The 72,089-nt window shown below is 43.3% G+C and overlaps 1 protein-coding gene and 13 non-coding genes across 15 annotated transcripts in view; all 14 read left to right on the forward strand.

Annotated features, from left to right (window-relative positions):
- Window positions 1-6,924: 6,924 nt before the first annotated feature.
- trnap-ugg (transfer RNA proline (anticodon UGG)) lies at window positions 6,925-6,996 on the forward strand. Its single transcript has one exon. It is a non-coding gene; the product is annotated as a tRNA-Pro (tRNA).
- A 7,488-nt stretch (window positions 6,997-14,484) lies between these two features.
- trnap-agg (transfer RNA proline (anticodon AGG)) lies at window positions 14,485-14,556 on the forward strand. The gene has a single exon. It is a non-coding gene; the product is annotated as a tRNA-Pro (tRNA).
- A 3,801-nt stretch (window positions 14,557-18,357) lies between these two features.
- On the forward strand, window positions 18,358-18,429 carry trnap-ugg (transfer RNA proline (anticodon UGG)). The gene has a single exon. It is a non-coding gene; the product is annotated as a tRNA-Pro (tRNA).
- Window positions 18,430-19,966: 1,537 nt separating this feature from the next.
- Window positions 19,967-20,038, forward strand: trnap-agg (transfer RNA proline (anticodon AGG)). Its single transcript has one exon. It is a non-coding gene; the product is annotated as a tRNA-Pro (tRNA).
- Window positions 20,039-22,041: 2,003 nt separating this feature from the next.
- On the forward strand, window positions 22,042-22,113 carry trnap-ugg (transfer RNA proline (anticodon UGG)). Its single transcript has one exon. It is a non-coding gene; the product is annotated as a tRNA-Pro (tRNA).
- Window positions 22,114-26,858: 4,745 nt separating this feature from the next.
- Window positions 26,859-26,930, forward strand: trnap-ugg (transfer RNA proline (anticodon UGG)). Its single transcript has one exon. It is a non-coding gene; the product is annotated as a tRNA-Pro (tRNA).
- Window positions 26,931-29,951: 3,021 nt separating this feature from the next.
- trnap-agg (transfer RNA proline (anticodon AGG)) lies at window positions 29,952-30,023 on the forward strand. Its single transcript has one exon. It is a non-coding gene; the product is annotated as a tRNA-Pro (tRNA).
- A 5,669-nt stretch (window positions 30,024-35,692) lies between these two features.
- trnap-ugg (transfer RNA proline (anticodon UGG)) lies at window positions 35,693-35,764 on the forward strand. The gene has a single exon. It is a non-coding gene; the product is annotated as a tRNA-Pro (tRNA).
- Window positions 35,765-37,311: 1,547 nt separating this feature from the next.
- On the forward strand, window positions 37,312-37,383 carry trnap-agg (transfer RNA proline (anticodon AGG)). The gene has a single exon. It is a non-coding gene; the product is annotated as a tRNA-Pro (tRNA).
- Window positions 37,384-41,269: 3,886 nt separating this feature from the next.
- Window positions 41,270-41,341, forward strand: trnap-ugg (transfer RNA proline (anticodon UGG)). The gene has a single exon. It is a non-coding gene; the product is annotated as a tRNA-Pro (tRNA).
- A 1,193-nt stretch (window positions 41,342-42,534) lies between these two features.
- trnap-agg (transfer RNA proline (anticodon AGG)) lies at window positions 42,535-42,606 on the forward strand. The gene has a single exon. It is a non-coding gene; the product is annotated as a tRNA-Pro (tRNA).
- A 3,598-nt stretch (window positions 42,607-46,204) lies between these two features.
- Window positions 46,205-46,276, forward strand: trnap-ugg (transfer RNA proline (anticodon UGG)). The gene has a single exon. It is a non-coding gene; the product is annotated as a tRNA-Pro (tRNA).
- Window positions 46,277-49,389: 3,113 nt separating this feature from the next.
- trnap-agg (transfer RNA proline (anticodon AGG)) lies at window positions 49,390-49,461 on the forward strand. Its single transcript has one exon. It is a non-coding gene; the product is annotated as a tRNA-Pro (tRNA).
- Window positions 49,462-51,042: 1,581 nt separating this feature from the next.
- ric8a (RIC8 guanine nucleotide exchange factor A) overlaps window positions 51,043-72,089 on the forward strand; it is a 23,352-nt gene continuing 2,305 nt past the window's right edge. Inside the window, exons 1-11 of one of the 2 annotated variants that reach the window (XM_031802076.1) lie at window positions 51,057-51,297; window positions 54,275-54,322; window positions 54,891-54,908; window positions 66,803-67,090; window positions 67,470-67,859; window positions 68,052-68,146; window positions 68,431-68,581; window positions 69,260-69,355; window positions 69,462-69,606; window positions 69,860-70,004; window positions 70,358-70,477. In XM_031802076.1, coding sequence (XP_031657936.1) covers window positions 51,214-51,297; window positions 54,275-54,322; window positions 54,891-54,908; window positions 66,803-67,090; window positions 67,470-67,859; window positions 68,052-68,146; window positions 68,431-68,581; window positions 69,260-69,355; window positions 69,462-69,606; window positions 69,860-70,004; window positions 70,358-70,477 — 1,580 coding nt within the window. In that variant the 5' untranslated portion in view covers window positions 51,057-51,213. Of the gene's footprint in view, window positions 51,298-54,274; window positions 54,323-54,890; window positions 54,909-66,802; window positions 67,091-67,469; window positions 67,860-68,051; window positions 68,147-68,430; window positions 68,582-69,259; window positions 69,356-69,461; window positions 69,607-69,859; window positions 70,005-70,357; window positions 70,478-72,089 lie in introns of both variants that reach the window. The other variant, XM_020455715.2, reaches the window with a different exon arrangement.

The following is a 72,089-nucleotide window of genomic DNA, read 5'->3' on the forward strand; positions in this document are numbered from 1 at the left end:
CCTGACCAGTCTGATAAGAATCATACTAATCAGTCCTCATGATATGATTGAGGTAATCACATAAAATAACAGCATTCATTACTATGCTTCTCTACAACATTCCCATGCGACTGTCCATTCTTTAGTGCATTCTTTTGTCACAATGCAGCTAAACGTTGTCAGGTGCTACACTCTCCCACCATTGTCATGACATCAATTTGACACATCTTGCTTCTAATATTGGGTGCGCATGTTGAGGAGAACACACAATTCTCAAACTAAAGAGTGAAATCTTTCAAGATGAACATTCAGAAGAAAGGCCTGTGTTGTGTGTTGCACTGTCAGTGACACTGATGGTTACTGTCCAAGCCGGGGTGGGATACGACCCAAAGACCTCTTGTGACCCGTATCGTCACAGGCAGCTTAGAGCTAGCTGAACTTGCATAGGCTCTATCCTGACTGACAGCCTATAGTGGCCCGCTTCAGACACTCTCTGGTGGACAGTAAGTGGGTTGTGGTACAATGGCTATTGTGTCAATACCATGTTAAGAGAGTTGTACACTGTGCCATTGCAACCAACAGAATACGGTTACATTGAAGCAATAACTTAACTATTTGAACCTGAGGAGCATCTCTCGTTGTATGTGATATTGTCGTCAGGTTCTGGACGTGGCAAAACCAGCTGCTAGCTAGTGTAACACACCTCACCTTCCGTGAGTGTGGGCCTGAGACCAGCTCAGCTGAACCAATGAGAAGCTGAGTTGGCTTTGTGGAGGATAGAACACGGTGATTTTGTTGCCATGACGCCGTGACACGACAGCAGTTACCCTTGCAGGGCAGGAGCAGCCAGTCAGCCAGTCAGTCAGTCAGTCAGTCAGTCTGTCAGTCAGCCAGCCGTCTTAATATGGGTAACGAGAAGGGAACTTTCCCCAGCACTGTTTAACCACCACCACCCCATGTTAATGATGCCCCCAGGTTACAGTGCTAGCGTGTGAACCATGTCTCCATGTCCCCTCACACAGATTACCTTTCTGTATCTCTGGGCTCCATGATCGCCTCACCATTCAACCCTTTGTCCCCCCTGACGCGGAGACTGACTGCTGTTTTCACCCTGGTTTGTATGAAGCATAATAAGATGCATGTAGCAGGTCAAGTCCCTGCCACAGGCTAACAGCATCACCAGAGAGAAGAGAAGCATTTTCCCACCATAAATGATACTGCATGGATAGTAGAAAATATATATGTAGCCTAATGTACTATATTGGATGACATGGTATTTGAATTTTCTAAATCTCAAAAGGATAAATGTAAAATTAGACTTAATTCCTGAAAATGACTGATATATCAGTCTCATGCAGTAGAGCATCATAATAACTGCACTGGAAGCTAAATTAAGTGGTTTTGTGCCAAGGTCCAAATGTAGTCACCATCCCCTTGGGAACCGACAAAGGCATTTTGTCCTCCACCCTATCAACACTTACAGCAGGACAAGCCCATCATGTGATAAGAGAAAATATGTTGGATCACCTCCAAAGCCAAAAGGTTAAAGGAGAGATGGGAGGGAGGGAGGGCGGGAAAGAGAGAGAGAGGGCATGGAGAGAGGGAAGGGAGAGAGGGAGAGAGAGAGGGCAGGGAGAGAGGGAGAGAGAGAGGGCAGGGAGAGAGGGAAGGGAGAGAGGGAGAGAGAGAGGGCAGGGAGAGAGGGAAAGAGAGAGGGTAGCTAACTATGTTCCACTCAGCCAAGACTGGGTACATTGTCCTGCCACTGTGGGAAACTCTGAAAACTTCATTCTAGTGATTACCAGGAAACTATAGATGTCGTATCAGTCACTCTGCTGCCTTCTCACTTCAGCTGCATGAGCAGAAATATGTCCAATTTGGCGATGCATTACTGCCACACGAGATGACTCTGAAAGTCTCTCTATCTTTCTCTCTTCCTCCTGCTCTCCATAACCTTATTTGTGAATGAATGAATGTCTGGCCTTCATTGTAAAGTGGTGATGTCTTATGGGAGGCAGTATTTAATTATTCTAGATTATTATATTCTTAGTATCAGGAGATTCTTAGAGTCAGAACATTCTTAGATTTTTAGAGTCAGAACATTCTTAGATTTTTAGAGTTAGCTCCAACACTTGATCACATTCAGCCATGCAATTAGATGGATTTCCAAACTTCAAAGGCTATCATATTTAGAACAAAAAATGTCTCACTTGTCTGTTTGCACCTGTCACAATACTCTCACACAACTGATGTGCATACACTGTCTCTGTTAAGACTGCCTCTGTTAAGACTGCCTCAGTTAAAAAGTGTTCAAGTAAATGTTCAAGTAAAGACAGAGATCGGATGCGTTTCTGTAGAGCAGAGGACATGTTACTGCCATCTAATGGACAGAGCTCTAACATCACAGCATTACGTTACCTCTAATCCTGTCCTTTCAACTAACAACAAGAACAGTTTGTAGCAGTTCCTAGGAGTATCCAACATCAGGGCCGTATTACCGAACGGACATGCAAGGCACGTGCTCGTGGTCCCCAGGGCCCTCTGCGAGCTCTTTCAGAAAGCATATGATAACAAAAAGTGTAGAATTGCAAGAAATTTGCTTAAAAACTGTGCCAACACCATGGCAAAATGTGTTGAAGGAGGGCTGGAGGTCAGTGCCCCGGGGCCCCTGTTCAACATCACACTACTAACCTATAATGCCTTTGTTAATCGCATAATACAACATCTGACGTCTTGAACCACCGTCCCTCCACCTTAGCCCCACAAATCTTACAGACCCTGATGCAGCCACAAGTCATGGTTACTCTCCCCCAGATGCAAATCTACCTGTGGTTTATCCAGAGGAAATGCAGAGATAGCAAACTAATGTTATCAAGGCCAACCTTTCTTCAGACACCCACACAGTGCACTTTACGCACAGGTTAATGGTCTACTGGTTAGGTGAACTAGGTTTTATGGGCGTATGTTTCTGTCATGAGATCAATTTGAACTGGACAGCCCTAGATCAGAGCGGCACTTTGAACTGTGACGGGGGCAAGCACACACACACACGCACGCGCGCGCGCGCACGCACGCACGCACGCACGCGCACACACACACACACACACACACACACACACACACACACACACACACACACACACACACACACACACACACACACACACACACACACACACACACACACACACACACACACACACACACGCGCACACACACACACACACACACACGCACACGCACACGCACACACGCACAGCCTTAGAACAACAGTGCTCAGGAAACTAAGATCCTTATCAGGGTTCCTGCATTGTGATTGATGTACTGTATATACACTATGTGTTTTGTTGAAGAGATCCATCAATTTCCACTCATTCATACTAATCACACTAATAAATCACACTAATAAGTTGCACAACCAAGTAAAAAGTCACTGGATCACCATTTCTGCAGCAGACCCTGATAACCTCCACCTCGCTCAGTCAGGCTGATCAACCGCTCAGACACACACACACACACACACACTCACACAGGGTGGGCAGGAGCATCAGGAGGGGGAAGAGGGGCAGGAGGGGGAAGAGGGGCAGGAGGGGGAAGGAGGGGGAAGAGGGACAGGAAGGTCAGGAGGGGGAAGAGGGGCAGGAGGGTCAGGAGGGGGAAGAGGGACAGGAGGGTCAGGAGGGGAAGAGGGGCAGGAGCGTCAGGAGGGGGAAGAGGGGCAGGAGCGGCAGGAGGGGGGAGAAGGGCATGAGCGTTAGGAGGGGGGAGAGGGGCAGGAGTGTCAGGAGAGGGAGTGGGGAAAGGCGCAAGAGGGGCGGAGGAGGAGGGTTTAGGAGGGGGATGAGGGGCAGAAAGGTCAAGTGCAGGAGGGTCAGGAGTGTCAAAAGAGGAAGAAGGGTCAGGAGGGGTCAGGAGAAGGAGGAGGGTCAGAGGGGTCGTGGTCAGTGAGGACAGGAGGGGAAGGAGGGTCAGGAGGGGGATGGAAGGGCAAGAGGGAGAGGAAGGTGACGAGGGTCAGCAGGGTCAGGTGGCAGGAAGGGGAGGAGGGGCAGGATGGGGAGGATGGTCAGGAGGTGGAGGATGGTTGGCGGTGGGGAGGGTCGGGGTCAGGAGGAGGAGGGTCAGGGGCAGGAGGGGGAGGAGGGTCAGGAGGCTCGGGGTCAGGCGGGTCAGGCGGGAGAGGAGTGTCAGGAGGGAGATGGAGGGTCAAAAGAGGGAGCAAGGTGAGGAGGCACCCTCTTTCTCTTTATATTCATACTTTTATCTTTCTGATCCCTCACTCTTTCTGTTGATGTCCCTCCTTCACCCTCTCTCTTCTGTTCTAATTTGAACGGACCATGTGTGGTTGGCTGTAATACCTCTCTCATTCTATTAACAACCTCTGAACAATACAGGGTTTCCTCCCACACAAAGAAGGGGTATTATCAGGGCTCTATGAGGAGTTTGATTTCCACACCATCTCCCTAATTGTCTCAACATCACAGTCTGGTATTCTCAGGTTAGAGAGAACGGACTCAGCCAGGGCCTGTTATTACCGTAGATGTGTATAATTAGATATTACAAGGAGGAAGAAAAAATAAAAAGCAGGTAAGTTGTGACCATACAGTGTAATGACAGAATATAAAGTCAGGACCATTTGGTGATGTGATTGGACAGACATCATTAGTGACATGACAACATTTATAGGAGGGTAGGGGGCAGGAAGGTCAGGAAGGTCAGAAAGGGAAGGAGGGGCAGGATGGAAAGGGGTGGCAGGAGATGGAGGAGGGGCAGGAGATGGAGGAGGGTCAGGAGATGGAGGAGGTTCAGGAGGGAAAGGAGGGTCAGGAGGGGGAGGAGGTTCAGGAGGGGGAGGAGGGTCAGGAGGGAAAGGAGGGTCAGGAGATGGAGGAGGGTCAGGAGGGGGAGGAGGGGCAGGAGATGGAGGAGGGTCAGGAGGGGGAGGAGGGGCAGGGGGGCAGGAGGAGAAGGAGGGGGAGGAGATGGAGGAGAGTCGGGGGGCAGGAGGGGCAGGAGGGGCAGGATGGTCTGGTTAGCAGAAGGGTCAGGAGAAGGAGGAGGGTCAGGAGGGGGAGGAGGGCTGGGAAGTCAGGGGCAGGAGGGTCAGGGGGGTTCATAGTGTAGGAGGGAGTAGACTCATTATAGTGCTTACAAGATGCATTCATGTCTCTCTTCAAATGTGCAGAATGTAAGGCAGGAAAAATACAATGACAACAATAGCGAAATATGAAGTATCAGTTAGTGCCACAATAAAGATTCCTAAAGTGCTGTGATGTGACCTAGCGACAGCTACTGTCACGCCCTGACCTTAGAGAGCCTTTTTACTTCTCTATTTGGTTAGGTCGGGGTGTGATTTGGGTGGGCATTATAGTTTTTCTATTTCTTTGTTGGCCGGGTATGGTTCCCAATCAGAGGCAGCTGTCTATCGTTGTCTCTGATTGGGGATCATACTTAGGCAGCCTTTTTTTCCACCTTTAGTTTGTGGGATCTTGTTTGTGTGTAGTTGCTTTCTGCACTGCATGTAGCTTTACGTTCGTTTTTGTATTTTGTTGTTTTTTCGGTGTCATTTAAATCAAAGTCAAATGTACGCCCACCACACTGCACATTGGTCCATTTTTTGTTGTTTACCTTTATTTAACTAGATTTGTACCTTGTCAGCTCGGGGATTTAAACTTGCGGCTATGGAACCCTGACCAGTGATGATTATTTGACCACGCTGGCCATCTATGAACTTTTGAACATCTTGAACTGTTCTGAGGACAGAAGCATGTGCAACTCAATATTAGGAATGTGTTCCTAATGTTTTGTACACCTTTGTTTATTCATTTAGATTTTGTCATAACTTTGTAAGGACCAACGCCTGAGATGAGAAGCAGGTACGGGGAGTCAACATTTAAACAGGAACAAACAGGTAACAAGAGAGGCACAACGTTGGTACAGCGGGTAAAAAAAAAAAATGTTGAAGCAGGGAACAGAGCGAGGAACCAGACATATATAGGGAAGGTAATGACACAGGTGATAGAGTCCAGCTGAGTCCAATAGTCACTGATGAGTGTGACGGGGGGAAGGCAGGTGTGAGTAATGATGGTGGCAGGAGTGCGCAATGCTGGGGAGCCTGGCGGCCTCGAACGCCAGGGGGGAAGAGCGGGAGCAGGCATGACTAACTTAAGTTGAGTGAAACTCTCTGCAAAGTCATCAAAGTTGTTTGACCAGTAACCAAGATGTTCATAAGAACCACATTGTAGAGTTTTGTTTACAATCATTGTCATGATTCTGGGGTCAGCGGTAGTGCTGTACGAAATAGATAATACATGTAGGCAGGAAATAGGTTGTTTATAGGAAATAGGTAGTTTATTGTTGATGCTCGATTAAAAGCTGTGATTTCTGAGATATATTTTCTTCATACCTCAGGTTACTAGCAGGTGCTATGATAGTGCCTTTGAACGACCAGACCCCAAGCACAGCAAATACATAATAATCCACCTGCAAACAAAGACAGCACTTCTTTACAGTCGTACAAGTTTAACAGCTCTGGTATGACTTCTGTTATGTACTGGTTTTGACAGTGTTATGTAGCCCTTATGACCTATGACAAAGGGGTCAAGTAAAGTGTTCCGGAATATGTTAAGGTATGGTTATAGTTCTACTGGATATTTCAGCTAATTTGAGTTGAATATGCCTTGGACAATATATTATTGAGTTATACATCAGAGGAAATATATACAATATATAATGCGATATATGGCCTCGTATAACTGACAAATGTAATGTTTTCTTCAGGTCAGAACTTTACCATAGTGATGATGCATTATACATCATCACCAGTAGAGGTGAGTAAAGTAACAAAGTTTCACTAAGGACACGCCTCAGATTTCACACACGCTTGACATCAGTGACAGGGCAGATGGGAGCAAACTTATAGTCTGTTTACCTTTCTCTAAATAAGTCTCGTTGGTCTAGGGGTATGATTCTCGCTTTGGGTGCGAGAGGTCCCGGGTTCAAATCCCGGACGAGCCCTTCTTTTCTGAACACTACAGGGTCGTTGAACTGTCCAAGATTATCTTTTTATTTTTTTATTTCACCTTTATTTAACCAGGTAGGCAAGTTGAGAACAAGTTCTCATTTACAAGTGTGACCTGGTCGAGATAAAGAAAAGCAGTTCGACATATACAACGACACAGTGTTACACATGGAGTAAAACAAACATACAGTCAATAATACAGTATAAACAAGTCTATATACGATGTGAGCAAATGAGGTGAAGACAAAAAAAAGGCCATGGTGGCAAAGTAAATACAATATAGCAAGTAAAACACTGGAATGGTAGATTTGCAGTGGAAGAATGTGCAAAATAGAAATAAAAATAATGGGGTGCAAAGGAGCAAAATAAATAAATAAAATAAAATAAATTCAGTAGGGAAAGAGGTAGTTGTTTGGGCTAAATTATAGGTGGGCTATGTACAGGTGCAGTAATCTGTGAGCTGCTCTGACAGCTGGTGCTTAAAGCTGGTGAGGGAGATAAGTGTTTCCAGTTTCAGAGATTTTTGTAGTTCGTTCCAGTCATTGACAACAGAGAACTAGAAGGAGAGGCGGCCAAAGAAAGAATTGGTTTTGGGAGTGACCAGAGAGATATACCTGCTGGAGCGCGTGCTACAGGTGGGTGCTGCTATGGTGACCAGTGTTATATAAGTATTCATACACATGACTCATATATTATACAGCGCTAAGCTAAACCGCCTGACTCAAGTCATCTTACGTACCCTTGCTGAAACAGGAACTAGCTCACACAGCCAGCAATAAAACTACCCCCCTAACACTATCCCCTCAGCTTGGTTGTCTCCCGACCCCAGGAAACAAAGACATTCCATCGCAAGAACACATACACCCAGCCATAAAAGTGACCCCCTCTACTGATCAGGGAGCTCAGAGAACAAGACTCTGCTATGCACCAATGGGGCCCGCTCTGGCTAGAGCAAGGCCCGCCTCCAACCCTTTGTGACCAGTAAGAAGACCAAAACGACAAGACTCCACCTACTTTATTCTATGTATAAAAATGAATGTAACCTTTGTATAAGGCCTCTTTTTCACCTGACTCCTTGCCGAGTTATATGAACTAGATCCGTGCACGTAAAACTGCGGGACAAGATATCTTTGACTCATTAAAACTGTCTTTTGTTACAACTGAAATCCACTCTGTCCAGCGTTCATGATTTGGTCTCAACTCTCCAATATATAAGACACCAATCTTATAATCAATCAAACACCAGCGAGCTGAGATAAGGGGGGACTTTACCTAGCAGGGTCTTGTAGATGACATGGAGCCAGTGGGTAAGATAATGATAGTGTTCTTGGGGAAGTGGAGCTGACTGTGCATATTCAGCAGAAACAGTGACATTCAGTCATGTATAGGTTTCTATAACAACTAGCAGGCTCACAGGATACCAATGTCGACAATTTTTGTATTATGAGAACTAGCTGAATGACTGGTCGTATAACTGACAAGCCTAATTAGATAAATACTCTTATCTGTCAGCCACGGAGAAACTTCCATATGGTTTTATTTGTAGCTGTAACACTAAAGTCCTGGATAGGCCTCAGTCCTCATAACGCAAATGATAACCTACAGCACTTAAGAAAGATGTCAACCACAGACAATGGTTTCATTTGCAAATCTGACAATGTACTCTATACTGAGTGTACTAAACAATAGGAAAACCTTCCTAATATTGAGTTGCATTCCCTTTTGCCATCAGGAAAGCCTCAATTCGTCAGGGGCATGGACTTTACAGGGTGTCGAAAGTGTTCCACAGGGATGCTGTACCATGTTGACTCCAATGCAGTTGTGTGTTTTTTCTGAGAGCTGGTCTCTCTAGGAACCTTCTGATGTCGAGTTGAGTGCTGTACCCATCCATCATGTTACCATGGTTGGTCACAGTTGTGTCAAGTTGGTTGGATGTCCTTTGGGTGGTGGACCATTCTTGACACACACGGGAAACTGTTGAGAGTGAACAAAACAGCAGCATTGCAGTTCTTGACACACTCAGACCGGTGCGCCTGACACCTACTATCATACCCCGCTCAAAGGCACTTCAATATCTTGTCTTGTCCATTCACCTTCTGAATGGCACCTTTACAGAATACGTCTCAAGGCTTAAAAATCCTCCTTTAACCTGTCTCCTCCCCTTCATCTACACTGATTGAACTGAATTTAACAGGTGACATCAATACGGGATGATAGACTTCAGCTGGATTCACCTGATCAGTCTATGTCATGGAAAGAGCAGGTGTTCCTAATGTTTTGTGCACTCAGTGTATGTAAAACTCACCCAAAAGTGTCAGTTACCACTAGAGGGCAGTCTAATAGCCAAAACCTGCCACATCACAGATTCTGGAAGTTAACTCACAGGCTGATGAGGAGAAGGGGATGGGAAAAGTGTAACAATCGGGTGGGTTTCCCTAAGCAGGCTTGTTGGTTTAAGGGTATGCTTCTCGCTTAGGGTGTGAGTAGTCCTGGGTTTAAATCCCAGATGAGCCCACCTTTTGAGAAAATATGTGATAGATGTATTTAGGGTTGTCCTAAGTGAGTTAGTATATTGAAAGATCACAAGCAAAGTGGGTAGAAAAATCTTACCAAAAGGAAAATGGTAGACTGTAAGTGGCAAATATAGATATCTGTAGGCCCTTTGGTAAAACAGAGATATAAAACAATATCCAGTCAGTATGGAATATAATGTACAGTGTCGTAATGTCAACGAGTGACTTTAAATTGTGTGACAGATGGTACTATAGATACATCAACTAGAATCTTCTCTAAATTGCCCATGCTTTAAAATGAGTCCTACGTTATCCTTACATACAGTATATAATACTGAACTGCACCTACCAGTGAAAGACCTGTGAGAGATCCATCAAACACGTTACTCCCATAGGACATATATCCTGTCCTGTCAAATGCTACCACATTCAGCACCATCTCCAGCAGGTAGTAAAGGATGAAGCAACAGTTGATTGTCTGAAAAAACAGATCAGTGGAGGCTGCTGAGGGGAGGACGGTTCATAATAATTGCTGGAACGGAGCAAATGGAATGGCATCAAACCATCTGCTTGATGTATTTGATACCATTCCACCGATTCCCCTCCAGTCATTACCACGGGCCAGTCCTCCCCAATTAAGGTGCCACCAACCTCCTGTGACAGAGATACATATAAAGTCTGTGAATTGCACAGAGCTATTGACATAAACTGTGCAAGACCCATACCTGCTATACATGAGTCAGTCATGTCGGCAGTGCACTGCAGGCACAGTAACTAATGTCTACTTGTAACTACTACTTCAAATCAAATCAAATCAAATTTATTTGTCACATACACATGGTTAGCAGATGTTAATGCGAGTGTAGCGAAATGCTTGTGCTTCTAGTTCCGACAATGCAGTAATAACGAACAAGTAATCTAACTAACAATTCCCCCAAAAAACTACTGTCATATACACAGTGTAAGGGGATAAAGAATATGTACATAAGGATATATGAATGAGTGATGGTACAGAGCAGCATAGGCAAGATACAGTAGATGATATCGAGTACAGTATATACATATGAGATGAGTATGTAAACAAAGTGGCATAGTTAAAGTGGCTAGTGATACATGTATTACATAAGGATGCAGTCGATGATATAGAGTACAGTATCTACGTATGCATATGAGATGAATAATGTAGGGTAAGTAACATTATATAAGGTAGCATTGTTTAAAGTGGCTAGTGATATATTTACATCATTTCCCATCAATTCCCATGATTAAAGTGGCTGGAGTAGAGTCAGTGTCATTGACAGTGTGTTGGCAGTAGCCACTCAATGTTAGTGGTGGCTGTTTAACAGTCTGATGGCCTTGAGATAGAAGCTGTTTTTCAGTCTCTCGGTCCCAGCTTTGATGCACCTGTACTGACCTCGCCTTCTGGATGACAGCGGGGTGAACAGGCAGTGGCTCGGGTGGTTGATGTCCTTGATGATCTTTATGGCCTTCCTGTAGCATCGGGTGGTGTAGGTGTCCTGGAGGGCAGGTAGTTTGCCCCCGGTGATGCGTTGTGCAGACCTCACTACCCTCTGGAGAGCCTTACGGTTGAGGGCGGTGCAGTTGCCATACCAGGCGGTGATACAGCCCGCCAGGATGCTCTCGATTGTGCATCTGTAGAAGTTTGTGAGTGCTTTTGGTGACAAGCCGAATTTCTTCAGCCTCCTGAGGTTGAAGAGGCGCTGCTGCGCCTTCCTCACGATGCTGTCTGTGTGAGTGGACCAATTCAGTTTGTCTGTGATGTGTATGCCGAGGAACTTAAAACTTGCTACCCTCTCCACTACTGTTCCATCGATGTGGATGGGGGGGTGTTCCCTCTGCTGTTTCCTGAAGTCCACAATCATCTCCTTAGTTTTGTTGACGTTGAGTGTGAGGTTATTTTCCTGACACCACACTCCGAGGGCCCTCACCTCCTCCCTGTAGGCCGTCTCGTCGTTGTTGGTAATCAAGCCTACCACTGTTGTGTCGTCCGCAAACTTGATGATTGAGTTGGAGGCGTGCGTGGCCACGCAGTCGTGGGTGAACAGGGAGTACAGGAGAGGGCTCAGAACGCACCCTTGTGGGGCCCCAGTGTTGAGGATCAGCGGGGAGGAGATGTTGTTGCCTACCCTCACCACCTGGGGGCGGCCCGTCAGGAAGTCCAGTACCCAGTTGCACAGGGCAGGGTCGAGACCCAGGGTCTCGAGCTTGATGACGAGCTTGGAGGGTACTATGATGTTGAATGCCGAGCTGTAGTCGATGAACAGCATTCTCACATAGGTATTCCTCTTGTCCAGATGGGTTAGGGCAGTGTGCAGTGTGGTTGAGATTGCATCGTCTGTGGACCTATTTGGGCGGTAAGCAAATTGGAGTGGGTCAAGGGTGTCAGGTAGGGTGGAGGTGATATGGTCCTTGACTAGTCTCTCAAAGCACTTCATGATGACGGATGTGAGTGCTACGGGGCGGTAGTCGTTTAGCTCAGTTACCTTAGCTTTCTTGGGAACAGGAACAATGGTGGCCCTCTTGAAGCATGTGGGAACAGCAGACTGGTATAGGGATTGGTTGAATATGTCCGTAAACACACCGGCCAGCTGGTCTGCGCATGCACTGAGGGCGCGGCTGGGGATGCCGTCTGGGCCTGCAGCCTTGCGAGGGTTAACACGTTTAAATGTCTTAGGAGAGACCGCATGTATTCCTTGCAGGCCGTGTCAGTGGCACTGTATTGTCCTCAAAGCGGGCAAAAAAGTTATTTAGTCTGCCTGGGAGCAAGACATCCTGGTCCGTGACTGGGCTGGGTTTCTTCCTGTAGTCCGTGATTGACTGTAGACCCTGCCACATGCCTCTTGTGTCTGAGCCGTTGAATTGAGATTCTACTTTGTCTCTGTACTGGCGCTTAGCTTGTTTGATAGCCTTGCGGAGGGAATAGCTGCACTGTTTGTATTCAGTCATGTTACCAGACACCTTGCCCTGATTAAAAGCAGTGGTTCGCGCCTTCAGTTCCACACGAATGCTGCCATCAATCCACGGTTTCTGGTTAGGGAATGTTTTAATCGTTGCTATGGGAACGACATCTTCAACGCACGTTCTAATGAACTCGCTCACCGAATCAGCGTATTCGTCAATGTTGTTGTCTGACGCAATACGAAACATCTCCCAGTCCGCGTGATGGAAGCAGTCTTGGAGTGTGGAGTCAGCTTGGTTGGACCAGCGTTGGACAGACCTCAGCGTGGGAGCTTCTTGTTTTAGTTTCTGTCTGTAGGCAGGGATCAACAAAATGGAGTCGTGGTCAGCTTTTCCGAAAGGGGGGCGGGGCAGGGCCTTATATGCGTCGCGGAAGTTAGAGTAACAATGATCCAGGGTCTTTCCACCCCTGGTTGCGCAATCGATATGCTGATAAAATTTAGGGAGTCTTGTTTTCAGATTAGCCTTGTTAAAATCCCCAGCTACAATGAATGCAGGCTCCGGATAAATCGTTTCCAGTTTGCAGAGAGTTAAATAAAGTTCGTTCAGAGCCATCGATGTGTCTGCTTGGGGGGGGATATATACGGCTGTGATTCTAATCGAAGAGAATTCTCTTGGTAGATAATGCGGTCTACATTTGATTGTGAGGAATTCTAAATCAGGTGAACAGAAGGATTTGAGTTCCTGTATGTTTCTTTCATCACACCATGTCACGTTGGCCATAAGGCATACGCCCCCGCCCCTCTTCTTACCAGAAAGATGTTTGTTTCTGTCGGCGCGATGCGTGGAGAAACCCGCTGGCTGCACCGCTTCGGATTGCGTCTCTCCAGTTAGCCATGTTTCCGTGAAGCAGAGAACGTTACAGTCTCTGATGTCCCTCTGGAATGCTACCCTTGCTCGGATTTCATCAACCTTGTTGTCAAGAGACTGGACATTGGCAAGAAGAATGCTAGGGAGTGGTGCACGATGTGCCCGTCTCCGGAGTCTGACCAGAAGACCGCTTCGTTTCCCTCTTTTTCTGAGTCGTTTTTTTGGGTCGCTGCATGGGAACCATCCCGTGGCACTGGTTGTAAGGCAGAACACAGGATCCGCATCGCGAAAAACATATTCTTGGTCGTACTGATGGTGAGCTGACGCTGATCTTATATTCAGTAGTTCTTCTCGGCTGTATGTGATGAAACCTAAGATGACCTGGGGTACTAGTGTAAGAAATAACACGTAAAAAAAACAAAAAACTGCATAGTTTCCTAGGAACGCGAAGCGAGGCGGCCATCTCTGTAGGCGCCGGAAGTACAATGTAGTACATTTTACGTTCAAATGGCCTTAAATGTTGAGCCTCTAAATAGTAGTTGTCTGGGTCAGAGAGATTCTACTATCAGTCAATCACCAGGAGATTCTGGAGTAACATTGATGACGCTTAGATGCATATACAGACGACTTAATACATGCATATACAGTAGACATAATACATGCATATACCGTACATGACCTTTGACTTTACACATGTTCTAAAAATAAAATGGGATAAAATGCACCCTCATGCACACTCATTTTAGACCAGAGACATCAAATGCAGAGAAGGTGAACAAAATGCGTCAGGGCCTATATCTACTGCCTTTCTAATCGACTCTAATGATGATCAATAACAGAGATAAATAGAGGACTTATATTATCTCCATTTTAAAGTAGACAATTGTCTTCTTCTTCATTGACTGATTGCTCCCAACTCATAGGAATACCCACCCAGTTGACTACTTTAAAATGGTGGAAGCCCTCAATTGCAATGTCCTTTCCAAAATGCGTTATGTCCATGGTGAGTCCTCCATCTGTTTCCATTTGATCAACATGTCTGTGTTTGTGTAGAGTCTAGAATAGCCACTAGGTGGTAGTCTCTGAGCAGTTTTACTGAGCATGCAACATTAACTTGAGAGGAATTCCATATGCACGTGGCATGCAGTGGAATTTAAACTCTTGGTTGTTAACTGTTTGACAGGCTCGTTGGTCTAGGGGTATGATTCTCGCTTAGGGTGCGAGAGGTCCCGGGTACAAATCCCGGACGAGCCCTCCTTTTAAGTTGCCAAGCAACTTACAGGATGAACAGTCCTTCATAGAGTGTACAAAGCATAGTAGTGTACATTCACTAAAGCATCTCTATCAACAATATTACTGTGAATAAGTAGCCTGGAATCTTAACTCATAAGCTCTGTTTCAATATTGTTATGGTGAAACAAAGCATGTCAGTTAGGATTCCAGGCTAGTATCATAACTAAGAGCTGTTAGGATCAAGCAGAAAAACAAATATCTTAGTTAATTCATTAAATATTGTGACATTGTGAACTTGTGACATAGTGAATTCACACAGATGCAGATAACATTGGCCAGGGCCACATTCCCCACCACAGTGACATAATGCTGAATGAAGATAAACTGAACCTTGTGCAGGAACTTAGATGAGTACTCAGGCAATGGAGGATGCTACAGAGGGAAACAATGACTTCAATTTGCTGTTCAATATCCTTTCACAATAACTTTTCAGATTTGCTTCTGTCCAAATGTTTGCTTCCGTTGCAAATGCAAGCACAAAGGCAAATGATGAAAATCTGCTTGGAGTTAGAATGACAGTCTACAAACTGTATAGTTTTGAAGAAATGAACATTGTCGTAGAGATAAAATATAAATACCTGTTTGATCCTGTCCAGCTCATCAAACAGTCTCTGGAAGGCCTCCCTGGGGATGAAGCCACTGGATGACTGAGACTTTTTCTGAGGAAATTACACTTTTAGAATCTTTTGACGTACCAAAAGTGCTCACAATTCAGAGGTGGGGCAAAGTACCCACTCCGTTCGTCGATTCGCCAGCATCGGTGGCGGCTCTGGTGCAGGACGTTTCTTCGGCGCAGAGGAGGGCCCCGGCTATGGAGCTGGGTTGTACGCCGCTCCCGGACTGGGCACCGGCGCAGAAGAAGGCTCCTCCCATGGAGTGGAACCGGACACCGTGCCTGGACTGGACATCGGCGCAGAGGAAGAATCCTGCAATGGACCGGGAAAGGACGCCGTGCCTGGACTGGGAATCAGCGCAGAGAAGGGCTCTTGCCATGGAGCTGGACTGGACGTGGACCGTCTCAGGAGGTTCCGGACTGGGAACTGTCGAAGGAAGCTCCGGACCGGGAACTGTCGAAGGAAGCTCTGGACTGGGAACCGTTGCCGGAAGTTCTGGACTGGGAACCGTCGCTGGAAGCTCTGGACTGGGAACCATATCCGGAAGCTCTGGACTGGGAACTGTCGCCGGAAGCTCTGGACTGGGAACCGTCGCTGGAAGCTCTGGCTTGGGAACTGTCACTGGAAGCTCTAGACTTGGAAGGTGTACTGGAGGCCTGATGATGCGTGGGGCCGGCACAGGTGGCACCGGGCTGGTGATACGCACTTGACTGGGGAGGCACACTTGGGGGAGAGTGCGAGGAGCAGGCACAGGACGTACTGGACTGGAGACACGCACTTCAGGGAGAGTTCGAGGAGTAGGCACTGAACATACTGGGCTGTGGAGGCGCACTGGAGACCTGGTGCGTAGAACCGGCACAAATTGTACGGAAACAATGACACACTTCGCACGGCGAGTGCTGTGAACTGGCACAGGACGTACTGGGCTGTGTATGTGCACTGGAGACCTGGTGCGTAGAACCCGGCACAAGTTGTACTGGACCGGTGACACACACTTCAGGGCTAGTGCGTGGAGGAGACACAGGACGTACCGGACTGGGTAAGCGCACTGGAGGCCAGATGCATGAAACTGGTGCAGATGACACCGGACTGGTGTCACGCTCCTCAACACGCCCGCTCTGCAGCACTCTCATCGCCACCACCTTTCTCCGAAATCTTTCGTAGAGTTCCTCCTTCAACTCCCTGACGGTCTCTGGCTCATTCCTCGGCTCCACCGACCACCCTGTGTGCCTCCCCCAAAAAGTTATTTTCCTATGCCTGTGCCTGCCTGGCCTGGTGTGTTGATGACTGCAGCAGGACAGGTATAGAGGGGACTTTCAGGTATAAAAGCCTTAGCAGGACTTTGCTGTGGGGGAGAGGGTCAGACCAGGCCAGCCTCGGGGGACTATGGACAGCTCCTGTGGAACTGGTGTCAGAGTCAAGGCTAGTAACTAACTAACTGACTGACTGAGTGACTGGCTGGCTGCAGGACTGAGTTGAGAGTAGAACAGGTAAAGAGGGGACCTAAAGGTATGGAGAGGCCAGACCAGGCCAGAGGGAATCCAGACAATGCTCTGGAACTGGGGTCAGAGGCAGGGCAGAACAATGCAGGACAGGTGTCACTCAGAAGGGGTATAGTGCAGGACAGGTGACAGTCAACAGGGGAACAGGACAGCTAGAGAGAGGACCTCCATGTAAAATACCACCTGCTTGATCTTTGATCAATGCTGCTGAGTTTTTTACGCTTTTACAATTTCCCTTGTGTACTAAGAATGGTCCACCACCCAAAGGACATCCAGCCAACTTCCTGTGGCTATGAAATCCTGACCTTTTCACCAGACATGCTACCTTGTCATGCTGCTGCTCCAGTTTCAACTGTTCTGCCTGCGGCTATGGAACCCTGACCAGTGATGATTATTTGACCACGCTGGCCATCTATGAACTTTTGAACATGTTGAACTGTTCTGAGGACAGAAGCATGTGCAACTCAATATTAGGAATGTGTTCCTAATGTTTTGTACACCTTATGTTTATTCATTTAGATTTTGTCATAACTTTGTAAGGACCAACGCCTGAGATGAGAAGCAGGTACGGGGAGTCAACATTTAAACAGGAACAAACAGGTAACAAGAGAGGCACAACGTTGGTACAGCGGGTAAAAAAAATACACATGACAATCAAACCAGGGAACAGAGCAGGGAACCAGACATATATAGGGAAGGTAATGACACAGGTGATAGAGTCCAGCTGAGTCCAATAGTCACTGATGAGTGTGATGGGGGGGAAGGCAGGTGTGAGTAATGATGGTGGCAGGAGTGCGCAATGCTGGGGAGCCTGGCGCCCTCGAACGCCAGGGGGGAAGAGCGGAAGCAGGCATGACTAACTTAAGTTGAGTGAAACTCTCTGCAAAGTCATCAAAGTTGTTTGACCAGTAACCAAGATGTTCATAAGAACCACATTGTAGAGTTTTGTTTACAATCATTGTCATGATTCTGGGGTCAGCGGTAGTGCTGTACGAAATAGATAATACATGTAGGCAGGAAATAGGTTGTTTATAGGAAATAGGTAGTTTATTGTTGATGCTCGATTAAAAGCTGTGATTTCTGAGATATCATATTTTCTTCATACCTCAGGTTACTAGCAGGTGCTATGATAGTGCCTTTGAACGACCAGACCCCAAGCACAGCAAATACATAATAATCCACCTGCAAACAAAGACGGCACTTCTTTACAATCGTACCAGTTTAACAGCTCTGGTATGACTTCTGTTAGGTACTGGTTTTGACAGTGTTATGTAGCCCTTATGACCTATGACAAAGGGGTCAAGTAAAGTGTTCCGGAATATGTTAAGGTATGGTTATAGTTCTACTGGATATTTCAGCTCATTTGTGTTAAATATGCCTTGGACAAGATATCATTGGGTTATACATCAGAGGAAATATATACAATATATAATACGATAAATTGCCTCGTATAACAGACAAATGTAATGTTTTCTACAGGTCAGAACTTTAGTATAGTGATGATGCAGTGTACATCATCACCAGTAGAGGTGAGTAAAGTAACAAAGTTTCACTAAGGACACGCCTCAGATTTCACACACGCTTGACATCAGTGACAGGGCAGATGGGAGCAAACTTATAGTATGTGTTTACCCTTCTTTCAACAAGGCTCGTTGGTCTAGGGGTATGATTCTCGCTTTGGGTGCGAGAGGTCCCGGGTTCAAATCCCGGACGAGCCCTTCTTTTCTGAACACTACAGGCTCGTTGTACTGTCCAAGATAATGATTGTCTACTTGGGGAAGTGGAGATGACTGTGCATATTCATCAGAATCAGTCATGTGTAGGGTTCTATAACAAAGTGGGTAGAAAAATCTTACCAAAAGGAAAATGGTAGACTGTAAGTGGCAAATATAGATATCTGTAGGCCCTTTGGTAAAACAGAGATAGAAAACAATATCCAGTCAGTATGGAATATAATGTACAGTGTCGTAATGTCAACGAGTGACTTTAAATTGTGTGACAGATGGTACTATAGATACATCAACTAGAATCTTCTCTAAGTTGTCCATGCTTCAAAATGGATCCTGCATTATCCTTACATACAGTATATAATACTGAACTGCACCTACCAGTGAAAGACCTGTGAGAGATCCATCAAACACGTTACTCCCATAGGACATATATCCTGTCCTGCCAAATGCTACCACCTTCAGCGCCATCTCCAGCAGGTAGTAAAGGATGAAGCAACAGTTGATTGTCTGAAAAAACAGATCAGTGGAGGCTGCTGAGGGGAGCACGGTTCATAATAATGGCTGGAACGGAGCAAATGGAATGGCATCAAACCATCTGCTTGATGTATTTGATAGCATTCCACCGATTCCCCTTCAGTCATTACCACGGGCCAGTCCTCCCCAATTAAGGTGCCACCAACCTCCTGTGACAGAGATACATATAAAGTCTGTGAATTGCATGGAGCTATTGACATAAACTGTGCAAGACCCATACCTGCTTTACATGAGTCATTCATGTCGGCAGTTCACTGCAGGTACAGTAACTAATGTCTACTTGTAACTACTACTTGTAGTACATTTTACGTACAAATGGCCTTAAATGTTGAGCCTCTAAATAGTAGTTGTCTGGGTCAGAGAGATTCTTCTCACAGTCAATCACCAGGAGAATCTAGAGGAACATTGATGACGCTTAGATGCATATACAGTAGACTTAATACATGCATATACAGTAGACTTAATACATGCATATACCGTACATGACCTTTGACCTTACACATTTTCTAAAAATAAAATGGGATAAAATGCACCCTCATGCACACTCATTTTTAGACCAGAGACATCAAATGCAGAGAAGGTGAACAAAATGCGTCAGGGCCTATATCTACTGCCTTTCTAATCGACTCTAATGATGATCAATAACAGAGATAAATAGAGGACTTATATTATCTCCATTTTAAAGTAGTCAATTGTATTCTTGTTCATTGGCTGATTGCTCCCAACTCATAGGAATACCCACCCAGTTGACTACTTTAAAATGGTGGAAGCCCTCAATTGCAATGTCCATTCCAAAATGCGTTATGTCCATGATGAGTCCTCCATCTGTTTCCATTTGATCAACATGTCTGTGTTTGTGTAGAGTCTAGAATAGCCACTAGGTGGCCGTCTCTGAGCAGTTTTACTGAGCATGCAACATTAACTTGAGAGGAATTCCATATGCACGTGGCATGCAGTAGAATTTAAACTCTTGGTTGGTAACTGTTTGACAGGCTCGTTGGTCTAGGGGTATGATTCTCGCTTAGGGTGCGAGAGGTCCCGGGTTCAAATCCCGGACGAGCCCTCCTTTTAAGTTGTCAAGCAACTTACATGATGAACAGTCCTTCATAGAGTGTACAAAGCATAGTAGTGTACATTCACTAAAGCATCTCTATCAACAATATTACTGTGAATAAGTAGCCTGGAATCTTAACTCATAAGCTCTGTTTCAATATTGTTATGGTGAAACAATTCATGTCAGTTAGGATTCCAGGCTAGTATCATAACTAAGAGCTGTTAGGATCAAGCAGGAAAACAAATATCTTAGTTAATTTGTGAAATATTGTAACATTGTGAACTTGTGAAATAGTGAATTCACACAGATGCAGATAACATTGGCCAGGGCCACATTCCCCACCACAGTGACATAATGCTGAATGAAGATAAACTGAACCTTGTGCAGGAACTTAGATGAGTACTAAGGCAATGGAGGATGTTACAGAGGGAAACAATGACTTCAATTTGCTGTTCAATATCCTTTCACAATAACTTTTCAGATTTGCTTCTGTCCAAATGTTTGCTTCCGTTGCAAATGCAAGCACAAAGGCAAATGATGAAAGTCTGCTTGGAATTAGACTGACAGTCTACCAACTGTATAGTTTTGAAGAAATGAACATTGTCGTAGAGATAAAATATAAATACCTGTTTGATCCTGTCCAGCTCATCAAACAGTCTCTGGAAGGCCTCCCTGGGGATGAAGCCACTGGATGACTGAGACTTTTTCTGAGGAAATTACACTTTTAGAATCTTTTGACGTACCAAAAGTGCTCACAATTCAGAGGTGTGGCCATGTACATATATAACTTCATAAACCATAACGTTGTTTAACGCTATGTATTACAGTATGTTGTTTCAGATAAGGAGGGAACCATCTCACCTTCATGATGGCATCTCTGTAATAACCTGTTGTATATTCATTAAATAAACACCACAAAGGGGTCCTGTCTTACACAGTAACATCCTCAGAGAAGGTAGGTTCCTGGCTCTGACAGCTCAAAAGCTGCCCTGACGCCCAAATGTCTCCTCAGGATGGATGTCTGGATTGACATCTGCTAAAGAAAGGGTTATCGATCAATAACATTTATTTATAAAGCCCTTCTTACATCAGCAGATGTCACAAAGTGCTGTACAGAAACTCGGCCTAAAACCCCAAACAGCAAGCAATGCAGGTGTAGAAGCACGGTGGCTAGGATAAACTCAGTCCATTAACAGCATTCGGTCCCGCTCCATGGGAGGAGATATCTTCTGCGCCGGCCCAGACCAATAAAGGAAAGGAACGCTTACATTTTGCTCCATCCTTAAATCTTCTCAGCGAGTTCATTTTCATAATCTACACACATCTCACTTAAATGTAGGGTTCCTGTGCCTTTTGTTGTTCTGATAGTGCTTTACATGTGGTGTTGTGTCACTCTTGTTGTGATGTGTGTGTCATCCTATGTTTATATTGTATTTATTTTTTAAATCCCAGTCCCCCGTCCCCGCAGGAGGCCTTTGGGTAGGCCGTCACTGTAAATAAAAATGTATTCTTAACTGACTTGCCTAGTTAAATAAAGGTTAAATAAAATGCATTTTAAAAAATCCAATCAAATTCGGGCAATTATTTGTTACTCATTCACCGATTACTACAATAAGCAGCATATAAAATGGTCTGGACAGCCCTTATGACCTATGACAAAGGGGTCAAGTAAAGTGTTCTGGAATATGTTTTGGTATGGTTATAGTTCTGAGGGCTGGATATTTCAGCTCTTTTGTGTTGAATATGCCTTGGACAATATATTATTGAGTTATACATCAGAGGAAATATATACAATACATAATATGATATATGGCCTCATATAACTGACAAATGTAATGTTTTCTACAGGTCAGAACTTTACCATAGTGATGATGCAGTATACATCATCACCAGTAGAGGTGAGTAAAGTAACAAAGTTTCAGTAAGGACACGCCTCAGATTTCACACATGTTGAAATCAGTGACAGGGCAGATGGGAGCAAACGTATAGTCTGTTTACCTTTCTTTAAATAAGGCTCGTTGGTCTAGGGGTATGATTCTCGCTTTGGGTGCGAGAGGTCCCGGGTTCAAATCCCGGACGAGCCCTTCTTTTCTCAACACTACAGGGTCGTTGAACTGTCCAAGATAATGATAGTGTTCTTGGGGAAGTGGAGCTGACTGTGCATATTCAGCAGAAACAGTGACATTCAGTCATGTGTAGGTTTCTATAACAAATAGCAGGCTCACAGGATACCAATGTCGTCTATGTTTGTATTATGAGAACTAGCTGAATGACTGGTCGTATAACTGACAAGCCTAATTAGATAAATACTCTTATCTGTCAGCCACGGAGAAACTTCCATATGGTTTTATTTGCAGCTGTAACACTATAGTCCTGGATAGGCCTCAGTCCTCATAATGCAAATGATAACCTACAGCACTTAAGAAAGATGTCAACCACAGACAATGGTTTCATTTGCAAATCTGACAATGTACTGTACACTGAGTGTACTAAACAATAAGAACACCTTCCTAATATTGAGTTGCATTCCCTTTTGCAATCAGGAAAGCCTCAATTCGTCAGGGGCATGAACTCTAAAGGCTGTCGAAAGTTCCACAGGGATGCTGTCCCTATGTTGACTCCAATGCAGTTGTGTCTATTCTCTGAGAGCTGGTCTCTCTAGGAACAATCTGATGTCGAGTTGAGTGCTGTACCCATCCATCATGTTACCATGGTTGGTCACAGTTGTGTCAAGTTGGTTGGATGTCCTTTGGGTGGCGGACCATTCTTGACACACACGGGAAACTGTTGAGAGTGAACAAAACAGCAGCATTGCAGTTCTTGACACACTCAGACCGGTGCACCTGACACCTACTATCATACCCCATTCAAAGGCACTTCAATATTTTGTCTTGTCCATTCACCTTCTGAATGGCACACATACAGAATACGTCTCAAGGCTTAAAAATCCTCCTTTAACCTGTCTCCTCCCCTTCATCTACACTGATTGAACTGAATTTAACAGGTGACATCAATATGGGATGATAGACTTCAGCAGGATTCACCTGATCAGTCTATGTCATGGAAAGAGCAGGTGTTCCTAATGTTTTGTGCACTCAGTGTATGTAAAACTCACCCAAAAGTGTCAGTTACCACTAGAGGGCAGTCTAATAGCCAAAACCTGCCACATCACAGATTCAGGAAGTTAACTCACAGGCTGATGAGGAGAAGTGGATGGGAGAAGTGTAACGATCTGGTGGGTTTCCCTAAGCAGGCTTGTTGGTTTAAGGGTATGCTTCTCGCTTAGGGTGTGAGTAGTCCTGGGTTTAAATCCCAGATGAGCCCACCTTTTGAGAAAATATGTGATAGATGTATTTAGGGTTGTCCTAAGTGAGTTAGTATATTGAAAGATCACAAGCAAAGTGGGGAGAAAAATCTTGCCAATAGGAAAATGTTAGACTGTAAGTAGCAAATATAGATATCTGTAGGCCCTTTGGTAAAACAGAGATATAAAACAATATCCAGTCAGTATGGAATATAATGTACAGTGTTGTAATGTCAACGAGTGACATTGAATTGTGTGACAGACAGTAACATAGATACATCAACTAGAATCTTCTCTAAGTTGCCCATGCTTCAAAATGGATCCTGCATTATCCTTACATACAGTATATAATACTGAACTGTACCTACCAGTGAAAGACCTGTGAGAGATCCATCAAACACGTTACTCCCATAGGACATATATCCTGTCCTGCCAAATGCTACCACATTCAGCACCATCTCCAGCAGGTAGTAAAGGATGAAGAAACAGTTGATTGTCTGAAAAAAACAGATCAGTGGGGGCTGCTGAGGGGAGGACGGTTCATGATAATGGCTGGAACGGAGCAAATGGAATGGCATCAATGATTCTGGGAACCGTCGCCGGAAGCTCTGGACTGGGAACTATCTATATTTGATCCAGTCACATGGACATACTTAGGTGTTGAAGGTGTGGGTGGGCAGTTTTGTGACAACTTTCTCTTCAGTAGGCTCTGCTATCTGTTGTCTGAAAAACTAGGAGTCAAAACACGTAGGCAAACCTTATAGTGTAAAGTATGTGAATCAATCAATCAAATGTATTTATAAAGCCCTTTTAACATCAGCAGACAGCAGTTGTCACAAAGTGCTTTACAGTAACCCGGCCAAGTATACAGTATATAACCTGTATGAAATCGGGTCTATTCCTTTCATATCTGAAAAGATAAACTTGGCAACAGAACGGAGAGTTCCATATTACATAATGCCAGGAGCACGCTTCCTGTGTTTTGACAGATAATGTAATCAAGTGCAGTGGCTGCTGAGATAGCTCAGGTCTGCAATAAGGCCCAGCGCATACTGCGGCCAATCATCAACTCAATTCATTAACACTAATGGCAGGACCAAAACACAGAGCAAAGCCATAGCATAGCCCACCTACAATGTCATGAATGCCAAGTCAAAAGGAGAGCTAAAGCCTGTTGAGGGCAGACCCAAAAACACCGAGCCAAAATAAAAGCCAAAGATAAAACCTGTTCTAAAAACACTGGTGTTCCTGGTCCTACCTGAACATCAGCTGGATGGTGGTGTCATGACGTGGCCCTCTTTGGGTACAGCGAGCACCACCCCCCTCTCTCTCTTACCACCTCTCTCTCTTCCCCCTACAACCAGGCTCTGTTAGGCAGGTCATAAAATCCTAGAGGAGTTTCTCTCCTCATGGCCAGAGTATAGAGAGAGTGAGTTTCATAGGAGAACAAAGGAACCTCTTCCACATCACAGAACTTGAGAACTGAACAATTTCCATGTTTTGGAGAATGTGTACACTGTCGGGGATGACCCCTCCTGTCTCAGCCTCCAGTATTTATGCTGCAGTAGTTTATGTGTCGGGGGGCTAGGGTCAGTTTGTTATATCTGGAGTACTTCTCCTGTCTTATCCAGTGTCCTGTGTGAATTTAAGTATGCTCTCTCTAATTCTCTCTTTCGCTCTCTCGGAGGACCTGAGCCCTAGGACCATGCCTCCGGACTACCTGACATGATGACTCCTTGCTGTCCCCAGTCCACCTGGCCGTGCTGCTGCTCCAGTTTCAACTGTTCTGCCAGTGATTATTATTATTTGACCATGCTGGTCATTTATGAACATTTTAACATCTTGGCCATGTTCAGTTATAATCTCCACCCGGCACAGCCAGAAGAGGACTGTCCACCCCTCATAGCCTGGTTCCTCTCTAGGTTTATTCCTAGGTTTTGGCCTTTTCTAGGGAGTTTTTCCTAGCCCCCGTGCTTCTACAACTGCATTGCTTGCTGTTTGGGGTTTTAGGCTGGGTTTCTGTACAGCACATTGAGATATCAGCTGATTTACGAAGGGCCATATAAATAGATTTTATTTTATTTGATGTTATGTGATTATAAACTGTTTAATGAAGGAAACTCCAATTCCGTTTGGAGTTTTAAGTAATCGGCCCGCCCCATGAGCACAGACACTGACCTGGCGTCATGGGACAGCCCTCTTCTGCTGTTACGAATATAACCCCCACCTGAAGGATTTCCTATCAGACCAGCTTACCTCGATTACCACGAGAGGGCTAAGGTTTGAGTAGAGACCAGTACCTCATCACAGAGGGAGCAAAGGTTTGAATAGATTGCTGAATCTTTTAACCATACCACGTGGTTAAACTCTGAAACTATCGATCCGACAGAATAAGAGAAAATCTTTGATTCTAATTATTAGTCTGCAGCTAGGAATTCTCTACCATTGAATGTTAAGGCCGACACCCGCCAAAACATCTATTCTATAACAACATTTCTGAATAGGACTCTGAACTATCCATTCTAACCACGGAAGAGAGAGAGATTGAGGACAAACTCTCCAACAGAAACTAACTTTCCAACAGATATCACGAGGTACACTTCAACTGTGAGAGACAGAATCTAAAACAAAAATCCAGAAAATCACATTGTATGATTTTTAAGTAATTAATTAGTATTTTATTGCATGACATAAGTATTTGATCACCTACCTACCAGTAACAATTCTGGCTCTCACAGACCTGTTAGTTTTTCTTAAAGAAGCCCCCCTGTTCTCCCCTCATTACCTGTATTAACTGCACCTGTTTGAACTTGTTACCTCGTAGACACCTGCCCACACACTCAATCAAATAGACTCCAACTTCTCCACAATGGCCAAGACCAGAGAGCTGTGTAAGGACATCAAGGATAAAATTGTAGACCTGCACAAGGCTGGGATGGGCTACAATAGGCAAGCAGCTTGGTGAGAAGGCAACAACTGTTGGCGCAATTATTAGAAAATGGAAGTAGTTCAAGATGACGGTCAATCACCTTCGGTCTGGTGCTCCATGCAAGATCTCACCTCGTGGGGCATCATTGATCATGAGGAAGGTGAGGGATCAGCCCAGAACTACACGGCAGGACCTGGTCAATGACCTGAAGAGAGCTGGGACCACAGTCTCAAAGAAAACCATTAGTAACACACTACGCCGTCATGGATTAAAATCCTGCAGCGCACACTAGGTCCCCCTGCTCAAGCCAGCGTTGTGTTGAATATGCCTTGGACAATATATTATTGAGTTATACATCAGAGGAAATATATAAAATATATAATATGATATATGGCCTCATATAACTGACATAAGGAATGTTTTCTTCAGGTCAGAACTTTACTATAGTGATGATGCAGTATACATCATCACCAGTAGAGGTGAGTAAAGTAACAAAGTTTCACTAAGGACACGCCTCAGATTTCACACACGCCTGACATCAGTGACAGGGCAGATGGGAGCAAACTTATAGTATGTGTTTACCCTTCTTTCAACAAGGCTCGTTGGTCTAGGGGTATGATTCTCGCTTTGGGTGCGAGAGGTCCCGGGTTCAAATCCCGGACGAGCCCTACTTTTCTGAACACTACAGGCTCATTGTACTGTCCAAGATAATGATTGTCTACTTGGGGAAGTGGAGATGACTATGCATATTCATCAGAAACAGTGACATTCAGTCATGTGTAGGTTTCTATAACAAATAGCAGGCTCACAGGTTACCAATGTCGTCTATGTTTGTATTATGAGAACTAGCTGAATGACTGGTCGTATAACTGACAAGCCTAATTAGATAAATACTCTTATCTGTCAGCCACGGAGAAACTTCCATATGGTTTTATTTGTAGCTGTAACACTATAGTCCTGGATAGGCCTCAGTCCTCATAATGCAAATGATAACCTACAGCACTTAAGAAAGATGTCAACCACAGACAATGGTTTCATTTGCAAATCTGACAATGTACTGTACACTGAGTGTACTAAACACTAAGAACACCTTCCTAATATTGAGTTGCATTCCCTTTTGCCATCAGAAAAGCCTCAATTCGTCAGGGGCATGGACTTTACAGGGTGGCGAAAGTGTTCCACAGGGATGCTGTCCCATGTTGACTCCAATGCAGTTGTGTCTTTTCTCTGAGAGCTGATCTCTCTAGGAACCTTCTGATGTCAAGTTGAGTGCTGTACCCATCCATCATGTTGCCATGGTTGGTCACAGTTGTGTCAAGTTGGTTGGATGTCTTTTGGGTGGCGGACCATTCTTGACACACACGGGAAACTGTTGAGAGTGAACAAGACAGCAGCATTGCAGTTCTTGACACACTCAGACCGGTGCGCCTGACACCTACTATCATACCCCATTCAAAGGCACTTCAATATTTTGTCTTGTCCATTCACCTTCTGAATGGCACCTTTACAGAATACGTCTCAAGGCTTAAAAATCCTCCTTTAACCTGTCTCCTCCCCTTCATCTACACTGATTGAACTGAATTTAACAGGTGACATCAATACGGGATGATAGACTTCAGCTGGATTCACCTGATCAGTCTATGTCATGGAAAGAGCAGGTGTTCATAATGTTTTGTACACACAGACTATTTATTTACATGTTTTATGTAACCTTTATTTAACTAGGCAAGTCAGTTCAGGACAAATTATTATTTATAATGACGGCCTACCCTGGCCAAACTCGGACGACGCTGGGCCAATTGTGCACCGCCCAATGTGAATCCCAATCACGGCCGGATGTGATACAAATCCCAGACGAGACCTCCTTTTAAGAAGTCAAATGACTTACAGACTAGACACAGTCCACATGACATACTACATACAGTCTATGACAGACTTGGTAAGTCTATGTCATGGAACGAGCAAGTGTTCCTAATATTTTGTGCACTCGGTGTACGTAAAACTCACCCAAAAGTGTCAGTTACCACTAGAGGGCAGTCTAATAGCCAAAACCTGCCACATCACAGATTCTGGAAGTTAACTCACAGGCTGATGAGGAGAAGTGGATGGGAGAAGTGTAACAATCGGGTGGGTTTCCCTAAGCAGGCTTGTTGGTTTAAGGGTATGCTTCTCGCTTAGGGTGTGAGTAGTCCTGGGTTTAAATCCCAGATGAGCCCACCTTTTGAGAAAATATCTGATAGATGTATTTCGGGTTGTCCTAAGTGAGTTAGTATATTGAAAGATCACAAACAAAGTGGGGAGAAAAATCTTGCCAATAGGAAAATGGTAGACTGTAAGTGGCAAATATGTATATCTGTAGGCCCTTTGGTAAAACAGAGATATAAAACAATATCCAGTCAGTATGGAATATAATGTACAGTGTCGTAATGTCAACGAGTGACTTTAAATTGTGTGACAGATGGTACTATAGATACATCAACTAGAATCTTCTCTAAGTTGCCCATGCTTCAAAATGAGTCCTGCGTTATCCTTACATACAGTATATAATATTGAACTGCACCTACCAGTGAAAGACCTGTGAGAGATCCATCAAACACGTTACTCCCATAGGACATATATCCTGTCCTGCCAAATGCTACCACCTTCAGCGCCATCTCCAGCAGGTAGTAAAGGATGAAGCAACAGTTGATTGTCTGAAAAAACAGATCAGTGGAGGCTGCTGAGGGGAGGACGGTTCATAATAATGGCTGGAACGGAGCAAATGGAATGGCATCAAACCATCTGCTTGATGTATTTGATACCATTCCACCGATTCCCCTCCAGTCATTACCACGGGCCGGTCCTCCCCAATTAAGGTGCCACCAACCTCCTGTGACAGAGATACATATAAAGTCTGTGAATTGCTATTGGAGCTATTGGCATAAACTGTGCAAGACCCATACCTGCTATACATGAGTCAGTCATGTCGGCAGTTCACTGCAGGTAAAGTAACTAATGTCTACTTGTAACTACTACTTGTAGTACATTTTACGTTCAAATGGCCTTAAATGTTGAGCCTCTAAATAGTAGTTGTCTGGGTCAGAGTGATTCTTCTATCAGTCAATCACCAGGAGATTCTGGAGTAACATTGATGACGCTTAGATGCATATACAGTAGACATAATACATGCATATACCGTACATGACCTTTGACCTTACACATTTTCTAAAAATAAAATGGGATAAAATGCACCCTCATGCACACTCATTTTTAGACCAGAGACATCAAATGCAGAGCAGGTGAACAAAATGCGTCAGGGCCTATATCTACTGCCTTTCTAATCGACTCTAATGATGATCAATAACAGAGATAAATAGAGGACTTATATTATCTCCATTTTAAAGTAGACAATTGTCTTCTTCTTCATTGACTGATTGCTCCCAACTCATAGGAATACCCACCCAGTTGACTACTTTAAAATGGTGGAAGCCCTCAATTGCAATGTCCTTTCCAAAATGCGTTATGTCCATGGTGAGTCCTCCATCTGTTTCCATTTGATCAACATGTCTGTGTTTGTGTAGAGTCTAGAATAGCCACTAGGTGGTAGTCTCTGAGCAGTTTTACTGAGCATGCAACATTAACTTGAGAGGAATTCCATATGCACGTGGCATGCAGTGGAATTTAAACTCTTGGTTGTTAACTGTTTGACAGGCTCGTTGGTCTAGGGGTATGATTCTCGCTTAGGGTGCGAGAGGTCCCGGGTTCAAATCCCGGACGAGCCCTCCTTTTAAGTTGCCAAGCAACTTACAGGATGAACAGTCCTTCATAGAGTGTACAAAGCATAGTAGTGTACATTCACTAAAGCATCTCTATCAACAATATTACTGTGAATAAGTAGCCTGGAATCTTAACTTCATATTGTTATGGTGAAACAAAGCATGTCAATTAGGATTCCAGGCTAGTGTCGTAACTAAGAGCTGTTAGGATCAAGCAGAAAAACAAATATCTTAGTTAATTCATGAAATATTGTGACATTGTGAACTTGTGACATAGTGAATTCACACAGATGCAGATAACATTGGCCAGGGCCACATTCCCCACCACAGTGACATAATGCTGAATGAAGATTAACTGAACCTTGTGCAGGAACTTAGATGAGTACTCAGGCAATGGAGGATGCTACAGAGGGAAACAATGACTTCAATTTGCTGTTCAATATCCTTTCACAATAACTTTTCAGATTTGCTTCTGTCCAAATGTTTGCTTCCGTTGCAAATGCAAGCACAAAGGCAAATGATGAAAGTCTGCTTGGAATTAGACTGACAGTCTACCAACTGTATAGTTTTGAAGAAATGAACATTGTCGTAGAGATAAATAATAAATACCTGTTTGATCCTGTCCAGCTCATCAAACAGTCTCTGGAAGGCCTCCCTGGGGATGAAGCCACTGGATGACTTAGACGCTTTCTGAGGAAATTACACTTTTAGAATCTTTTGACGTACCAAAAGTGCTCACAATTCAGAGGTGTGGCCATGTACATATATAACTTCATAAACCATAACGTTGTTTAACGCTATGTATTACAGTATGCTGTTTCAGGTAAGGAGGGAACCATCTCACCTTCATGATGGCATCTCTGTAATAACCTGTTGTATAATAATAAAATAAACACCACAAAGGGGTCCTGTCTTACACAGTAACATCCTCAGAGAAGGTAGGTTCCTGGCTCTGACAGTGCAGCAGCTCAAAAGCTGCCCTGACGCCCAAATGTCTCCTCAGGATGGATGTCTGGATTGACATCTGCTAAATAAAGTGTTATCGTGATCAACACTACTCACATACCTATGGGGAGTTGACTACCCACTTACCTAAATATTTGTTAACTTTGTGAAGGACAGTCGACAACAAGCCAGTTACACACCACTAAGTATCCTCTAAACTGTTTGTATATGATGGCAGTCAGCAGGTTCATCAAAATGTACATTCCTACAATAGAGTGATACCATGTAAAGTAAGCATTTATTGAACATACAGATTGAATCAATTAAAACAGTTTATGAAATATATTTATATTTAAATTCTATTGTAATCAACACAATGGTACAGAAATCAGTACTTGCTATGTAGACGATGCCCTGTGATTAGAATGGTCTATGTGTTTTCACTGATCTGCCCTTCTTGGCAATGTCTCTCTTGAGAAAGAGGTCTTCAGACCTCAATATCACTTCCTGGTTAAATAAAGATGAAATAAAAAGTAAACAAATAGTCTCATCAAATAAATCTTCAGAAAATCCTCTGAAGGCAACTGGCCTTCACCTAAAAAAAAGCAGATAACTACAAAAAAGTCCCATAGGCCTAGAGCCTTAAAAACACAACCATTGTAGTAGTGTTCACACTATCCAATCAATAAACAGATACTGGGGATGTTACTGTACCTCTCCCTTTGCAAACAGCAGCATTACAAACATGGTGAAGACAAACAGGTGGAGAACCACTAGTAAGATCACACTGGAGAGAAGAAGAAAGCCCTATAGTCAGCCAAAATGAAGGACGTTGTGCATGTCTGTACTTAATCAGCATTTGACTCAATTCAATTCCATTACCTTGTTATTTCTAGTATTGTTCTTTTGATGAATTTCAACGTCTTCTTCATCAATTATGAGTTGTGAAGGAGGTAGAATGGCCGAATAAGTTTTCTGATACTCATAGTCTACGACACAAATGATGCAAAACATATCAGGACAGAAGAATCAGATGACATTTCTTCTTTATGAAACAAGCTTACTAAGTGTTGTACACTCAACATACTGTAGAATAGAATAGAATATGATTACGTGAAAAAGCATATCAAGGTCCCAGAGGAGAGATTATAAAGGGGTATACATGTGAGTTTGCTTACATCATCACAAGCCATTTTCAAGGTCAAGGTCCAGTCAATGACAGACACTGAGATGACCACCATGTAGCCCACCAGCCATTTACACTTCAAAATCTCCTCATGACGTATCAGGTACCTCCACAAAAAGAGTAAGGAGGAATCACTTCCAACAAATAGGCTACTGATCCTCACAGCAGTAAATGAATGATGTGCCTAGTAATCTACACTACAATCTACACACAGAAAAATTGGTTCCAAAAGGGATCTTAGGCTGGCCCTATAGTAGAACCCTTATTGGATCCATGTAGAACCCTTTTCGGTTCCAGGTAGAACCCTTTTTGGTTTCATGTAGAACCATTTGGGGTTTCATGTAGAACCATCTGTGGAAGTTGTTCTACCTGGAACCAAAAAGAGTTCTTCAGACGGTTCTCCTATAGGGACAGCCAAAGAACCATTTTAGTTTTTTTTTAAGAGTGTATGAAATTGATTGAGAAATGTACTCAAAAGCTGTATGACCATGGTATTACACATGATCAATAGATATCAGATGATATCGGAATAATATGTTATATTAATAGTATTTGTTGAGTAGTGTTAAGGTATTATGGAGTGTAGTAATAGTTTTATTTGGTGGTTCACTACATCAGAAGTAGATTTTGAGTGTTTATTACCTTAACGATGAGGTGGAACGTGAATATGAGAAGGCAGATAATCTCGATGCCCTCGGTGAGGCCACATGGGGGTTCGCAGAGGGTGTGTTAAGAACGCAGGCAACTACACAAAAACAAGATCCCACAAAAACCAGTGGGGAAATGGCTGCCTAAATATGATCCCCAATCAGAGACAACGATAAACAGCTGCCTCTGAATACCAGGCCAACATAGACGTAAATGCACTAGATCACCTACCCTAGTCACAACCCGACTTGACCAAAATAGGAAATAAAAAGCGTCGGTGGCAGCTCCGGTGTGGGGCAAAGTACCCACTCCGTTCGTCGATTCGCCAGCATCGGTGGCGGCTCTGGTGCAGGACGTTTCTTCGGCGCAGAGGAGGGCCCCGGCTATGGAGCTGGGTTGTACGCCGCTCCCGGACTGGGCACAGGCGCAGAAGAAGGCTCCTCCCATGGAGTGGAACCGGACGCCGTGCCTGGACTGGACATCGGCGCAGAGGAAGAATCCTGCAATGGACCGGGAAAGGACGCCGTGCCTGGACTGGGAATCAGCGCAGAGAAGGGCTCTTGCCATGGAGCTGGACTGGACGTGGACCGTCTCAGGAGGTTCCGGACTGGGAACTGTCGAAGGAAGCTCCGGACCGGGAACTGTCGAAGGAAGCTCTGGACTGGGAACCGTTGCCGGAAGTTCTGGACTGGGAACCGTCGCTGGAAGCTCTGGACTGGGAACCGTATCCGGAAGCTCTGGACTGGGAACTGTCGCCGGAATTTCTGGACTGGGAACCGTCGCTGGAAGCTCTGGCGTACCGGACTGGGTAAGCGCACTGGAGGCCAGATGCATGAAACTGGTGCAGATGACACCGGACTGGTGTCACGCTCCTCTGCAGCACTCTCATCGCCACCACCTTTCTCCGAAATCTTTCGTAGAGTTCCTCCTTCAACTCCCTGACGGTCTCTGGCTCATTCCTCGGCTCCACCGACCACCCTGTGTGCCTCCCCCAAAAAGTTATTTTCCTATGCCTGTGCCTGCCTGGACTGGTGTGTTGATGACTGCAGCAGGACAGGTATAGAGGGGACTTTCAGGTATAAAAGCCTTAGCAGGACTTTGCTGTGGGGGAGAGGGTCAGACCAGGCCAGCCTCGGGGGACTATGGACAGCTCCTGTGGAACTGGTGTCAGAGTCAAGGCTAGTAACTAACTGACTGACTGAGTGACTGGCTGCAGGACTGAGTTGAGAGTAGAACAGGTAAAGAGGGGACCTAAAGGTATGGAGAGGCCAGACCAGGCCAGAGGGAATCCAGACAATGCTCTGGAACTGGGGTCAGAGGCAGGGCAGAACAATGCAGGACAGGTGTCACTCAGAAGGGGTATAGTGCAGGACAGGTGACAGTCAACAGGGGAACAGGACAGCTAGAGAGAGGACCTCCATGTAAAATACCACCTGCTTGATCTTTGATCAATGCTGCTGAGTTTTTTACGCTTTTACAATTTCCCTTGTGTACTAAGAATGGTCCACCACCCAAAGGACATCCAGCCAACTTCCTGTGGCTATGAAATCCTGACCTTTTCACCAGACATGCTACCTTGTCATGCTGCTGCTCCAGTTCCAACTGTTCTGCCTGCGGCTATGGAACCCTGACCAGTGATGATTATTTGACCACGCTGGCCATCTATGAACTTTTGAACATGTTGAACTGTTCTGAGGACAGAAGCATGTGCAACTCAATATTAGGAATGTGTTACTAATGTTTTGTACACCTTATGTTTTTTCATTTAGATTTTGTCATAACTTTGTAAGGACCAACGCCTGAGATGAGAAGCAGGTACGGGGAGTCAACATTTAAACAGGAACAAACAGGTAACAAGAGAGGCACAACGTTGGTACAGCGGGTAAAAAAAATACATATGACAATCAAAGCAGGGAACAGAGCGAGGAACCAGACATATATAGGGAAGGTAATGACACAGGTGATAGAGTCCAGCTGAGTCCAATAGTCACTGATGAGTGTGACGGGGGGGAAGGCAGGTGTGAGTAATGATGGTGGCAGGAGTGCGCAATGCTGGGGAGCCTGGCGCCCTCGAACGCCAGGGGGGAAGAGCGGAAGCAGGCATGACTAACTTAAGTTGAGTGAAACTCTCTGCAAAGTCATCAAAGTTGTTTGACCAGTAACCAAGATGTTCATAAGAACCACATTGTAGAGTTTTGTTTACAATCATTGTCATGATTCTGGGGTCAGCGGTATTGCTGTACGAAATAGATAATACATGTAGGCAGGAAATAGGTTGTTTATAGGAAATAGGTAGTTTATTGTTGATGCTCGATTAAAAGCTGTGATTTCTGAGATATCATATTTTCTTCATACCTCAGGTTACTAGCAGGTGCTATGATAGTGCCTTTGAACGACCAGACCCCAAGCACAGCAAATACATAATAATCCACCTGCAAACAAAGACGGCACTTCTTTACAATCGTACCAGTTTAACAGCTCTGGTATGACTTCTGTTAGGTACTGGTTTTGACAGTGTTATGTAGCCCTTATGACCTATGACAAAGGGGTCAAGTAAAGTGTTCCGGAATATGTTAAGGTATGGTTATAGTTCTACTGGCTATTTCAGCTCATTTGAGTTGAATATGCCTTGGACAAGATATCATTGGGTTATACATCAGAGGAAATATATACAATATATAATACGATAAATTGCCTCGTATAACAGACAAATGTAATGTTTTCTACAGGTCAGAACTTTAGTATAGTGATGATGCAGTGTACATCATCACCAGTAGAGGTGAGTAAAGTAACAAAGTTTCACTAAGGACACGCCTCAGATTTCACACACGCTTGACATCAGTGACAGGGCAGATGGGAGCAAACTTATAGTATGTGTTTACCCTTCTTTCAACAAGGCTCGTTGGTCTAGGGGTATGATTCTCGCTTTGGGTGCGAGAGGTCCCGGGTTCAAATCCCGGACGAGCCCTTCTTTTCTGAACACTACAGGCTCGTTGTACTGTCCAAGATAATGATTGTCTACTTGGGGAAGTGGAGATGACTGTGCATATTCATCAGAAACAGTGATATTCAGTCATGTGTAGGGTTCTATAACAAAGTGGGTAGAAAAATCTTACCAAAAGGAAAATGGTAGACTGTAAGTGGCAAATATAGATATCTGTAGGCCCTTTGGTAAAACAGAGATATAAAACAATATCCAGTCAGTATGGAATATAATGTACAGTGTCGTAATGTCAACGAGTGACTTTAAATTGTGTGACAGATGGTACTATAGATACATCAACTAGAATCTTCTCTAAGTTGCCCATGCTTCAAAATGGATCCTGCATTATCCTTACATACAGTATATAATACTGAACTGCACCTACCAGTGAAAGACCTGTGAGAGATCCATCAAACACGTTACTCCCATAGGACATATATCCTGTCCTGCCAAATGCTACCACCTTCAGCGCCATCTCCAGCAGGTAGTAAAGGATGAAGAAACAGTTGATTGTCTGAAAAAACAGATCAGTGGAGGCTGCTGAGGGGAGCACGGTTCATAATAATGGCTGTAACGGAGCAAATGGAATGGCATCAAACCATCTGCTTGATGTATTTGATACCATTCCACCGATTCCCCTCCAGTCATTACCACGGGCCAGTCCTCCCCAATTAAGGTGCCACCAACCTCCTGTGACAGAGATACATATAAAGTCTGTGAATTGCACGGAGCTATTGGCATAAACTGTGCAAGACCCATACCTGATTTACATGAGTCATTCATGTCGGCAGTTCACTGCAGGTACAGTAACTAATGTCTACTTGTAACTACTACTTGTAGTACATTTTACGTACAAATGGCCTTAAATGTTGAGCCTCTAAATAGTAGTTGTCTGGGTCAGAGAGATTCTTCTCACAGTCAATCACCAGGAGAATCTAGAGGAACATTGATGACGCTTAGATGCATATACAGTAGACTTAATACATGCATATACAGTAGACTTAATACATGCATATACCGTACATGACCTTTGACCTTACACATTTTCTAAAAATAAAATGGGATAAAATGCACCCTCATGCACACTCATTTTTAGACCAGAGACATCAAATGCAGAGAAGGTGAACAAAATGCGTCAGGGCCTATATCTACTGCCTTTCTAATCGACTCTCATGATGATCAATAACAGAGATAAATAGAGGACTTATATTATCTCCATTTTAAAGTAGTCAATTGTATTCTTGTTCATTGGCTGATTGCTCCCAACTCATAGGAATACCCACCCAGTTGACTACTTTAAAATGGTGGAAGCCCTCAATTGCAATGTCCATTCCAAAATGCGTTATGTCCATGATGAGTCCTCCATCTGTTTCCATTTGATCAACATGTCTGTGTTTGTGTAGAGTCTAGAATAGCCACTAGGTGGCCGTCTCTGAGCAGTTTTACTGAGCATGCAACATTAACTTGAGAGGAATTCCATATGCACGTGGCATGCAGTGGAATTTAAACTCTTGGTTGTTAACTGTTTGACAGGCTCGTTGGTCTAGGGGTATGATTCTCGCTTAGGGTGCGAGAGGTCCCGGGTTCAAATCCCGGACGAGCCCTCCTTTTAAGTTGTCAAGCAACTTACATGATGAACAGTCCTTCATAGAGTGTACAAAGCATAGTAGTGTACATTCACTATCGCATCTCTATCAACAATATTACTGTGAATAAGTAGCCTGGAATCTTAACTCATAAGCTCTGTTTCAATATTGTTATGGTGAAACAATTCATGTCAGTTAGGATTCCAGGCTAGTATCATAACTAAGAGCTGTTAGGATCAAGCAGAAAAACAAATATCTTAGTTAATTTGTGAAATATTGTAACATTGTGAACTTGTGAAATAGTGAATTCACACAGATGCAGATAACATTGGCCAGGGCCACATTCCCCACCACAGTGACATAATGCTGAATGAAGATAAACTGAACCTTGTGCAGGAACTTAGATGAGTACTCAGGCAATGGAGGATGCTACAGAGGGAAACAATGACTTCAATTTGCTGTTCAATATCCTTTCACAATAACTTTTCAGATTTGCTTCTGTCCAAGTGTTTGCTTCCGTTGCAAATGCAAGCACAAAGGCAAATGATGAAAGTCTGCTTGGAGTTAGAATGACAGTCTACAAACTGTATAGTTTTGAAGAAATGAACATTGTCGTAGAGATAAATAATAAATACCTGTTTGATCCTGTCCAGCTCATCAAACAGTCTCTGGAAGGCCTCCCTGGGGATGAAGCCACTGGATGACTGAGACGCTTTCTGAGGAAATTACACTTTTAGAATCTTTTGACGTACCAAAAGTGCTCACAATTCAGAGGTGGGGCAAAGTACCCACTCCGTTCGTCGATTCGCCAGCATCGGTGGCGGCTCTGGTGCAGGACGTTTCTTCGGCGCAGAGGAGGGCCCCGGCTATGGAGCTGGGTTGTACGCCGCTCCCGGACTGGGCACCGGCGCAGAAGAAGGCTCCTCCCATGGAGTGGAACCGGACGCCGTGCCTGGACTGGACATCGGCGCAGAGGAAGAATCCTGCAATGGACCGGGAAAGGACGCCGTGCCTGGACTGGGAATCAGCGCAGAGAAGGGCTCTTGCCATGGAGCTGGACTGGACGTGGACCGTCTCAGGAGGTTCCGGACTGGGAACTGTCGAAGGAAGCTCCGGACCGGGAACTGTCGAAGGAAGCTCTGGACTGGGAACCGTTGCCGGAAGTTCTGGACTGGGAACCGTTGCCGGAAGTTCTGGACTGGGAACCGTCGCTGGAAGCTCTGGACTGGGAACCATATCCGGAAGCTCTGGACTGGGAACTGTCGCCGGAAGCTCTGGACTGGGAACCGTCGCTGGAAGCTCTGGCTTGGGAACTGTCACTGGAAGCTCTAGACTTGGAAGGTGTACTGGAGGCCTGATGATGCGTGGGGCCGGCACAGGTGGCACCGGGCTGGTGATACGCACTTGACTGGGGAGGCACACTTGGGGGAGAGTGCGAGGAGCAGGCACAGGACGTACTGGACTGGAGACACGCACTTCAGGGAGAGTTCGAGGAGTAGGCACTGAACATACTGGGCTGTGGAGGCGCACTGGAGACCTGGTGCGTAGAACCGGCACAAATTGTACCGAAACAATGACACACTTCGCACGGCGAGTGCTGTGAACTGGCACAGGACGTACTGGGCTGTGTATGCGCACTGGAGACCTGGTGCGTAGAACCCGGCACAAGTTGTACTGGACCGGTGACACACACTTCAGGGCTTGTGCGTGGAGGAGACACAGGACGTACCGGACTGGGTAAGCGCACTGGAGGCCAGATGCATGAAACTGGTGCAGATGACACCGGACTGGTGTCACGCTCCTCAACACGCCCGCTCTGCAGCACTCTCATCGCCACCACCTTTCTCCGAAATCTTTCGTAGAGTTCCTCCTTCAACTCCCTGACAGTCTCTGGCTCATTCCTCGGCTCCACCGACCACCCTGTGTGCCTCCCCCAAAAAGTTATTTTCCTATGCCTGTGCCTGCCTGGCCTGGTGTGTTGATGACTGCAGCAGGACAGGTATAGAGGGGACTTTCAGGTATAAAAGCCTTAGCAGGACTTTGCTGTGGGGGAGAGGGTCAGAGACTATGGACAGCTCCTGTGGAACTGGGGTCAGAGTCAAGGCTAGTAACTAACTGACTGACTGAGTGACTGGCTGCAGGACTGAGTTGAGAGTAGAACAGGTAAAGAGGGGACCTAAAGGTATGGAGAGGCCAGACCAGGCCAGAGGGAATCCAGACAATGCTCTGGAACTGGGGTCAGAGGCAGGGCAGAACAATGCAGGACAGGTGTCACTGAGAAGGGGTATAGTGCAGGACAGGTGACAGTCAACAGGGGAACAGGACAGCTAGAGAGAGGACCTCCATGTAAAATACCACCTGCTTGATCTTTGATCAATGCTGCTGAGTTTTTTACGCTTTTACAATTTCCCTTGTGTACTAAGAATGGTCCACCACCCAAAGGACATCCAGCCAATTTCCTGTGGCTATGAAACCCTGACCTTTTCACCAGACATGCTACCTTGTCATTCTGCTGCTCCAGTTCCAACTGTTCTGCCTGCGGCTATGGAACACTGACCTTTTCACCAGACATGCTACCTTGTCGTGCTGCTGCTCCAGTTTCAACTGTTCTGCCTGCGGCTATGGAACCCTGACCAGTGATGATTATTTGACCACGCTGGCCATCTATGAACTTTTGAACATGTTGAACTGTTCTGAGGACAGAAGCATGTGCAACTCAATATTAGGAATGTGTTACTAATGTTTTGTACACCTTATGTTTATTCATTTAGATTTTGTCATAACTTTGTAAGGACCAACGCCTGAGATGAGAAGCAGGTACGGGGAGTCAACATTTAAACAGGAACAAACAGGTAACAAGAGAGGCACAACATTGGTACAGCGGGTAAAAAAAATACATATGACAATAAATGTTGAAGCAGGGAAAAGAGCAGGGAACCAGACATATATAGGGAAGGTAATGACACAGGTGATAGAGTCCAGCTGAGTCCAATAGTCACTGATGAGTGTGACGGGGGGGAAGGCAGGTGTGAGTAATGATGGTGGCAGGAGTGCGCAATGCTGGGGAGCCTGGCGCCCTCGAACGCCAGGGGGGAAGAGCGGAAGCAGGCATGACTAACTTAAGTTGAGTGAAACTCTCTGCAAAGTCATCAAAGTTGTTTGACCAGTAACCAAGATGTTCATAAGAACCACATTGTAGAGTTTTGTTTACAATCATTGTCATGATTCTGGGGTCAGCGGTAGTGCTGTACGAAATAGATAATACATGTAGGCAGGAAATAGGTTGTTTATAGGAAATAGGTAGTTTATTGTTGATGCTCGATTAAAAGCTGTGATTTCTGAGATATCATATTTTCTTCATACCTCAGGTTACTAGCAGGTGCTATGATGGTGCCTTTGAACGACCAGACCCCAAGCACAGCAAATACATAATAATCCACCTGCAAACAAAGACGGCACTTCTTTACAATCGTACCAGTTTAACAGCTCTGGTATGACTTCTGTTAGGTACTGGTTTTGACAGTGTTATGTAGCCCTTATGACCTATGACAAAGGGGTCAAGTAAAGTGTTCCGGAATATGTTAAGGTATGGTTATAGTTCTACTGGATATTTCAGCTCATTTGTGTTAAATATGCCTTGGACAATATATTATTGAGTTATACATCAGAGGAAATATATACAATATATAATATGATCTTTTGCCTCGTATAACAGACAAATGTAATGTTTTCTACAGGTCAGAACATTAGTATAGTGATGATGCAGTGTACATCATCACCAGTAGAGGTGAGTAAAGTAACAAAGTTTCACTAAGGACACGCCTCAGATTTTACACACGCTTGACATCAGTGACAGGGCAGATGGGAGCAAACTTATAGTATGTGTTTACCCTTCTTTCAACAAGGCTCGTTGGTCTAGGGGTATGATTCTCGCTTTGGGTGCGAGAGGTCCCGGGTTCAAATCCCGGACGAGCCCATCTTTTCTGAACACTACAGGCTCGTTGTACTGTCCAAGATAATGATTGTCTACTTGGGGAAGTGGAGATGACTGTGCATATTCATCAGAAACAGTGATATTCAGTCATGTGTAGGGTTCTATAACAAAGTGGGTAGAAAAATCTTACCAAGTGGCAAATATAGATATCTGTAGGACCTTTGATAAAACAATATCCAGTCAGTATGGAATATAATGTACAGTGTCGTAATGTCAGGACGGTTCATAACAATGGCTGGAACGGAGCAAATGGAATGGCATCAAACCATCTGCTTGATGTATTTGATACCATTCCACCGATTCCCCTCCAGTCATTACCACGGGCCAGTCCTCCCCAATTAAGGTGCCACCAACCTCCTGTGACAGAGATACATATAAAGTCTGTGAATTGCACGGAGCTATTGGCATAAACTGTGCAAGACCCATACCTGCTATACATGAGTCATTCATGTCGGCAGTGCACTGCAGGCACAGTAACTAATGTCTACTTGTAACTACTACTTGTAGTACATTTTACGTTCAAATGGCCTTAAATGTTGAGCCTCTAAATAGTAGTTGTCTGGGTCAGAGAGATTCTTCTATCAGTCAATCACCAGGAGATTCTGGAGTAACATTGATGACGCTTAGATGCATATACAGTAGACTTAATACATGCATATACCGTACATGACCTTTGACCTTACACATTTTCTAAAAATAAAATGGGATAAAATGCACCCTCATGCACACTCATTTTTAGACCAGAGACATCAAATGCAGAGAAGGTGAACAAAATGCGTCAGGACCTATATCTACTGCCTTTCTAATCGACTCTAATGATGATCAATAACAGAGATAAATAGAGGACTTATATTATCTCCATTTTAAAGTAGTCAATTGTCTTCTTCTTCATTGACTGATTCCTCCCAACTCATAGGAAAACCCACCCAGTTGACTACTTTAAAATGGTGGAAGCCCTCAATTGCAATGTCCATTCCAAAATGCGTTATGTCCATGATGAGTCCTCCATCTGTTTCCATTTGATCAACATGTCTGTGTTTGGGCAGAGTGTAGAATAGCCACTGGGTGGTAGTCTCTGAGCAGTTTTACTGAGCATGCAACATTAACTTGAGAGGAATTCCATATGCACGTGGCATGCAGTGGAATTTAAACTCTTGGTTGTTAACTGTTTGACAGGCTCGTTGGTCTAGGGGTATGATTCTCGCTTAGGGTGCGAGAGGTCCCGGGTTCAAATCCCGGACGAGCCCTCCTTTTAAGTTGTCAAGCAACTTACAATATGAACAGGCCAACAGAGTGTACATTCACTAAAGCATCTCTATCAACAATATTACTGTGAATAAGTAGCCTGGAATCTTAACTCATAAGCTCAGTTTCAATATTGTTATGGTCAAACAAAGCATGTCAGTTAGGATTCCAGGCTAGTGTCGTAACTAAGAGCTGTTAGGATCAAGCAGAAACACATATCTAAGTTAATTCATTAAATATTGTGACATTGTGAACTTGTGACATAGTGAATTCACACAGATGCAGATAACATTGGGCCACATTCCCCACCACAGTGACATAATGATGACTGAAGATAAACTGAACCTTGTGCAGGAACTTAGACGAGTACTCAGGCAATGGAGGATGCTACAGAGGGAAACAATGACTTCAATTTGCTGTTCAAACTCCTTTCACAATAACTTTTCAGATTTGCTTCTGTCCAAATGTTTGCTTCCGTTGCAAATGAAAATTATGACAGTCTGCTTGGAGTTAGACTGACAGTCTGCCAACTGCATAGTTTTGAAGAAATGAACATTGTCGTAGAGATAAATAATAAATACCTGTTTGATCCTGTCCAGCTCATCAAACAGTCTCTGGAAGGTCTCCCTGGGGATGAAGCCACTGGATGACTGAGATGCTTTCTGAGGAAATTACACTTTTAGAATCTTTTGACGTACCAAAAGTGCTCACAATTCAGAGGTGTGGCCATATACAGTGCCTTGCGAAAGTATTCGGCCCCCTTGAACTTTGCGACCTTTTGCCACATTTCAGGCTTCAAACATAAAGATATAAAACTGTATTTCTTTGTGAAGAATCAACAACAAGTGGGACACAATCATGAAGTGGAACGACATTTATTGGATATTTCAAACTTTTTTAACAAATCAAAAACTGAAAAATTGGGCGTGCAAAATTATTCAGCCCCCTTAAGTTAATACGTTGTAGCGCCACCTTTTGCTGCGATTACAGCTGTAAGTCGCTTGGGGTATGTCTCTATCAGTTTTGCACATCGAGAGACTGACATTTTTTCCCATTCCTCCTTGCAAAACAGCTCGAGCTCAGTGAGGTTGGATGGAGAGCATTTGTGAACAGCAGTTTTCAGTTCTTTCCACAGATTCTCGATTGGATTCAGGTCTGGACTTTGACTTGGCCATTCTAACACCTGGATATGTTTATTTTTGAACCATTCCATTGTAGATTTTGCTTTATGTTTTGGATCATTGTCTTGTTGGAAGACAAATCTCCGTCCCAGTCTTAGGTCTTTTGCAGACTCCATCAGGTTTTCTTCCAGAATGGTCCTGTATTTGGTTCCATCCATCTTCCCATCAATTTGAACCATCTTCCCTGTCCCTGCTGAAGAAAAGCAGGCCCAAACCATGATGCTGCCACCACCATGTTTGACAGTGGGGATGGTGTGTTCAGGGTGATGCGCTGTGTTGCTTTAACGCCAAACATAACGTTTTGCATTGTTGCCAAAAAGTTCAATTTTGGTTTCATCTGACCAGAGCACCTTCTTCCACATGTTTGGTGTGTCTCCCAGGTGGCTTGTGGCAAACTTTAAACACTTTTTATGGATATCTTTAAGAAATGGCTTTCTTCTTGCCACTCTTCCATAAAGGCCAGATTTGTGCAATATACGACTGATTGTTGTCCTATGGACAGAGTCTCCCACCTCAGCTGTAGATCTCTGCAGTTCATCCAGAGTGATCATGGGCCTCTTGGCTGCATCTCTGATCAGTCTTCTCCTTGTATGAGCTGAAAGTTTAGAGGGACGGCCAGGTCTTGGTAGATTTGCAGTGGTCTGATACTCCTTCCATTTCAATATTATCACTTGCACAGTGCTCCTTGGGATGTTTAAAGCTTGGGAAATCTTTTTGTATCCAAATCCGGCTTTAAACTTCTTCACAACAGTATCTCGGACCTGCCTGGTGTGTTCCTTGTTCTTCATGATGCTCTCTGCGCTTTTAACGGACCTCTGAGACTATCACAGTGCAGGTGCATTTATACGGAGACTTGATTACACACAGGTGGATTGTATTTATCATCATTAGTCGTTTAGGTCAACATTGGATCATTCAGAGATCCTCACTGAACTTCTGGAGAGAGTTTGCTGCACTGAAAGTAAAGGGGCTGAATAATTTTGCACGCCCAATTTTTCAGTTTTTGATTTGTTAAAAAAGTTTGAAATATCCAATAAATGTCGTTCTACTTCATGATTGTGTCCCACTTGTTGTTGATTCTTCACAAAAAATACAGTTTTATATCTTTATGTTTGAAGCCTGAAATGTGGCAAAAGGTCGCAAAGTTCAAGGGGGCCGAATACTTTCGCAAGGCACTGTACATATATAACTTCATAAACCATAACGTTGTTTAACGCTATGTATTACAGTATGTTGTTTCAGATAAGGAGGGAACCATCTCACCTTCATGATGGCATCTCTGTAATAACCTGTTGTATATTCATTAAATAAACACCACAAAGGGGTCCTGTCTTACACAGTAACATCCTCAGAGAAGGTAGGTTCCTGGCTCTGACAGTGCAGCAGCTCAAAAGCTGCCCTGACGCCCAAATGTCTCCTCAGGATGGATGTCTGGATTGACATCTGCTAAAGAAAGGGTTATCGATCAATAACATTTATTTATAAAGCCCTTCTTACATCAGCAGATGTCACAAAGTGCTGTACAGAAACTCGGCCTAAAACCCCAAACAGCAAGCAATGCAGGTGTAGAAGCACGGTGGCTAGGATAAACTCAGTCCATTAACAGCATTCGGTCCCGCTCCATGGGAGGAGATATCTTCTGCGCCGGCCCAGACCAATAAAGGAAAGGAACGCTTACATTTTGCTCCATCCTTAAATCTTCTCAGCGAGTTCATTTTCATAATCTACACACATCTCACTTAAATGTAGGGTTCCTGTGCCTTTTGTTGTTCTGATAGTGCTTTACATGTGGTGTTGTGTCACTCTTGTTGTGATGTGTGTGTCATCCTATGTTTATATTGTATTTATTTTTTAAATCCCAGTCCCCCGTCCCCGCAGGAGGCCTTTGGGTAGGCCGTCACTGTAAATAAAAATGTATTCTTAACTGACTTGCCTAGTTAAATAAAGGTTAAATAAAATGCATTTTAAAAAATCCAATCAAATTCGGGCAATTATTTGTTACTCATTCACCGATTACTACAATAAGCAGCATATAAAATGGTCTGGACAGCCCTTATGACCTATGACAAAGGGGTCAAGTAAAGTGTTCTGGAATATGTTTTGGTATGGTTATAGTTCTACTGGATATTTCAGCTCTTTTGTGTTAAATATGCCTTGGACAATATATTATTGAGTTATATATCAGAGGAAATATATACAATATATAATATGATATATGGCCTCGTATAACTGACAAATGTAATGTTTTCTACAGGTCAGAACTTTACCATAGTGATGATGCAGTATACATCATCACCAGTAGAGGTGAGTAAAGTAACAAAGTTTCACTAAGGACACGCCTCAGATTTCACACATGCTTGAAATCAGTGACAGGGCAGATGGGAGCAAACGTATAGTCTGTTTACCTTTCTTTAAATAAGGCTCGTTGGTCTAGGGGTATGATTCTCGCTTTGGGTGCGAGAGGTCCCGGGTTCAAATCCCGGACGAGCCCTTCTTTTCTCAACACTACAGGGTCGTTGAACTGTCCAAGATAATGATAGTGTTCTTGGGGAAGTGGAGCTGACTGTGCATATTCAGCAGAAACAGTGACATTCAGTCATGTGTAGGTTTCTATAACAAATAGCAGGCTCACAGGATACCAATGTCGTCTATGTTTGTATTATGAGATCTAGCTGAATGACTGGTCGTATAACTGACAAGCCTAATTAGATAAATACTCTTATCTGTCAGCCACGGAGAAACTTCCATATGGTTTTATTTGTAGCTGTAACACTATAGTCCTGGATAGGCCTCAGTCCTCATAATGCAAATGATAACCTACAGCACTTAAGAAAGATGTCAACCACAGACAATGGTTTCATTTGCAAATCTGACAATGTACTGTACACTGAGTGTACTAAACAATAATAACACCTTCCTAATATTGAGTTGCATTCCCTTTTGCAATCAGGAAAGCCTCAATTCGTCAGGGGCATGGACTTTACAGGGTGGCGAAAGTGTTCCACAGGGATGCTGTCCCATGTTGACTCCAATGCAGTTGTGTCTTTTCTCTGAGAGCTGATCTCTCTAGGAACCTTCTGATGTCAAGTTGAGTGCTGTACCCATCCATCATGTTGCCATGGTTGGTCACAGTTGTGTCAAGTTGGTTGGATGTCTTTTGGGTGGCGGACCATTCTTGACACACACGGGAAACTGTTGAGAGTGAACAAGACAGCAGCATTGCAGTTCTTGACACACTCAGACCGGTGCGCCTGACACCTACTATCATACCCCATTCAAAGGCACTTCAATATTTTGTCTTGTCCATTCACCTTCTGAATGGCACCTTTACAGAATACGTCTCAAGGCTTAAAAATCCTCCTTTAACCTGTCTCCTCCCCTTCATCTACACTGATTGAACTGAATTTAACAGGTGACATCAATACGGGATGATAGACTTCAGCTGGATTCACCTGATCAGTCTATGTCATGGAAAGAGCAGGTGTTCATAATGTTTTGTACACACAGACTATTTATTTACATGTTTTATGTAACCTTTATTTAACTAGGCAAGTCAGTTCAGGACAAATTATTATTTATAATGACGGCCTACCCTGGCCAAACTCGGACGACGCTGGGCCAATTGTGCACCGCCCAATGCGACCTGATGTGATACAAATCCCAGATGAGACCTCCTTTTAAGAAGTCAAATGACTTACAGACTAGACACAGTCCACATGACAGACTACAAACAGTCTATGACAGACTTGGTTAGTCTATGTCATGGAAGGACATAGACTAACCAAGTCAAATATCTAAGTTAATTCCTAATGTTTTGTGCACTTGGTGTATGTAAAACTCACCCAAAAGTGTCAGTTACCACTAGAGGGCAGTATAATAGCCAAAACCTGCCACATCACAGATTCTGGACGTTAACTCACAGGCTGATGAGGAGAAGTGGATGGGAGAAGTTTAACGATCGGGTGGGTTTCCCTATGCAGGCTTGTTGGTTTAAGGGTATGCTTCTCGCTTAGATTGTGAGTAGTCCTGGGTTTAAATCCCAGATGAGCCCACCTTTTGAGAAAATATCTGATAGATGTATTTAGGGTTGTCCTAAGTGAGTTAGTATATTGAAAGATCACAAACAAAGTGGGGAGAAAAATAGGAAAATGTTAGAATTAAAGTAGCAAATATGTATATCTGTAGGCCCTTTGGTAAAAGAGAGATATAAAACAATATCCAGTCAGTATGGAATATAATGTACAGTGTCGTAATGTCAACGAGTGACTTTGAATTGTGCGACAGACGGTAATATAGATACATCAACTAGAATCTTCTCTAAGTTGCCCATGCTTCAAAATGAGTCCTGCGTTATCCTTACATACAGTATATAATACTGAACTGCACCTACCAGTGAAAGAACTGTGAGTGATCCATCAAACACGTTACTCCCATAGGACATATATCCTGTCCTGCCAAATGCTACCACATTCAGCACCATCTCCAGCAGGTAGTAAAGGATGAAGAAACAGTTGATTGTCTGAAAAAACAGATCAGTGGAGGCTGCTGAGGGGAGGACGGTTCATAACAATGGCTGGAACGGAGCAAATGGAATGGCATCAAACCACCTGCTTGATGTATTTGATACCATTCCACCGATTCCCCTCCAGTCATTACCACAGGCCGGTCCTCCCCAATTAAGGTGCCACCAACCTCCTGTGACAGAGATACATATAAAGTCTGTGAATTGCACGGAGCTATTGACATAAACTGTGCAAGACCCATACCTGCTATACATGAGTCAGTCATGCCCTCAGTGCACTGCAGGTACAGTAACTAATGTCTACTTGTAACTACTACTTGTAGTACATTTTACGTTCAAATGCCATGTTGAGCCTCTAAATAGTAGTTGTCTGGGTCAGAGAGATTCTTCTATCAGTCAATCACCAGGAGATTCTGGAGTAACATTGATGACGCTTAGATGCATATACAGTAGACATAATACATGCATATACAGTAGACATAATACATGCATATACAGTAGACATAATACATGCATATACAGTAGACATAATACATGCATATACAGTAGACATAATACATGCATATACCATATATGACCTTTGACTTTACACGTAAAAAAAAAAAAAAATGGGATAAAATGCACCCTCATGCACACTCATTTTTAGACCAGAGACATCAAATGCAGAGAAGGTGAACAAAATGCGTCAGGGCCTATATCTACTGCCTTTCTAATCGACTCTAACGATGATCAATAACAGAGATAAATAGAGGACTTATATTATCTCCATTTTAAAGTAGTCAATTGTCTTCTTCTTCATTGACTGATTCCTCCCAACTCATAGGAAAACCCACCCAGTTGACTACATTAAAATGGTGGAAGCCCTAAATTGCAATGTCCATTCCAAAATGCGTTATGTCCATGATGAGTCCTCCATCTGTTTCCATTTGATCAACATGTCTGTGTTTGTGTAGAGTCTAGAATAGCCACTAGGTGGTAGTCTCTGAACAGTTTTACTGAGCATGCAACATTAACTTGAGAGGAATTCCTCATGCACGTGGCATGCAGTGCAATTTAAACTCCTGGTTGTTGAACCTATGAGAGGCTCGTTGGTCTAGGGGTATGATTCTCGCTTAGGGTGCGAGAGGTCCCGGGTTCAAATCCCGGACGAGCCCTCCTTTTAAGTTGTCAAGCAACTTACAGGATGAACAGTCCTTCATAGAGTGTACAAAGCATAGTAGTGTACATTCACTAAAGCATCTCTATCAACAATATTACTGTGAATAAGTAGCCTGGAATCTTAACTCATAAGCTCTGTTTCAATATTGTTATGGTGAAACAAAGCATGTCAGTTAGGATTCCAGGCTAGTGTCGTAACTAAGAGCTGTTAGGATCAAGCAGAAAAACAAATATCTTAGTTAATTCATTAAATATTGTGACATTGTGAACTTGTGACATAGTGAATTCACACAGATGCAGATAACATTGGCCAGGGCCACATTCCCCACCACAGTGACATAATGCTGAATGAAGATAAACTGAACCTTGTGCAGGAACTTAGATGAGTACTCAGGCAATGGAGGATGCTACAGAGGGAAACAATGACTTCAATTTGCTGTTCAGTCTCCTTTCACAATAACTTTTCAGGTTTGCTTCTGTCCAAATTGTTGCTTCCATTGCAAATGCAAGCACAAAGGCAAATGATCAAAGTCTGCTTGGAGTTAGACTGACAGTCTGCCAACTGCATAGTTTTGAAGAAATCAACATTGTCGTAGAGATAAATAATAAATACCTGTTTGATCCTGTCCTTGTCCAGCTCATCAAACAGTCTCTGGAAGGCCTTCCTGGGGATGAAGCCACTGGATGACTGAGACGCTTTCTGAGGAAATTACACTTTTAGAATCTGTTGACGTACCAAAAGTGTTCACAATTCAGAGGTGTGTCCATGTACACATATAACTTAAATCAAATCAAAGTGTATTTGTCACTTGCGCCGAATAGAAGATGTGTAGACCTTACAGTGAAATGCTTACTTACAGACTCTAACCAATAGTGCAAACAAGGTATTATGTGAACAATAGGTAAGTAAAGAAACAAAAACAACATTAAAATAACAGTGAAAAATAACAGTAGTGAGGCTATAAAAGTAGTGAGGCTATAAAAGTAGTGAGGCTATAAAAGTAGTGAGGCTATAACAGTAGTGAGGCTATAACAGTAGCGAGGCTATAACAGTAGCGAGGCTATAACAGTAGTATAAAAGCAGTGAGGCTATAAAAGCAGTGAGGCTATAACAGTAGCGAGGCTATAACAGTAGTGAGGCTACATACAGGCACCAGTTAGTCAGGCTGATTGAGGTAGTATGTACATGTAGATATGGTTAAAGTGACTATGCATATATGATGAACATAGAGTAGCAGTAGCGTAAAAGAGGGGTTGGCGGGTGGTGGGTGGCGGAACACAATGCAGATAGCCAGGTAGCCAATGTGCTGGGGCACTTTTTGGTCAGGCCATTTGAGGTAGTATGTATATTAATGTATAGTTATAGTGACTATGCATACATGATAAATAGAGAGTAGCAGCAGCGTAAAATAGGGTTTGGGAGGAGTGCTGGTGTGTTGGTCTAGAGTTTAGCTGTAAATACGTATTTCTATATGACTTTCTCCGAATCCATATCATCTTCTGTGTAAATAATATCTCCATATTATGCTGTTTACCGAAATGGAACTACAAATCCCAGGGTGCTGTGTGGTAAATTTGCAATCCTCCGCTAATCTTATCATCGCTGGTTTTTGAGTTCCAGGATCAGAGCCGAGTGACTATCACTCAGAGTCATATGTGCATATAGCTATCAGTACGGTAGAGCCCTGTACATGACATCCGCGAGGCGCTAAACATTCGGGTGTACAGGGAACACAACAAAAATTAACATGGATTTAAATGCCATAATAGAAAACATGGAAACGGGTGATCAAGATGCCGCATTGATGGCACTGCAGACGTACAATAAAAAGGTAAATTGTTGTCGTTATCGTTATCAAGTACCGTATGAAATATGTTTTCTTCTAAGTTGAATTCCTATGTAATTTGACAGTAATAAGGTTGAACATCTCTTTTGACGATAATGTAACGTCATGACACTTTGATGATCAATTGCAACCTCGTAGAGGTCCTGAGCTCTTATAATAAGTGTTATTTTGGGGAGCGACGCATAAACGCACACGCACTTACATAGGCTAGGTACTACAGTGTGACAGTCAACTAACTGTCAGTTGAGCACCAGCAGCCATAATACATCTGTTGTAGGCCTATTCATAAATATATCAACATGCATTGTAGCATTTTGTGCACATCATGCTGTTGTCATGGATAGGACGGCTACAGTATCTTTCTCTATCTCTCGATATCATTACAGGCATTGATTTGTGGGATATCTGTACGATATCATAGCAGGAGAAAGCTAAAGGAAGCCTAGCAATATGCAGACACACTGAGTATATATCAGCCTTCCTAACCCTCAGACTACCACCCATAAGTATCATTTAATCGGATCTCTATGTTACCACCCTGCTGTCTGCTCAGTCTACTCTGTGGAGGCCATTGCCTGGGCAACCGACCTCATACCCTGTAACCCTCTTTAGTCAACAATCCCCACTGTGTGTGTGTGTGTGAGTATGTGTGTGTGTGTGTGTGTGTGTGATCTTACTGTATTATTCCCATCATAGTCCACTGTATTATTATTTATAGTAGGTATTCAGCCTACATATGTCTGTGGATGAACACATTAGTCCCAATTCTGACATCCTTATGTGATGTCTGACTGCAAATGAATCAGTAAAATGATAGGGCCATATCTCAGCAGTGGATGAGTATCCTGTTCCTGCACACACAAAGTGCCTTTCACAACATACACTTCTCTGCAGAGATGTATACCATGTGACCATTACTAACATGTGACTTTGAAACAGGCATAATTGAGTCAAATTGGATTGAAGGCAATGCAGAAACAATTCAGCTTTACAAATTCATCCCAATGAGTCAATACTTATTGAGTCATAGTTTAGAGTGATGCTTGTTTGATTTGTCTTTCCTTAGACAGAGTTACCTCACAGAGACTACACACCGAGCATCAGTAGTCAGCCCTACCTAGACTTCTGTGGGTTCGTATCTATTGGCATAACAGGATTAAGTCTTCTGAGAAACACAAATAGATTCCTGAAGCTTTGAGGCCCTTCAAATCCTGTCCATCTAAATGGTTCTCATCTGATCCTGTAGCTTTAGCCTGGCCCCCAGGCAGCTTCTGCTCTCTTTCCAACTCCAAATGGTATTGTCATGGCAACCATTGTTTGGTGTGCCAATGAGTGACAATGAGTTGGCAAGATGGCACAAACAGATCTGGTACCAGGCTTACTGTAACATTACAAAGGGTTGGTCTGGTACCAGGCTTACTGTAGCATTACAAAGGGTTGGTCTGGTAACAGGCTTACTGTAGTGTAACAAAGGGTTGGTCTGGTAACAGGCTTACTGTAGTGTAACAAAGGGTTGGTCTGGTAACAGGCTTACTGTAGTGTAACAAAGGGTTGGTCTGGTAACAGGCTTACTGTAGTGTAACAAAGGGTTGGTCTGGTAACAGGCTTACTGTAGTGTAACAAAGGGTTTGTCTAGTAACAGGCTTACTGTAGCATAACAAAGGGTTGGTCTGGTAACAGGCTTACTGTAGTGTAACAAAGGGTTGGTCTGGTAACAGGCTTACTGTAGTGTAACAAAGGGTTGGTCTGGTAACAGGCTTACTGTATTGTAACAAAGGGTTGGTCTGGTACCAGGCTTACTGTAACATAACAAAGGGTTGGTCTGGTAACAGGCTTACTGTAGTGTAACAAAGGGTTGGTCTGGTAACAGGCTTACTGTAGTGTATCAAAGGGTTGGTCTAGTAACAGGCTTACTGTAGTGTAACAAAGGGTTGGTCTGGTACCAGGCTTACTGTAGCATAACAAAGGGTTGGTCTGGTACCAGGCTTACTGTAACATAACAAAGGGTTGGTCTAGTAACAGGCTTACTGTAACATAACAAAGGATCGGTCTGGTAACAGGCTTACTGTAGTGTAACAAAGGGTTGGTCTGGTAACAGGCTTACTGTAGTGTAACAAAGGGTTGGTCTGGTAACAGGCTTACTGTAACATAACAAAGGGTTGGTCTGGTAACAGGCTTACTGTAACATAACAAAGGGTTGGTCTGGTAACAGGCTTACTGTAACATAACAAAGAGTTGGTCTAGTAACAGGCTTACTGTAACATAACAAAGGATCGGTCTGGTAACAGGCTTACTGTAGTGTAACAAAGGGTTGGTCTAGTAACAGGCTTACTGTAGTGTAACAAAGGGTTGGTCTGGTACCAGGCTTACTGTAGTGTAACAAAGGGTTGGTCTGGTACCAGGCTTACTGTAGCATAACAAAGGGTTGGTCTGGTACCAGGCTTACTGTAACATAACAAAGGATCGGTCTGGTAACAGGCTTACTGTAGTGTAACAAAGGGTTGGTCTGGTAATAGGCTTACTGTAGTGTAACAAAGGGTTGGTCTGGTAACAGGCTTACTGTAACATAACAAAGGGTTGGTCTGGTAACAGGCTTACTGTAACATAACAAAGGGTTGGTCTGGTAACAGGCTTACTGTAGTGTAACAAAGGGTTGGTCTAGTAACAGGCTTACTGTAACATAACAAAGGGTTGGTCTAGTAACAGGCTTACTGTAGGTAAACTGTAATAATCTTCCACCCTGAAGTGTACCATATGCTCTCGTTTTTTAGTAAAACAATGATGGATCTTGCTTTTCAGAGAGAGAGAGAGAGACAGAGAGAGAGAAGGCAAAAGCTCTCACCACTGGAACACGAGCACTCTACTCAACTGTACTGTATGCTAATTCCTAGTGTATTGGGGTAGCTGTTTTGTTGTGAAATGTTTTATAATGTTTATTCTTTACTTTCTTGTATCTTCCTAGATGACCCAGTGCTTCACATTTACCACAGATGAAGAGGAGCAGAGAGAGGTACGGAGTTTATTTTTTACTATGGATGTGTTGGAAACGGCACCCTATTCCCTATGTAGTGCACTTCTTTTGACCGGATCCCTATGGGGCCTAGTCAAAAGTAGTGCACTATCTAGGGAATGGGCTACGTCTGAAAAGGAACCCTATCTCCCTTGTTGAGGCATTATCCGTTTTTTTTACATCTACGGTTTGCTTGTAATCTGGATTATGTAGAATCACAGTGAGATACAGCCCAAACACCAAAGTTGATATCAACCATTTTTTTTTTAACCTTTATTTAACTAGTCAAGTCATATAAGAACAAGTTCTTATTTTCAATGACAGCCTAAGAACAGTGGGTTAATTGCCTGTTCAGGGGCAGAACAACAGATTTGTACCTTGTCAGCTCAGGGATTTGAACTTTCAACCTTTTGGTTACTAGGCCAACACTCTAACCACTAGGCTACCCTGCCACCCCAAACTGTATAGAGTATAGTATAACCCATGCTGGTCAGTCTCACCAAATCCCCTCCGCCCTAACTCTCTTTTTCATCTTTCATCTCTTTCTTCTTGCGTGCCTGTACTCTAGGATGGGAAGTTACAAGAGGTATACGTGTGTAATGGTAGTGTTTCAGTATATTTCAACCCAAAGTTTATCTCTACAACTATTTCAATTCTTAATGATGTATTTAGACATTTGGCATAATGTAAGTAATTATTAATTGTTGTTACATTATATCATGAAATACACTTTGGGTTCGTAGAAGTAGACATATAATTATTTTCATGAGAGACAACCTGCAGCAAGTGACCAAGACATTGTCTTTACATCTACAGGGGCATCAGACCCTCTTCCTGGATGTTTTCACAGCTAGTTGATGATGACTCACCCATGTTCTGCTGCACTTCTGCCACTATTGACAGCATGTTGTCTGATATCCATCACAATTATGTTTATCAGTCTTATCACTGACATATTGAAATGTACTTAGGCCCATCGCTCCTCGTGGTGTGTTGAAATATAGCCCATACTTATTTGAGAGTCCATATCATTTGATGATCCTTGGAGATGCTGTCCATAGCTGTATGTAACGTTATAGTCCCTCTCCACAAATGTTATTGCCAAATACTTACTTAGGGCTTACAACTGCTGGAGTATAGGCCATCATCAACAGCAGTTGTCCATTATATCCTGGACTAGATGATTTGGTCAAGTTTTCTCAATGCCATTGTCAAGTGTTCTCAATGACATGGTCAAGAGTTCTCAATGCCATGGTCAAGTGTTCTCAATGCCATGGTCAAGTGTTCTCAATGCCATGGTCAAGTGTTCTCAATGCCATGGTCAAGTGTCCTCAATGCCATGGTCAAGTGTTCTCAATGCCATGGTCAAGTGTTCTCAATGCCATGGTCAAGTGTTCTCAATGCCATGGTCAAGTGTTCTCAATGCCATGGTCAAGTGTTCTCAATGCCATGGTCAAGTTTACTCAATGCCATGGTCAAGTTAAATGTGGGATGCGGTTAGTCCACTGTTGACACAGCATCCTATCTGAAAGAAGGCATTATGAGAGAACTTAGCAGATACTGGTTGTATCCCAAATGGCCCCCTATTCCCTATGTAGTGCACTACTTTTGATCAGGGTCCATTGGGCTCCAGTCTAAAGCAGTGCACTAAATAGGAAATAGGGGGCCATTTGGGACAAAACCACTATTCCGTGGTGAATTTATTTCAGTTTGGAGCTACTTGGAGAAGTCCTGACCGACAGGAAGTGTGCATTCATGTACTGTGTTTTGGAGAAATAGGGATCTGTGACATGTATCTGTGACTTTTATCTGTGACTTGTTTCTGTGACTTGCTTCAGTCTAATTGGTTACAACCAGTTACAAGCTATTATGTCATTCTTATCTGATGTCCTACATTTGCTGTGTTGTTTCCCTCAAAGCTATGTATTTCGGGTAGCCACATGCTATCTCTGGAGACCTCACACAACGCAAGCTATTTAGGCAATTAATTGAGGGTATTGTCGATTCTCATTATCATAATTTCCTCAAGTATAGAGCAGAGCACAGGCAAGCTGAGTGAGCAGCAACCATCAATCATTCTCAGCATTCAACAACTGACTCGTCCTCACTCTGTCTCCCAAAGGGGAGGGAAAGACATTATGCTGTGAGACCTACATCCGCTGGGTTCTAATGGTACCCTATTCCCTACAAAGTCCACTACTTTCGGCAAGAACCCTGGTCAAAAGTAGTGCACACCAGAGGGAATGGGGTACTATTTGGGAGCTATTCTAAATGGCCCAGACTCCTGACTTAGGCAGCTATAATTCTGTTTCTGAAGCTTTTAACTTACTGCCTCAGGACATTCAGGGCCCACTGGGTGCACTGTGTTATATCGGGACAGGAAAACATCTGACGTGCACAGACTCATGATCCTGAACTTTACTTGGTTATGGATGGGTTATGCTGTGTCTTTCTGACGATAACATAGCAATGCTGGACTGTAGTCTACCTTCATAATGACAAAACAAATGCTAGACTGTAGTCTACCTTCATATTGACAAATCGATGCTTGACTGTAGTCTACTTTCATAATGACAAAACAAAGCTGGACTGTAGTCTACCTTCATAATGACAAAGCAATGCTGGACTGTAGTCTACCTTCATAATGACAAAGCGATGCTGGTCTGTAGTCTACCTTCATAATGACAAAGCGATGCTGGACTGTAGTCTACCTTCATAATGACAAAGCGATGCTGGACTGTAGTCTACCTTCATAATGACAAAGCGATGCTGGACTGTAGTCTACCTTCATAATGACAAAGCGATGCTTGACTGTAGTCTACTTTCATAATGACAAAACAAAGCTGGACTGTAGTCTACCTTCATAATGACAAAGCAATGCTGGACTGTAGTCTACCTTCATAATGACAAAGCGATGCTGGACTGTAGTCTACCTTCATAATGACAAAGCGATGCTGGACTGTAGTCTACCTTCATAATGACAAAACAATGCTGGACTGTAGTCTACCTTCATAATGACAAAGCAATGCTGGACTGTAGTCTACCTTCATAATGACAAAGCAATGCTGGACTGTAGTCTACCTTCATAATGACAAAGCAATGCTGGACAGTAGTCTACCTTCATAATGACAAAGCAATGCTGGACTGTAGTCTACTTTCATAATGACAAAGCAATGCTGGACAGTAGTCTACCTTCATAATGACAAAGCAATGCTGGACAGTAGTCTACCTTCATAATGACAAAGCAATGCTGGACTGTAGTCTACCTTCATAATGACAAAGCAATGCTGGACTGTAGTCTACTTTCATAATGACAAAGCAATGCTGGACAGTAGTCTACCTTCATAATGACAAAGCAATGCTGGACTGTAGTCTACTTTCATAATGACAAAGCAATGCTGGACTGTAGTCTACTTTCATAATGACAAAGCAATGCTGGACTGTAGTCTACTTTCATAATGACAAAGCAATACTGGACAGTAGTCTACCTTCATAATGACAAAGCAATGCTGGACAGTAGTCTACCTTCATAATGACAAAGCAATGCTGGACAGTAGTCTACCTTCATAATGACAAAGCAATGCTGGACTGTAGTCTACTTTCATAATGACAAAGCAATGCTGGACTGTAGTCTACTTTCATAATGACAAAGCAATGCTGGACAGTAGTCTACCTTCATAATGACAAAGCAATGCTGGACTGTAGTCTACTTTCATAATGACAAAGCAATACTGGACTGTAGTCTACCTTCATAATGACAAAGCAATGCTGGACAGTAGTCTACTTTCATAATGACAAAGCAATGCTGGACTGTAGTCTACTTTCATAATGACAAAGCAATACTGGACTGTAGTCTACCTTCATAATGACAAAGCAATACTGGACTGTAGTCTACCTTCATAATGACAAAGCAATGCTGGACAGTAGTCTACTTTCATAATGACAAAGCAATGCTGGACTGTAGTCTACCTTCATAATGACAAAGCAATACTGGACTGTAGTCTACTTTCATAATGACAAAGCAATGCTGGACTGTAGTCTACCTTCATAATGACAAAGCAATACTGGACTGTAGTCTACTTTCATAATGACAAAGCAATACTGGACTGTAGTCTACCTTCATAATGACAAAGCAATACTGGACTGTAGTCTACCTTCATAATGACAAAGCAATGCTGGACTGTAGTCTACCTTCATAATGACAAAGCAATGCTGGACTGTAGTCTACTTTCATAATGACAAAGCAATGCTGGACAGTAGTCTACCTTCATAATGACAAAGCAATGCTGGACTGTAGTCTACTTTCATAATGACAAAGCAATGCTGGACTGTAGTCTACTTTCATAATGACAAAGCAATGCTGGACTGTAGTCTACTTTCATAATGACAAAGCAATACTGGACAGTAGTCTACCTTCATAATGACAAAGCAATGCTGGACAGTAGTCTACCTTCATAATGACAAAGCAATGCTGGACAGTAGTCTACCTTCATAATGACAAAGCAATGCTGGACTGTAGTCTACTTTCATAATGACAAAGCAATGCTGGACTGTAGTCTACTTTCATAATGACAAAGCAATGCTGGACAGTAGTCTACCTTCATAATGACAAAGCAATGCTGGACTGTAGTCTACTTTCATAATGACAAAGCAATACTGGACTGTAGTCTACCTTCATAATGACAAAGCAATGCTGGACAGTAGTCTACTTTCATAATGACAAAGCAATGCTGGACTGTAGTCTACTTGCATAATGACAAAGCAATACTGGACTGTAGTCTACCTTCATAATGACAAAGCAATACTGGACTGTAGTCTACCTTCATAATGACAAAGCAATGCTGGACAGTAGTCTACTTTCATAATGACAAAGCAATGCTGGACTGTAGTCTACCTTCATAATGACAAAGCAATACTGGACTGTAGTCTACTTTCATAATGACAAAGCAATGCTGGACTGTAGTCTACCTTCATAATGACAAAGCAATACTGGACTGTAGTCTACTTTCATAATGACAAAGCAATACTGGACTGTAGTCTACCTTCATAATGACAAAGCAATACTGGACTGTAGTCTACTTTCATAATGACAAAGCAATACTGGACTGTAGTCTACCTTCATAATGACAAAGCAATGCTGGACTGTAGTCTACTTTCATAATGACAAAGCAATACTGGACTGTAGTCTACCTTCATAATGACAAAGCAATGCTGGACTGTAGTCTACTTTCATAATGACAAAGCAATGCTGGACAGTAGTCTACCTTCATAATGACAAAGCAATGCTGGACTGTAGTCTACTTTCATAATGACAAAGCAATGCTGGACTGTAGTCTACTTTCATAATGACAAAGCAATGCTGGACAGTAGTCTACCTTCATAATGACAAAGCAATGCTGGACTGTAGTCTACCTTCATAATGACAAAGCAATGCTGGACTGTAGTCTACTTTCATAATGACAAAGCAATGCTGGACTGTAGTCTACTTTCATAATGACAAAGCAATACTGGACTGTAGTCTACTTTCATAATGACAAAGCAATGCTGGACTGTAGTCTACCTTCATAATGACAAAGCAATGCTGGACTGTAGTCTACTTTCATAATGACAAAGCAATGCTGGACAGTAGTCTACCTTCATAATGACAAAGCAATGCTGGACAGTAGTCTACCTTCATAATGACAAAGCAATGCTGGACTGTAGTCTACTTTCATAATGACAAAGCAATGCTGGACTGTAGTCTACTTTCATAATGACAAAGCAATGCTGGACTGTAGTCTACCTTCATAATGACAAAGCAATGCTGGACTGTAGTCTACTTTCATAATGACAAAGCAATACTGGACTGTAGTCTACCTTCATAATGACAAAACAATGCTGGACTGTAGTCTACCTTCATAATGACAAAGCAATGCTGGACTGTAGTCTACCTTCATAATGACAAAGCAATGCTGGACTGTAGTCTACCTTCATAATGACAAAGCAATGCTGGACTGTAGTCTACTTTCATAATGACAAAGCAATGCTGGACTGTAGTCTACCTTCATAATGACAAAGCAATGCTGGACAGTAGTCTACCTTCATAATGACAAAGCAATGCTGGACAGTAGTCTACCTTCATAATGACAAAGCAATGCTGGACAGTAGTCTACCTTCATAATGACAAAGCAATGCTGGACTGTAGTCTACCTTCATAATGACAAAGCAATGCTGGACTGTAGTCTACTTTCATAATGACAAAGCAATGCTGGACTGTAGTCTACTTTCATAATGACAAAGCAATGCTGGACTGTAGTCTACTTTCATAATGACAAAGCAATGCTGGACTGTAGTCTACTTTCATAATGACAAAGCAATGCTGGACAGTAGTCTACCTTCATAATGACAAAGCAATGCTGGACAGTAGTCTACCTTCATAATGACAAAGCAATGCTGGACTGTAGTCTATTTTCATAATGACAAAGCAATGCTGGACAGTAGTCTACTTTCATAATGACAAAGCAATGCTGGACTGTAGTCTACCTTCATAATGACAAAGCAATGCTGGACTGTAGTCTACCTTCATAATGACAAAGCAATACTGGACTGTAGTCTACCTTCATAATGACAAAGCAATACTGGACTGTAGTCTACTTTCATAATGACAAAGCAATACTGGACTGTAGTCTACCTTCATAATGACAAAGCAATGCTGGACTGTAGTCTACTTTCATAATGACAAAGCAATGCTGGACTGTAGTCTACTTTCATAATGACAAAGCAATGCTGGACTGTAGTCTACTTTCATAATGACAAAGCAATGCTGGACTGTAGTCTACTTTCATAATGACAAAGCAATGCTGGACTGTAGTCTACTTTCATAATGACAAAGCAATGCTGGACTGTAGTCTACCTTCATAATGACAAAGCAATGCTGGACTGTAGTCTACCTTCATAATGACAAAGCAATGCTGGACTGTAGTCTACTTTCATAATGACAAAGCAATGCTGGACTGTAGTCTACTTTCATAATGACAAAGCAATGCTGGACTGTAGTCTACTTTCATAATGACAAAGCAATGCTGGACTGTAGTCTACCTTCATAATGACAAAGCAATGCTGGACTGTAGTCTACCTTCATAATGACAAAGCAATGCTGGACTGTAGTCTACTTTCATAATGACAAAGCAATGCTGGACTGTAGTCTACTTTCATAATGACAAAGCAATGCTGGACTGTAGTCTACTTTCATAATGACAAAGCAATGCTGGACTGTAGTCTACTTTCATAATGACAAAGCAATGCTGGACTGTAGTCTACTTTCATAATGACAAAGCAATGCTGGACTGTAGTCTATTTTCATAATGACAAAGCAATGCTGGACTGTAGTCTATTTTCATAATGACAAAGCAATGCTGGACTGTAGTCTATTTTCATAATGACAAAGCAATGCTGGACTGTAGTCTATTTTCATAATGACAAAGCGATGCTGGACTGTAGTCTACTTTCATAATGACAAAGCGATGCTGGACTGTAGTCTACCTTCATAATGACAAAGCAATGCTGGACTGTAGTCTACTTTCATAATGACAAAGCAATGCTGGACTGTAGTCTACCTTCATAATGACAAAGCAATGCTGGACTGTAGTCTACCTTCATAATGACAAAGCAATGCTGGACTGTAGTCTACCTTCATAATGACAAAGCAATGCTGGACTGTAGTCTACTTTCATAATGACAAAGCAATGCTGGACAGTAGTCTACCTTCATAATGACAAAGCAATGCTGGACTGTAGTCTACCTTCATAATGACAAAGCAATGCTGGACTGTAGTCTACTTTCATAATGACAAAGCAATGCTGGACTGTAGTCTACCTTCATAATGACAAAGCAATGCTGGACTGTAGTCTACCTTCATAATGACAAAGCAATGCTGGACTGTAGTCTACCTTCATAATGACAAAGCAATGCTGGACTGTAGTCTACCTTCATAATGACAAAGCAATGCTGGACTGTAGTCTACCTTCATAATGACAAAGCAATGCTGGACTGTAGTCTACTTTCATAATGACAAAGCAATGCTGGACTGTAGTCTACTTTCATAATGACAAAGCAATGCTGGACTGTAGTCTACCTTCATAATGACAAAGCAATGCTGGACTGTAGTCTACCTTCATAATGACAAAGCAATGCTGGACTGTAGTCTACCTTCATAATGACAAAGCAATACTGGACTGTAGTCTACCTTCATAATGACAAAGCAATGCTGGACTGTAGTCTACCTTCATAATGACAAAGCAATGCTGGACTGTAGTCTACTTTCATAATGACAAAGCAATACTGGACTGTAGTCTACTTTCATAATGACAAAGCAATACTGGACTGTAGTCTACCTTCATAATGACAAAGCAATGCTGGACTGTAGTCTACCTTCATAATGACAAAGCAATGCTGGACTGTAGTCTACCTTCATAATGACAAAGCAATGCTGGACTGTAGTCTACTTTCATAATGACAAAGCAATACTGGACAGTAGTCTACCTTCATAATGACAAAGCAATGCTGGACTGTAGTCTACCTTCATAATGACAAAGCAATACTGGACTGTAGTCTACTTTCATAATGACAAAGCAATGCTGGACTGTAGTCTACCTTCATAATGACAAAGCAATGCTGGACTGTAGTCTATTTTCATAATGACAAAGCAATGCTGGACTGTAGTCTACCTTCATAATGACAAAGCAATGCTGGACTGTAGTCTACTTTCATAATGACAAAGCAATACTGGACTGTAGTCTACCTTCATAATGACAAAGCAATGCTGGACTGTAGTCTACCTTCATAATGACAAAGCAATGCTGGACTGTAGTCTACCTTCATAATGACAAAGCAATGCTGGACTGTAGTCTACTTTCATAATGACAAAGCAATGCTGGACTGTAGTCTACCTTCATAATGACAAAGCAATGCTGGACTGTAGTCTACCTTCATAATGACAAAGCAATGCTGGACTGTAGTCTACTTTCATAATGACAAAGCAATGCTGGACTGTAGTCTACCTTCATAATGACAAAGCGATGCTGGACTGTAGTCTACTTTCATAATGACAAAGCAATACTGGACTGTAGTCTACCTTCATAATGACAAAGCAATGCTGGACTGTAGTCTACCTTCATAATGACAAAGCAATGCTGGACTGTAGTCTACCTTCATAATGACAAAGCGATGCTGGACTGTAGTCTACCTTCATAATGACAAAGCAATGCTGGACTGTAGTCTACTTTCATAATGACAAAGCAATGCTGGACAGTAGTCTACCTTCATAATGACAAAGCAATACTGGACTGTAGTCTACCTTCATAATGACAAAGCAATGCTGGACTGTAGTCTACCTTCATAATGACAAAGCAATGCTGGACTGTAGTCTACTTTCATAATGACAAAGCAATGCTGGACTGTAGTCTACTTTCATAATGACAAAGCAATGCTGGACTGTAGTCTACCTTCATAATGACAAAGCAATGCTGGACTGTAGTCTACCTTCATAATGACAAAGCAATGCTGGACTGTAGTCTACCTTCATAATGACAAAGCAATGCTGGACTGTAGTCTACTTTCATAATGACAAAGCAATGCTGGACTGTAGTCTACTTTCATAATGACAAAGCAATGCTGGACTGTAGTCTACCTTCATAATGACAAAGCAATGCTGGACTGTAGTCTATTTTCATAATGACAAAGCAATGCTGGACTGTAGTCTACCTTCATAATGACAAAGCAATACTGGACTGTAGTCTACCTTCATAATGACAAAGCAATGCTGGACTGTAGTCTACCTTCATAATGACAAAGCAATGCTGGACTGTAGTCTACTTTCATAATGACAAAGCAATGCTGGACTGTAGTCTACTTTCATAATGACAAAGCAATGCTGGACTGTAGTCTACCTTCATAATGACAAAGCAATGCTGGACTGTAGTCTACCTTCATAATGACAAAGCAATGCTGGACTGTAGTCTACCTTCATAATGACAAAGCAATGCTGGACTGTAGTCTACCTTCATAATGACAAAGCAATGCTGGACTGTAGTCTACCTTCATAATGACAAAGCAATGCTGGACTGTAGTCTACCTTCATAATGACAAAGCAATGCTGGACTGTAGTCTACTTTCATAATGACAAAGCGATGCTGGACTGTAGTCTACTTTCATAATGACAAAGCAATGCTGGACTGTAGTCTACTTTCATAATGACAAAGCAATGCTGGACTGTAGTCTACCTTCATAATGACAAAGCAATGCTGGACTGTAGTCTACTTTCATAATGACAAAGCAATACTGGACTGTAGTCTACCTTCATAATGACAAAGCAATGCTGGACTGTAGTCTACTTTCATAATGACAAAGCAATGCTGGACTGTAGTCTACCTTCATAATGACAAAGCACTGCTGGACTGTAGTCTACTTTCATAATGACAAAGCAATGCTGGACTGTAGTCTACCTTCATAATGACAAAGCAATGCTGGACTGTAGTCTACTTTCATAATGACAAAGCAATGCTGGACTGTAGTCTACCTTCATAATGACAAAGCAATGCTGGACTGTAGTCTACTTTCATAATGACAAAGCAATGCTGGACTGTAGTCTACCTTCATAATGACAAAGCAATGCTGGACTGTAGTCTACTTTCATAATGACAAAGCAATGCTGGACTGTAGTCTACCTTCATAATGACAAAGCAATGCTGGACTGTAGTCTACCTTCATAATGACAAAGCGATGCTGGACTGTAGTCTACCTTCATAATGACAAAGCAATGCTGGACTGTAGTCTACTTTCATAATGACAAAGCAATGCTGGACTGTAGTCTACTTTCATAATGACAAAGCAATGCTGGACTGTAGTCTACCTTCATAATGACAAAGCAATGCTGGACTGTAGTCTACTTTCATAATGACAAAGCAATACTGGACTGTAGTCTACCTTCATAATGACAAAGCAATGCTGGACTGTAGTCTACTTTCATAATGACAAAGCAATGCTGGACTGTAGTCTACCTTCATAATGACAAAGCAATGCTGGACTGTAGTCTACTTTCATAATGACAAAGCAATGCTGGACTGTAGTCTACCTTCATAATGACAAAGCAATGCTGGACTGTAGTCTACTTTCATAATGACAAAGCAATGCTGGACTGTAGTCTACCTTCATAATGACAAAGCAATGCTGGACTGTAGTCTACTTTCATAATGACAAAGCAATGCTGGACTGTAGTCTACCTTCATAATGACAAAGCAATGCTGGACTGTAGTCTACTTTCATAATGACAAAGCAATGCTGGACTGTAGTCTACCTTCATAATGACAAAGCAATGCTGGACTGTAGTCTACCTTCATAATGACAAAGCAATGCTGGACTGTAGTCTACTTTCATAATGACAAAGCAATGCTGGACTGTAGTCTACCTTCATAATGACAAAGCAATGCTGGACTGTAGTCTACTTTCATAATGACAAAGCAATGCTGGACTGTAGTCTACCTTCATAATGACAAAGCAATGCTGGACTGTAGTCTACTTTCATAATGACAAAGCAATGCTGGACTGTAGTCTACCTTCATAATGACAAAGCAATGCTGGACTGTAGTCTACCTTCATAATGACAAAGCGATGCTGGACTGTAGTCTACCTTCATAATGACAAAGCAATGCTGGACTGTAGTCTACTTTCAACTCTTAATTTGATTTAGATTGATTCAAATTCACAATGATGGCATTCAAATATACTGGCTATTGATTACTTGGCATTCACAATGATGGCATTCAAATATACTGGCTATTGATTACTTGGCATTTGTACTTTATTTATGTATATTGGAAGCATCTGAGACCCCAGTGAATAATATGTCCAAGCTTGTCCCAGTGTGGCAGCTTTTGTGCAGACAGCTGCCAGTCACTATCACGGCCCACAGACATGCAGAGATTTGATTTAGACTGTTTCCCGTCATCATATCAGTCAAACGAGACAGTTCTTTGTCAGAGGCATCGTGTGTGTGTGTATTATTAAAAGGCTTTTTATAGGGTGTTACTGCAATATCTCTAGAAAGGAAGAGATAGTCTCTGATGATTAAATGATTGTTGTTACTCACAGATCACAGTGTAGCTTGGTGGCTTTGATTCTGACTTGGTCTATTTTTACAGTTTTAAGCCCAAACAGAGGACTTTCTGGAACTTAAAACCTATACCTTATGCAGAACTAGTGGAAGAACCTCCTAAACACCTATTCCCCATTGATGTTGAATCTCATGAAAATAAGCAATTTCCCATCCCATCCTCTCCTCTGGAGATGGGGAAAGGCCTGTTTGGGACTGTACTGACATGCATGTACTTTAGTTACACAGACAAGCACCTCGTTGGTATAGAAACGTTTGGCAGTGTCGTCATACTTGCATACTGAGTAGTTAGGTCTAGTGATGCTGTCTCTTTGGCCCACCTGTGTCCTCAGAGGTTAGGAGAGCTAGTGCTGGGCTTCCTGGAGCGAGACCTCCAACCGTCCTGCCAGCTTGCCTGTCTGGAGACCATCCGCATCCTGTCACGTGACAAGAACAACGTGGCACCCTTCATCACGCACACAGCCATGCAGACCCTCAGCCGGCACGCTGGCATCGCAATCTCCCACGGCAACGTGGACTGCGAGGGCGGCGTGGTCCTCGTCCCTTTCGCTGAGAACCCGGACCTGGAGATTATCGTAGAGGCGCTGAAGAGCATCTGCAACATCTGCTTGCACAACAAGGTGGATTAAAAAACAGGGTGATGTGATGATATAGGCTTAACCACACTGGGGAATACCGGACGGTGCTGGGCAAAAATAATATTTAGATAAAGAAATAAGAGGTCCGAATATAGAGAATGCTGTATGTAACTACTCCCCAGAGCTTTTTATTCCTGCACCATAATGATATAGTCTGTGTTCCAAATGGCATCATGTTCCCTTTAAAGTACACTTTGACCAGAGTCTATAGGGCTTTGGTCAAAAGTAGTGCACTATATAGGGAATAGAGGGTTATTTGGGACATAACTTATATGGGGCCAGATTCAAAAGTAGTGCACTGTAATATGAATAGTGTGATTTAGGATGCATTCCTAATAATATATCTCTTTCTTTAACCAAGGTGGCTGTGCAGGTGGGCCAGGACTTGCAGCTGATTGTTGGCATCGCGGAGCGTCTCAAGCAGTGTGGTGAGGACCAGTGGAACCACTACGTAAGGTTCTTCGACCTGCGCCTCATGTTCCTTCTCACCGCCCAGCGTGTGGCGATGCGAACCCAGCTGTTGAGGGAGTTGCGGGGGGTCAGTCTGCTGTCCAACCACCTGGATGCTACATTGGGGCTGTGTTGGCCTGATACCTTCGAGGTGGGGCGGGCCGGGGTGGAGGTCGATCCGGACTCTGAGGAACCGGCCGAAATGCCCCCACTCAGCCGGGAGAAGATCGAGAGAGCCATGGAGATCCTCAAGATCCTCTTCAATATCACCTACGATGCCAACCGCCGGGAGGTGGACGAGGTGAGCACTAGAGAGTGGATCCGCCATCAGGGTTTGGGTCAATTTCATCAATGCAAGAGGTAAACTGAATTGAAATGGAATTGGCTCTAACCCTGTCCACCATAGCATATTACTGTATACTGTAAACTTTGCATAGTGTTGTTTACATACATCAATATAATGATAATCACAGTTCCTCTGCTGAACCTATAGGAGGAGGCAGCGGCGTTCAGACACCTGGGAGCCATCCTTAGACACTGTCTGATGAGCAGCGCTGACGCACAGGACTACACAGAGGAGTTTCACAGGTAACAGGTCTTATTATCTTAGTAAAGGCTTCTGAACCTAAATCAGGGGTGTCAAACTCACTTCCTGGAGGGCTGTCCCATGTCACTGCTGGTTTTGTTATTTCCTTTCAATTTGTGTCCAATTAAGGCCTAGACAGCCAGGTGATGACCAGATTGACCTTAATTATTCAATCAAGTAAGGGAGCAGCGAATCCCTGATGACACTTTGCCCTCCAGGAATTGAGTTTTCGACCTCAGCTAAACTGTGTCCTGTGATAACCCTTTGTGTTTCTCCTGGGCTGCAGTCATTCACTGAACCTACTGGGGAACCTCCCTCTGTCCTGTCTGGATGTGCTGCTGATGCCCAAGGTTCAGCAGGGCTCAATAGAATACATGGGGGTCAACATGGACGCAGTCAACATGCTCCTGGAGTACATGGAGAAGAGGCTAGACAGGGTGAGCTGGGTTTTAACCCTCAACAGCAGGTTGAGATGCCGTTAGAAATGCTCAGTGGAGATTTCAATCTTGTTCTGATGGCAGAACTAATGGATGAAAGCTCAACGGTCAGTGGGCGTAGTTTACGGTGCCCTAAAATGGAATGAAGGAAAACTCTAACCGGCATTACATAGACAACGTGTTTTCATAAAGGTGGCATAAACAGTTGCATACACACATTGTTTGGACGTGCATTAGTGTGTATCAGTTTATTGCCATCTCTTGTAGAGTCTTTGGTCCTGGAGCTGCTCTGTGTGCCATCCAGGTATTAAAGGGGATGTAATAATGTCCCTGCAGAGGGTGTCTGGCTGTGTGGATGGGATATGATTACCTCTCCAACTGGGATGTTGTTCTTGAAGGAGGTTGCCACGAGGGTGTTCCGGAAGGCACACCAGTGTCTTTGGGGATATGGCTAAACAACCAGGACACAGCTGGAAGGCCTCAGTAATGAAACAGTCTAGTCTCATCCATAAGAGACATGGCAATAATTCATCTCGGCACGCAGAACCAAATCTTGTGAGAGACTTTGATAATATCTGTCAAGTAACACCCACCATATCGGTCGGTGTGGGTCTAGCTGCTAGCTGAAGAGGTTGTTGTATTATCTGTCTAATAACAGTTATGTGTGTGGGTTTCCAGGGCAAGAAACTGAAGGAGACCATGCTCCCCTCTCTTAACCTGCTGACTGAGAGCGCCCGCATCCACAGGGAGACCAGGAAGTTCCTCAGGATGAAGGTAGGTGATTGGACGTTTCATCTCATCATTCATCCAATTGCATGTCAATTACTGAATGTCCCATTGAGTTGGTTCTTCATTTGTGTGTGTGCGTGTGTATGTGTAGGTACTCCCTCCTCTGCGGGACGTGAAGAATCTACCAGAAGTGGGGAACGCCCTTCGCAACAAGCTTGTTCGCCTGATGACCAACATTGACACTGATGTCAAGAACTGTGCAGCAGAGTTCCTATTCGTCCTGTGCAAAGAAAGTGGTGAGTGGTGGTGTTTTCCTCTGCTTTCTCATTTTCTACAATTCATAAAGCCCTGAAGTGTGTACCCTCTATTGCTGTGTTGTTCACTGTTGTCCATCATAGTAGGAACCTTGATTTCTGGCTTTCTCAATAGCCGAGTGATGAACCAGATTTGGAAGTATGGTAACTACCATAATAAGGAAACTATAGGATTTGTAATATAATTATTCTCCCCCATCAACACCCCCTTCCACCCTATTTCCATCCTGTGCAGTGTCCAGGTTCATTAAGTACACAGGCTATGGCAATGCAGCGGGTCTCCTGGCCGCCCGGGGGCTTCTGCGAGGGGGGGGCAACCCAGGCGTCTATTCTGAGGATGAGGACAGTGACACAGAAGAGTACCGTGAGGCCAAATCTCAGTGAGTTGAATTTAACTTTATTAATAATGGACAAAACTCAGTGAGTTGAATTTAACTTTATTAATAATGGACAAATCTCAGTGAGTTGAATTTAACTTTATTAATAATGGTCAAATCTCAGTGAGTTGAATTTAACTTTATTAATAATGGACAAAACTCAGTGAGTTGAATTGAAGTTTATTAATAATGGAGCCCTGCTCTGTTCTCTGTCCTTGGGGGAAACAGACACAGTTTCGCGCTTGAAATTAATGCATACCTGCCCTATTTAGAATAGTTAAAAATCATTGACATTTAGTTTCGGCCACCTTGGCCTTATTCAGAATGAGTAGCATTGTGTTCTCTGTCCTGGCCAGAATTAACCCTGTTACAGGCAGAGTGGAGGATGAGCAGCCCAACCCCATGGAGGGAATGACAGAGGAACAGAAGGAGCTGGAGGCCATGAAGCTGGTCAACATGTTTGATAAGCTCTCCAGGTAAAGATGCATTTTCAAAGTAGCCTAATCGCTGATCTGAAATGGTTGGATAGGTGAAACCCAGGACTCCGCTAGATATCCTACAGCAACCCAGTCGTGTGAGATCAGGGATTACTCTAAAGAACAACGAAAGGAAGGATGCATTTATTGGAACAGGGCCACAGACACAGATAGCTCACTACAGCAGTGCCACAGGCTCCCAGCAGGTGTCCTCATCGCTTCCCTTCCCACTGTGGTTCATGCATCATTAATGAGCTGAGGCAGGAGCTGTTACCAACAGCTAACAGAGTGTATATATATAGATATTTATTTTAGAGATATATGGGGGATTGGAAATATTGCAGATAATTACATTGATGGAAGCTACAATCTATCTGCAATATTAAAGTTGATCTACCCCCTAAAAGAACAGCTAACATGTACGATTGTGCAACATAGTGTCATAAAACTGGTTAGCAGACTATAATCTGGAAATGGACTGTAGACATGTGGAAATGGACTGTTGACATGTGAAAATGACTGTTGACATGTGAAAATGACTGTTGACATGTGAAAATGACTGTTGACATGCGAAAATGACTGTTGCCATGTGGAAATGGACTATTGACATGTGGAAATGGACTGTTGACATGTGGAAATGGACTGTTGACATGTGGAAATGGACTGTTGACATGTGGAAATGGACTGTTGACATGTGGAAATGGACTGTTGACATGTGGAAATGGACTGTTGACATGTGGAAAGGGACTGTAGACATGTGGAAAGGGACTGTAGACATGTGGAAATGGACTGTTGACATGTGGAAAATTACTTTGGAAATGTGGAAATGGACTGTAGACATGTGGAAATGGACTGTTGACATGTGGAAATGGACTGTGGAAATGTGGAAAAGGACTGTAGACATGTTGAAAAGGACTGTAGACATGTGGAAAAGGACTGTAGACATGTGGAAATGGACTGTTGACATGTGGAAATGGACTGTTGACATGTGGAAATGGACTGTTGACATGTGGAAATGGACTGTTGACATGTGGAAATGGACTGTTGACATGTGGAAATGGACTGTTGACATGTGGAAAATGATTTTGGAAATGTGGAAATGGACTGTAGACATGTGGAAATGGACTGTAGACATGTGGAAATGGACTGTAGACATGTGGAAATGGACTGTAGACATTTGGAAATGGACTGTTGACATGTGGAAATGGACTGTAGACATGTGGAAATGGACTGTAGACATGTGGAAATGGACTGTAGACATGTGGAAATGGACTGTAGACATGTGGAAATGGACTGTAGACATGTGGAAATGGACTGTAGACATGTGGAAATGGACTGTAGACATGTGGAAATGGACTGTTGACATGTGGAAATGGACTGTAGACATGTGGAAAATGACTTTGGAAATGTACTGTTGACATGTGGAAATGGACTGTAGACATGTGGAAATGGACTGTAGACATGTGGAAATGGACTGTTGACATGTGGAAAATGACTTTGGAAATGTGGAAAAGGACTGTAGACATGTGGAAATGGACTGTAGACATGTGGAAATGGACTGTAGACATGTGGAAATGGACTGTAGACATGTGGAAATGGACTGTAGACATGT

The sequence above is a fragment of the Oncorhynchus kisutch genome, linkage group LG22 (assembly GCF_002021735.2).
Source record: "Oncorhynchus kisutch isolate 150728-3 linkage group LG22, Okis_V2, whole genome shotgun sequence".
Classification (NCBI taxonomy): domain Eukaryota; kingdom Metazoa; phylum Chordata; class Actinopteri; order Salmoniformes; family Salmonidae; genus Oncorhynchus; species Oncorhynchus kisutch.